General features: G+C 25.9%; 9 protein-coding genes and 1 long non-coding RNA gene across 19 annotated transcripts; 6 read left to right on the forward strand and 4 right to left on the reverse strand.

Annotated features, from left to right (window-relative positions):
- Window positions 1-1,104: 1,104 nt before the first annotated feature.
- LOC127282856 (uncharacterized protein KIAA1143 homolog) lies at window positions 1,105-2,000 on the forward strand. Its single transcript, XM_051307393.1, has 3 exons — window positions 1,105-1,215; window positions 1,579-1,711; window positions 1,831-2,000. The coding sequence occupies exons 1-3, from the start codon at window positions 1,105-1,107 to the stop codon at window positions 1,998-2,000; spliced, it is 414 nt and encodes a 137-aa protein (XP_051163350.1).
- On the forward strand, window positions 1,894-14,021 carry LOC127282774 (MOG interacting and ectopic P-granules protein 1). Of its 6 annotated transcripts, none has more exons than XM_051307262.1 (9): window positions 1,894-2,032; window positions 5,505-5,599; window positions 6,996-9,425; window positions 9,515-9,603; window positions 10,239-10,376; window positions 10,835-11,020; window positions 11,147-11,269; window positions 11,354-11,458; window positions 11,683-14,021. In XM_051307262.1, exons 2-9 carry the CDS (start codon window positions 5,530-5,532, stop codon window positions 11,986-11,988), a joined length of 3,447 nt encoding a protein of 1,148 aa, XP_051163219.1. In that variant the 5' UTR covers window positions 1,894-2,032; window positions 5,505-5,529; the 3' UTR covers window positions 11,989-14,021. The 6 variants fall into 6 exon arrangements, with proteins under 6 accessions (XP_051163219.1, XP_051163214.1, XP_051163220.1 ...); XM_051307257.1 differs by lacking the exon at window positions 1,894-2,032 and adding an exon at window positions 2,677-3,028; XM_051307261.1 differs by lacking the exon at window positions 1,894-2,032 and adding an exon at window positions 3,367-3,610.
- Window positions 14,022-14,819: 798 nt separating this feature from the next.
- On the forward strand, window positions 14,820-18,640 carry LOC127282776 (poly [ADP-ribose] polymerase). Its single transcript, XM_051307265.1, has 6 exons — window positions 14,820-15,118; window positions 15,453-15,594; window positions 15,664-16,223; window positions 16,292-16,497; window positions 16,554-18,157; window positions 18,215-18,640. Exons 1-6 carry the CDS (start codon window positions 15,008-15,010, stop codon window positions 18,574-18,576), a joined length of 2,985 nt encoding a protein of 994 aa, XP_051163222.1. The 5' UTR covers window positions 14,820-15,007; the 3' UTR covers window positions 18,577-18,640.
- Window positions 18,641-19,243: 603 nt separating this feature from the next.
- Window positions 19,244-21,060, reverse strand: LOC127282783 (eukaryotic translation initiation factor 3 subunit I). The gene is made up of 5 exons (XM_051307275.1): window positions 20,903-21,060; window positions 20,430-20,676; window positions 20,083-20,363; window positions 19,807-20,007; window positions 19,244-19,733 (listed from the first exon to the last, which is right to left on the reverse strand). Exons 1-5 carry the CDS (start codon window positions 20,903-20,905, stop codon window positions 19,485-19,487), a joined length of 981 nt encoding a protein of 326 aa, XP_051163232.1. The 5' UTR covers window positions 20,906-21,060; the 3' UTR covers window positions 19,244-19,484.
- An 89-nt stretch (window positions 21,061-21,149) lies between these two features.
- On the forward strand, window positions 21,150-25,209 carry LOC127282781 (uncharacterized). The gene is made up of 7 exons (XM_051307273.1): window positions 21,150-21,425; window positions 21,547-21,723; window positions 21,802-22,195; window positions 23,976-24,169; window positions 24,251-24,562; window positions 24,663-24,791; window positions 24,918-25,209. The coding sequence occupies exons 1-7, from the start codon at window positions 21,231-21,233 to the stop codon at window positions 24,981-24,983; spliced, it is 1,467 nt and encodes a 488-aa protein (XP_051163230.1). The 5' UTR covers window positions 21,150-21,230; the 3' UTR covers window positions 24,984-25,209.
- A 710-nt stretch (window positions 25,210-25,919) lies between these two features.
- LOC127282787 (lipopolysaccharide-induced tumor necrosis factor-alpha factor homolog) lies at window positions 25,920-30,107 on the forward strand. Of its 2 annotated transcripts, none has more exons than XM_051307280.1 (4): window positions 25,920-26,086; window positions 28,848-28,936; window positions 29,347-29,503; window positions 29,635-30,107. In XM_051307280.1, the coding sequence occupies exons 2-4, from the start codon at window positions 28,861-28,863 to the stop codon at window positions 29,735-29,737; spliced, it is 336 nt and encodes a 111-aa protein (XP_051163237.1). In that variant the 5' UTR covers window positions 25,920-26,086; window positions 28,848-28,860; the 3' UTR covers window positions 29,738-30,107. The 2 variants fall into 2 exon arrangements, with proteins under 2 accessions (XP_051163237.1, XP_051163238.1); XM_051307281.1 differs by lacking the exon at window positions 25,920-26,086 and adding an exon at window positions 28,623-28,642.
- LOC127282788 (uncharacterized) lies at window positions 26,999-28,865 on the reverse strand. Its single transcript, XR_007843249.1, has 3 exons — window positions 28,762-28,865; window positions 28,053-28,178; window positions 26,999-27,186 (listed from the first exon to the last, which is right to left on the reverse strand). It is a non-coding gene; the product is annotated as an uncharacterized LOC127282788 (long non-coding RNA).
- A 1,171-nt stretch (window positions 30,108-31,278) lies between the features above and the next one.
- Window positions 31,279-32,581, reverse strand: LOC127282785 (nucleoside diphosphate kinase-like). Its single transcript, XM_051307278.1, has 3 exons — window positions 32,439-32,581; window positions 31,843-31,944; window positions 31,279-31,743 (listed from the first exon to the last, which is right to left on the reverse strand). Exons 1-3 carry the CDS (start codon window positions 32,565-32,567, stop codon window positions 31,501-31,503), a joined length of 474 nt encoding a protein of 157 aa, XP_051163235.1. The 5' UTR covers window positions 32,568-32,581; the 3' UTR covers window positions 31,279-31,500.
- Window positions 32,491-33,508, reverse strand: LOC127282786 (nucleoside diphosphate kinase A-like). 2 transcript variants are annotated; one of them, XR_007843248.1, is made up of 4 exons: window positions 33,239-33,508; window positions 33,065-33,166; window positions 32,760-32,997; window positions 32,491-32,681 (listed from the first exon to the last, which is right to left on the reverse strand). XR_007843248.1 is itself a non-coding variant. In XM_051307279.1 (4 exons), coding segments are annotated over exons 1-4 (420 nt in total). In that variant the 5' UTR covers window positions 33,386-33,508; the 3' UTR covers window positions 32,491-32,680. The 2 variants fall into 2 exon arrangements, 1 of the variants encoding a protein (XP_051163236.1); XM_051307279.1 differs by having other exon boundaries at window positions 32,828-32,997.
- Window positions 33,509-33,781: 273 nt separating this feature from the next.
- Window positions 33,782-53,043, forward strand: LOC127282789 (UDP-N-acetylglucosamine--peptide N-acetylglucosaminyltransferase 110 kDa subunit). 3 transcript variants are annotated; one of them, XM_051307283.1, is made up of 12 exons: window positions 33,782-34,307; window positions 35,915-36,065; window positions 36,236-36,479; window positions 36,568-36,636; window positions 40,170-40,366; window positions 47,953-48,042; window positions 48,455-48,635; window positions 48,963-49,565; window positions 49,636-50,150; window positions 50,221-50,674; window positions 51,654-52,030; window positions 52,118-53,043. In XM_051307283.1, the coding sequence occupies exons 1-12, from the start codon at window positions 34,208-34,210 to the stop codon at window positions 52,305-52,307; spliced, it is 3,171 nt and encodes a 1,056-aa protein (XP_051163240.1). In that variant the 5' UTR covers window positions 33,782-34,207; the 3' UTR covers window positions 52,308-53,043. The 3 variants fall into 3 exon arrangements, with proteins under 3 accessions (XP_051163240.1, XP_051163239.1, XP_051163241.1); XM_051307282.1 differs by lacking the exon at window positions 33,782-34,307 and adding an exon at window positions 35,261-35,758; XM_051307284.1 differs by lacking the exons at window positions 33,782-34,307; window positions 35,915-36,065; window positions 36,236-36,479; window positions 36,568-36,636; window positions 40,170-40,366 and adding an exon at window positions 45,401-45,849.
- Window positions 53,044-66,879: the final 13,836 nt, after the last annotated feature.

Below are 66,879 nucleotides of genomic sequence, written 5' to 3' on the forward strand. Positions count from 1 at the left end.
ATGTTTTTTCAAATTTTGTCCATTTGGTACAATTTCCTGCCACCTTCTTAACACCACTTCCTATATAACATTTAAAAAATAATAATGACTTGAAAAAGTATCCGAAAAACACTTTTTAAAATATTAATCTTCATTCGCACACTCCTTAAAAATTTTCACTATAATTAATACATCGTTCTCTATTTATTTTATTTTTTTATCGAAAGTACGAATTGATTTAGGTTTTTTATTTTTAAATATAAAACAAATTTTTCAATTTGACATCTTAATTTTTGAAAATAACTATATATACAGTAACGTTTTCAAAACGTTTTCAAGACAAGAACTTTATTTAAAGAATTACTTTTTTAATTATCCAAATATAATTTATACAATTTACAAGATTTACTAAGAAAACAGAATAATTAATACTCACCCTGTTTGGACGAAATAAACTAATTTTTCTCTCTGAGTTTTCCTTTTGATTTTTATAGTCCGAAGACTTACATCCGCGTACAAAGCACGTCGGCATTTCAATATCACGAATTTTGAATTTGATAACTAAAACTAAAACTCCCAAACACGAGAAATCAAAGAGCACTATGAAAAAAAAATAAAAACAAACAATGACGAATATATTCATTAATGCATACACTTGACAGTTATATGACACGCGCCACTGTTTAAATTTAGAGCTTACAAGAGTTTTCCGCTAGGAACCGCTAGTGAGGTTAATCCTAGTTGAAGCAATTAATTTCCGGAAAATTGGACTCGCCTTTCTATGCTTGTGGAGCCTCCTTATAGGCCTAAGCAGAATAGATTCTTGAACGGGAACGCAATCGTGAACGGAAACGTAAGAATGGGTGAGAGAAGAATAAAGATATTTGCTATCCTTCTCTTACACATTCTTACGTTTCCGTTTACGATTGCGTTCCCGTTCAAGAATCTATTCTGCTTAGGCCTTATATTACTTCGTGCCTAACAGCTGACTTGAACTCCTTGGCCCTCTAGTGTTGAATGTGGTAATTATACATAGTTTTCAATTTGTATTATTGTCACATGTATTTTTTGAATTTTTTATTCTAATTTTGTTTTTATTAACTGTAGAAATTTTTCACTAGTGTAATGTCGAGAAAAAAACACAGTGTAGCATTTATTAAGCCTGATGAACCGAAATTTTTGAGAGATTTAAAAATTCAAGCTGGATATAAAGAAGGACCTACCGTTGATACTAAGGTAAATTATTAAAAATTAAATTTTTCTAAATTTCATTGACACTTTTCTTTGTTTTATAACAAATTTTAATAATTTCTTTTTATCACGGAACTATTTATTTGGTTATTGTTCTTAATGTTAATCAGTTTGACAGCAAGTGTCAACATAACCTCTTTATTCAATACATAATTTTATTGTAGTTTTGTGTTTTATTATATATAAATGTTATAAATATTAGTGCTATTAAAATAATGGTATTTAAAAACAAAAGAATATTAATTTTTAATATTTTTAATTTACGTCGCGTTTTTTTTCTATAAAAAAAAAAATTTATTAAAAAATTTTTTTCAACCAAATAAGAATAATTTATTTATTTAAATTCAGAGAGCAGAATTACCAGAAGCTACTGAAGAAGATTTTGAAGACAGAGAAGAAGAAAAACCTGTAGTTGTAGTATTAAATACTGGAGATTTAACCGCAGAAGAAGCAAATGCTTTTCAAAAACAAAAAGAAGAAGGTAAATTTACAAGTTTTGTAATCTAATTAATATTATAATATATTTTTGTTATAAATTATATTTCACAGTTGTATCAAAATTCCATTTATTCATTCTAAATTTTAAAATTTATTTTTTAGAAGAAGCAAATGCACCCGCTGATCTTTCAAAGCCGATAATTTTTCGTAAAATTAAATCATCCTCAAAGGAATCAAATGAGACTGATTCTCCTGTGATTAAAAAACCAAAAAAAGAACAGAAGAAGATTATTTTATCCTTTAACGATGACGATGAAGAGGAGGAAGATTAATTTTTATATTTGAGAACTTCAATGTTACATCGGTTAGTTAAAATTTTTCAATTTTTAAATATTTTTTTACAACTTTTATTTTTTTCCATTCAAAGAATACAAAAATTAGGAAAAATGTTTATTCAATCAAATGATGAGATAAAGAAAACTTAAATAATAAATTATGAAAATCACAAACTAAAAATGAATAAATTTTAGCTAATTTTCTTTTTATTAAAAAAAAATTAACAATATTTCATTATAATATAATAACAATTAAATAATTTATTATAAAAAAAAGATTTGATAAATTTTTCTTACTTTCTTTTAAAAATTAAAAAAAAATTATAAATTTTTATTTCATTACAACAATAATTTTCTCTTATCTATGTATCTTTTTTGCTTTAAAAAAAAGATGTTTAAAAGAATAAGAAATTTCAAATTTTCAAAACTGAAGAAATATTCAAATTTCAAATTTAAAACCGCTCAAATTTAAAAACAATCGAAAAGTAAAAATTATTTAGCCTATTTTTTAGTTATTATTTTTTTTTTTTAAATAAAAATTGATAACTCTCGTGATAAATTTCCGGTAACATTGGTAATATTTCAATGTATTTGAAAATTGACAACGGAAAATTTCCTTTTCTTTTTAATGCCTGTATGAAGTACGTCATTAAATTTGTGCTGTCACGTGATCATCGCCGCCATTTTGGCAGTTTGCGACGAGCAACGACGACGGAACGAGGTGAATTCGTGACGTCGCCTTTTGCCCAAATAAACATATAAAATATATAAGTAAAAAATCTCAATGTAAAAATAATTTAAAAGACATCGATAAAGTCTTGAATGTTTTATGTGTTGTTTTTTTGGTGTTAATTGATAAAAATAAGTGTATGTAAATAAAGCGTTTTTTTGAGGGGGCGAGAGAAAAAAAAAAACGCGTGTTGGAAAAAGACGATCCTCTCGTCGAACCTCTCTTTGGACGGCGGGATAATCACGATCGGACGGACAGCCGACCATCACGGCAGCTGTTCGACTGTTCGAGAATAGTAAGCAATAATCCCATTTCATTCAAAATTGGCGGGATTCATACTTAATACTAAAATTCAATTACAAGGATTTTCATTCAAGATAGGAAAAAATTTTTTTTTGGATTTGGTTCGTAATTTTTTGGTACACATATTATATATAGTGGAAATAATACAATTGTATACAGGGCTGTAACTTTTGTACAGGGCACCATGCACTTCTCTCTTCTCCCTTCTCCTGACGCTCTCCCGCCCCCTGCCACCGCCACCCCTTACCCCGGGCGTCGTCATCATCACGGCTTTTCACAAAACAGTACCCCGCATTCGTTGCAAGCATTTATGTGCTTTTCTCTATATTAAATGTTTTAAGGAAAAATTTTTCTTTCCTCCCTTTAAAATCATGTAATATGATCATTGTGAGTTTTGAATACAAGAGCACGTGCTTCATATGTTTTCGCGGCAAAATTCAAAGGCGCCAGTGATTTTCGCGGGAATCGTGCGAGATGTGTGATCTGTGATTTTCTCTTCTCTTGAAGAGAGAGAGATCAAAAGAGGTTGGGAGAGAAACGTTGGCGAAGGCCGTGTAGCGGATAGGAGATAAACGTAAGGAATAACGGCAATGGCCGAATAGAACAGTTATAAATTATTTATACTTCGATTTTATTCTCATATTTAACAGATGAAAATCGTATTGTCCAATTGTTGCTGTTTGTCTTCTAATTTTATATGCTTTTTATAATTAACAAAGGGAGAATTCTCAATATTCTCGATTAAATAATAATTCGAATATTTTTAATTTCTCAACGAGATGACAATTTGCATAAAACATGATTTCATATTTGTTTCATTTTATTAGATGTCAATAAAAGAAAAAAATTGTCAATGATGTAAAGTAGAAGATTTAGGTTATAAAAAGAAGATAAAAATCAAGATCATTGCAGGAGTTAGAAAACCGTTATTCAGGACTCGTTGATGTTAGAAATGGTATAGGATCCTCAAGCAATGTAGAGAAATCGTGAGAAAGCTCATTCTACTTTTATCCAAGGCACCCTTGAGGAAAAGATTATTGACTCCATTTTTCTTGTAAAAAGAGAACAACAATACGGCCCTGGGACTAAACTTTTTTTTTTTTTTTTTTTTAACATATTTCTTGTGCATGACGCCGTAACTGCCCTCTGTCGTAGGATTTTTGGCTACGATGAACCTTCTCCGGGTGATGATTTACAGGTTCCCCCAGAGTGCATCAGTGCTTGATTTTCAGCTTTTTTTGGATTATTCAAATTAATTGAATTTGTGTTGATTAAAAGTGTGTTATTTATCTTGAAACAGTGTCAAGGAACAAAAAAAAAACAAATGTTCCTGATCCGAATGCTTCCTTGAGCAACAAACTCAGGGTGCAGGTGCGTGTTCCCCTTTCTGTCAGTAAGATATAATTTTCCAGATTCTCTTCTAAGAAGAAAATCTTCTAATTGATCTGTTTGTTTTTAAATAATTTATAGTGTTTGTAAATAATTTATTGTATACAAAAGTCCTTTTGGATGATCATCTCGTGTTTAAAGTGCCACGCGATCTTCATTACTCTAAAAGTGATTTAGAGGTTATAATATATATTTCTTATAGGAAAATGAAATTGTTTGAAGGAAGATAGGAATTGAAGGGGTTTATTTAGTTACTTTCATTTAAAAGTAATTTTTAACAATTCTTCTTTTTTTTTGTATGAAAACTTCCTTAAAGTGTATATGTGTGTTCGCGCGTGTGTGTGTGAGTTAGTTGTGTATGTGTGTGCACGCGTTGTTTGCGCTTGTGTGAAGAAGTTCAGTTCCTGTCGGTGACGTTCGAAGTACGCTTCTATGTGTGGCGGTAGGTGTTGTAGGTTGTAGGTTGAGAAGGTTGAGGAGAGGTGCAAAGAGAGCTGACTAGCTCTCGTCTCGGACGCGGTGGCTGACAAGAGCAGGTGATTAAAAAAAAGTTAATTCTGTGTTTCCTAGTGATTAGGACGCCGATTTAACGGATCGACGCTTGTTCGCCAGGACGATTTTTCCGCCCTTTTTGGAGCATCTGCTATATTTGTATGGCGTACATATTTAAAAAAAAAAAAGTCGCATGAATCCTCGACGTGTCCCCTCTTCCACCCGCAACAGATGCAAGTGTTTCAATTTAAAAAAAAAATAAATAATTTACCATTACGATGATTCCAAAAGTGTTTAACGAAAATTGAGTGTTGAGGTAATTTTTTTAAATCACCTGGTGAATGATGTCGGGATTTTTTTCTTCTCTTTTTTTTTTGGTTAGGAACAACGCGCGCCCAACCGATCCGGGTAGTGCGGAACTTGTAGAGCGCCATTTTGAAAAATTCTAGCCCGAACATCTTCAACAACCCCCCTCCGATTATGATATGACGATGCAAAGATGATTATTATAGCGGATGTAGAGGCATATTTTTCTCCTTTACTTTCCGGGATCTGATCAAGTACCTTTTTCTTTTGTTCTTGGTTAGATCTGTCAAACAGCGGTGACCCCCAATGGAAGGCACGTTGGAAGATCCCTTGGTCAAGGACCCATGTCAGGATGATGCTGACACTCTTTTGAAAGGTATAATTTTTTAATGATTTTTTTAGTCGATTTTAAGTTTACAATTTTTAATAAACCAAAATTGTTTTTTTTTTGTTGTTTATTTTTAATTTCTTCATGGATAGTAGTGTAAATAATATTTAAGAATTTTTTTTTTGTAATCATTTAAAGAGTTTTAACAATAATTTTGTATTATTATTATTTTTTTTAAATCGAAATTAATAAAATCAACAACAGATCTAACCTCACTTTTGACAAGTATTTGTTTTTTTTTTTTTCTAATTGTAATGAATTCTCAATATTCGTTTTTATTTATTTTAATTCTATTGTGATTTTAATTCAAGTCAGTAATCGATTTATATTTCAATTTTTGGAAAAAGAAATTCAAAAATATTTTAAATTCAGAGGTTTTTTTGAACAAGTCTTTAAGTGATTACTAAAATCAGATATAAATATCGAAGAAAGTGGAATTTATCGAATTTGAGAACAATAATATGATTTGTATGTTAAAAAGTCTTATCATACAAAATAATTGGAATAATTTAACTAAGTCCAATTATTTTTAAATATTATAACAAAACAAGGAGCTTATTTTGAAGAAAGTAAATTTTTTGTTCAGTTTTAAAATAGAAACGAGTTAGTAGAGTAGAAAAAAATTTAAATAATTAAAATTAATTATTATTAATATTATATATAGAAAAAAATTATTTATTTATAATTTATATTTAATTGTAAAAAAAATGGATCAAAATATTAATTTTTTAATCTGATTTATTTCATGAATTATTATTATTGTTGGGAATTTAAAGTTTTCAAATACTAATAATGAATAAAAATACTCTGCTAAGCGGTGTGCAAAGATTTCCAGTGAATCCGAGTACTCTGATTGGTCAATACACGAAACTAAGCGCCATTTTGTTTCTAGTTAAAAGAATACTACTACTACTACTTCATTTAAAATACATCAAATAATTTTTTATCAGACAAGTCCAATCAATGTAAAAATTAGTTTTTTTTAGCATTCTCAAAATCTTAATTTCATACTTTTTCTATGCGTTCCTCTTTTACCAATATTGAATTATTAATTAACATTTATTAATAGTTTCCAATGATTTTTATTTGTACCTTAAATTCTTGTATTATTGATTTTTTTTTTAACGATGAAAAAAAAAATAAAGAGCAAGAAGAATTAATGATGAAAAGAAACTTAAATGATTAAAAACGAAAATAATTATGAATTTTCTTTTCAAAGTTTTAGATTTTTATTTGGAATTATATAGAAAATGTATTTTTATCATTTGATCAATGAATTTTATACGTTTAAAATTATTGCGGTCAGTTTGAATATTTAAAAAGCTTTTCAATTATAAATAAACTTGAATTCTAATATATGAATTTTTTTTGCTTTTCTTTATAGACTCGTCAGATAAAATAATTCCAAATGGGGTCAATGGAGGTTACGAGGATGGTGATGGCGAAGAATTTGCTGACTCGTGCGAGGAACAAAATTCACCGGGAAATAAAGAAGATGAAGAAGAGGAAGAGGAAGAGGTAAATGAAATTGACGACGATGTTAATGAGGAGTCAAATGAAGATATTGGTAATGATGATGATCCTGAAGCAACAGAAATAGAATCAAAGGATAATGATAATTCAAATGAAAATAATGCAGTGGGTGAAAGAGTCATTGAAACTGTTAACGATGATGATGATGAAGAGGAAGAGGAGGAGATGGATAATGAAGAAGATGTTGAAATGAGAGAGGAATTTGATGATAATCCAGAGGATTCACAAAGTCGTGAATCAACGAGAGAAAATGTAGATAAGGATATTGTTGAATTATCGAATCATTCAAAAATGTCCGAGGAAGTGTTAAATGGACCTGAGAATGTTAGTGAAGTGTCGAAAATAATTGTCAAAGAATCAAATGTTGATTCAAAATGTGATGAAGCAATGGACGTTGACGCGCAAAGTAATAATTCGGATGTTGAGTGCTTGGACGAAAGTATCACACAAATTGATTCAGACAATGATGATGTTTTTACAATTGACAAACCGGGTACAACAACAACAAATAAAAAACGAACTTCAGGTAGTAGCGATATTCAACAAATTGATGAAAGTGGTGAAATAATAGATAGTAGTTTAGATACATCGGACGTGAAAATATGTGAGGAGAACGGTAGTATTGGTAGTCCTGATATTGAAGAAATAACAGATCCTTCGAAAAGTAATGGTCACAATTCTGAACAAGATGGTTCAACGAAAGGTTCACCAAAGCAGAAAAAACCAAGAAAACAATTGGATCTTAGTAATATAACACCAAGGCGTAGTTCACGAAATATTAAAAGGACTAGTTATATTGAAAAAGAACCTGAGTTGGAACCAGTAGCGCAAGACGATGGCTCTGATATTGAGGAAATAAAAATGGAGGATCCTTTAGCTGGAATTGATATTAAAGATAAAGAAAATACAAAAATAAAATCACCAATCAAGAGTAGTAAAACAACAATTGTTGTTAGTGATACAAAGAGGCTCGTGGAAATTGCTGCCAGTAGCAAAGCCTCCAAGGGAGGAAAAAAAGAACCCACATTAGTTATAATAGACACAAATTCTATACTCTCAGGACGTGGTGGTGTGCCGATTAGTAGTCACGCTAAACCCCATTCAGTTCCAAGTTCAACGTCATTCTCAGTTGTTCCAATGAGTATGGCACCACAATCAATGTATCCAAATATGAGAACAACCATTACACCCGTACCAATGAAATCATCAACAATAAAACCAGCGACAGTTACGCCAATACATACACCGCCACAAGTTTTACCTGCATTAACTGATGATATGTTTGTCGTTGAAGCACCGTCCTTCATTGTACCTTATGTATACGAAAAACCGCCTCTAAATCCAATGAAAGAATTCCTCGCGAAATTAAAGAAAGGCATCGAGGAGGTGGAAAAAGAGGAGAAAAAAGCCGCTGATGAGAAAAAAGAAAAAGACGATAACGATATTGACAGTGATAATGAAAGTGAAAATAGCAAAAAAGACGATGCCGATGATGATAAATCTAAACCAGAAACAAAATCCGATGACAAAAATAAAGTACAAACATACTTTGAATTGCCATTAGGAAAATTTTTCATGCAAATTGGAATGAATCTTGTACAAGAATTTGTTCAAACTGATTTATTACGAACGCAAAAAAGAAAACAGGGCAAAGGTACACCATCAGCCGAAACACAAATGGCCATTAATTCACTAATAAAAAATTTAGAATTTAGTAAAGAAAATAATGAACCATTCCATTTAGAAATGAAAAAATGTGAATTTTGTAATTTTAAAACAGAATCAACAATAGTTATGCAACATCATCTTGAAACACCGCATATGAAAAATTATGTTTATAAATGTAATTTTTGTCCAATTGAAATACGTAGTCCACATGATATTTTATTTCATATGGAAGCTGAACATAATGCACGTGGTCGTCTTGAAAGAGGACCGGCATTTCATCAATGTCCAAATTGTCCATTTGAAGATAATCAAAAGGGTAAATTGACGCGGCATAATATTGCATGTGCAAAGAAATTTAGACCTGAACGAAATTTAGAACCGGCAACTGATTGGGAACCACCGGCAAAAATACCAAGATTAAATCGTGCACGACAATCAATGCCAACAAGTCCAAGTGCATTGGCAATGGCAATGAATGCAAAAGGACAACAACCATTATTACCGAAATTATTACCGGCACCAATGCCAGGACGTGGACGTGGTCGTCCACCAATGCAACCAAGATATACGGATTTAAAATCATTGCGACCAGGAACATCGCCAATTCGACAAGGTAAGATATAAATTATTGAATCTTTTTTTTTTTTTCAAAAATTACTTGGGTTTTTCTTTTTTTTACAATTGAGAACATTTTTTTTTCAGAAGGTGTCGCCAGTATGATGTATCGACCAACATCATCCGGATTATTGGTACCCACTGCTTATCAATTCGGCAGCAACCAAATATTCCAGGTGATTATTAAATCAGGGTGTCTAACGGTCAGGGAAAAGTCAGGGAATTTCAGAAAATTTCATTCAAAGTCAGGGAAATTTCTGTTAATTTCAACAAAAATTAAAATTTTTTGTGAATTTAAAAATTTTTTAATCTAAAAAAAACTTGAATGGTTTTTATTACCGTTACTACCATTAGAAATTAATTTATTGTTAAATATATCAGTAACCATATTTTTGTCCAAAGAAAGCAGAAATGTTATTAAAAAGTTAGGGAAAAATCAAAAAATGTCAGGGAGGAGTCATGAAAAAGTCAGGGAATTTTTTTCTCAATCCTTGTTAGTAAATTTTTTGCTTATTCTCTAACTTGAGTTTTTTTTTACGATTTTTCAGTATGTGTATTTTGCGTGAAAATTGCCACATGTTAGGGGAAAATATTTTATTTTAATTTTTTAATTAATTTCAAAATAATTAAATATTAACGAGATATTTATAAATGGAAGACTAATTTAAAAATCTAATCCCAAAATTTGAGAGATAATTTTTGAATTTGTGACGAAAAAAAAACATCGTTCTAATGTTATTTTTTGATTTATGAGAAAAAAAAAAAAAAATTTTATGCAGTTGTTAAAAGAGTTGATTATGGGTGGTAACAGGTGGTGGGTGGCTCTGGGACTGTCATGTCTGCTGTATCGGGGGTGAATACCACCAGTGGCGGCAGTTCCGGTCGTACCGCACCTATTGCACTTGTATCCAACGTAAACGACTCTCAGTCTAGGTTATCCCTAACACAGGTAAATAATCGTCGGCAAGCAATTCCAATTCACATAAATAATTTTATAGTGAATTCGCATGGATGACGATGTGTGTTCGATAACTCCTCATATTTTTTTTAATCCCTTTTTTTTTAATCCATATTAAATGACTTTTTATTCTGGGTTATTTAAATCAAAATCCATTGGTTTTTTTCATATACATTATTTGTAAATTAACTCCACAATATATATTCTCTTTCTATTTATGGAAACAAAATAATTTTGCATGAATTTTTTTCAAAAAACAAATTTCGCAGGTAAAGCTATTTTCCAAAAGAAAATTATACCCACCGCCTGTTACATTGAATTTTTAAAAAAATGTGAATACAAAAATTGGCTGAGATAAAGTGTTTTTTTTATTTAAAAATTTTATTTATTATTTGTCAAACATTTTGATAAAAAAAGATGATTTTTAATTGTGAATTATTATTTTACAGAATCCAGTTGCAAACTCCAAAGCTAACTCGTCAAAGGCATTACCGCAGCCGAGTATATCAATAACACCATTGCCACGAACAGTGCAACAACAACAACAACAGTCCTCTGTTTCGGCAACATCGTCAAGACCCGCTGGCAACAAAAGTACATTTGTCATATGTGAGATTTGTGACGGTTATATAAAGGTAAGAAGAAAGAAAAGAGAAAAATAATTAAATTAACTAATTTATGAAATATATTTTTAAATAAATTTAATTTAATAATTGGATGCTTTTTTCAATTTATTAATAAAAAATTTCTTCTTTATTAAGGATCTAGAACAACTTCGAAATCATATGCAATGGATACATAAAGTTAAAATACATCCAAAGATGATTTATAATAGACCTCCTTTGAACTGCCAGAAATGTCAATTTCGATTCTTTACAGATCAGGTGAGAATTACTTAATATTTTAATAAAATATTTTTTTGTCATTAGAGAGAATATTTAAGAAAAAAAAATTTCTTATTAAAACAGGGTTTGGAAAGACATTTGTTGGGATCTCATGGACTTGTTACGTCAAGTATGCAAGAAGCTGCTAACAAGGGTAAAGATGCAGGTCGTTGTCCAGCTTGTGGCAGGGTAAGTTCAAATTTGTTTTAAATAAAAAAAAAATTGCTTTAGTATCATATTTAAAAATAATTTAATTATTTTATTGAATAATTGAATTAATGAATTAATGAAATTTTATTCAATATTTTTAATAAAATTTGTTTTTTAAACTGAATTAGAAAATTTTGATGGAAATTTTTATTAAAATTAAAAATGAAATTTTTTTTAAAATTGCATTTATTTTCTTTCTCTAGGTATATCAATGGAAACTGTTAAATCATGTAGCGCGGGATCATGGTATGACTTTGAAACCGGCTCATTTATCGTACAAATGCACAGTTTGCACTGCCACATTTGGAATGTATAAGCAGTTTGAAAATCATGTCTACTCGGCACACAGTGTTGTCGCTAAGCGTGTTATGGACAAAAAGAATGCACCATCGTCACCATCAAGTCGTTCCAATGATTCACTATTGAAACCATTGAAAATCAACGATGAGATCACTATTATTCCACAACCAGCTAAACCAACTAGATCTATTCATGGTCGAGGTAAATAGCAATGATCAGCCGAGTGACACGTGCAACTCGTTTCATAAAAATTTCACATAACTTTGTGGTACTCCAATATTGGTCTCTGTCGTTTGAAAAAAAAAAAAAAAAGAAACTAACAGTGATCGACGCGAAGTGTACATGTGTATGCATATTATGCTTAAGGCACACAAATACAGAAAAAATTTGAATACACACACACACAAAAAAACCGATACATACAATTCTCTCTCTCTCTCACTCTCTCTATCTATCTCTATCTCTTGGCAAAAAATACTGCGATTAAATATTCTATCGACGATTATACCGATATATTTATTTAAGAATTTTTATTGTTGTTATCAGACATAAAGAAGAAAATAGACTGTAAAAAAAATATTGATGAAAAAAAAAGAAAAGGGTGGCCTTCAGTATGATTTCTTCGTTGATCCTCGAGTCGTGCAAATCCTCATTAAACGCGCCTCTCTTGATTCTTAGTAAATCTTACACAAATATATAAATATACATATATATTCGTGTCTTGTCATATAAATGGATTTCCTTAAATATTTCGAGTCCTTTTTCTTTGTAAAACAAGAATTGAAAAAATATCTTTCATTTGAATCAGGGTATTGGAATTAGATTTTTTTTTCTAATCAATTAGTAATTAAAATATCATTAATTAAAAAAAAATTGATATCTGATTCTAATTGATGCAAAATTAGTAGAAAAAAAAAATTAGAAATTTGAAGTATTTCATTAATGTTGATTTTTCTCTAAATGAATCTTAAAAACCATTCCCTTTGTTCTTTTTCAAAATGAACAATCGCACTCGATTTGAATATCACGATGAAATTTTACAGGAAAATTTAACTGTAAAGTGTAATCTAAGTTGGAGTTAGAGTGTCATAGAAAAGAAATATCCAGTTTTATTTTTACGCTCTTTAAAGAACAACAAATTGTACATTAAAAGTATAGAAAAATATAATATAATAAAATATCAATAAAACGGATACACACATATACACAAAACACACACAAACATAAAAATGTGTTTTTTTTTCTATTTTTTTTTTTTCTTCTAAGTCTTGATTTTCTTCTTTACGAGTCGAAAATTTTTTCTTAAAGTTGTAAACGCCAAACTTTATGCTAAATATATAAGGGCCTGTGTTGTAAAAAACATCTAAAGAAGATAGAATTTTGTTTTCACTGGGTTGAGCGAGAGGGAAAAAAAATTAGTGAAATAATTTTTATCTCTAAAAATGCGAAAAAAAAGAAAAAAAACACACTACGATTTAATAGGCTCATTATTATTATTATATTATATTAACAATGTAGATAGTCCTTTTTGTGAATGATGAAAAGAAAAGAGAGTAACGGGTTTAATTTAAATATATAATTTCGACTTCTCATAATTTTTGTACGTTACTATATAGGGAAAAAAAAAAAAAAATATGAATAATTTTAGAAGAGAAAACGTATTTCGTGCGGAGGGTATAATAATAATTATAATAATAAAAAAAAAATGATTACGATGTGCTTTTGCACTCAGGCGGCTGTATTATTTAAAAACAACAAAAATACAAAAAAAAAAAAAACTCGGCTATTTGCCAGCCACTATTAACGGTGATCAATAATATGTTGGTAAAAAAACTGAGAGCATTCATAGACGTAATTACAGAAATTATATAGTTTACTGTAATAATTTGTACAATATATGAATAATTAGTGATTGCGAAAAATAAAAAAAAAAAAAAGTGTACCAACATTGTATTAAAAAGAAAAGAAAAAAAAAGGTAAAAAAATACTTCGTCGTTCAGCGAATTTTTCAATTTTTGTGTTAGTCGATCAATTTTTATTCTTAATGCGATCGCTTCTTTTGATCTTGAATATTTTTTTCTTTAATTTTCCAATTCTTTCTTTTTTTTTTTTTTTAAACGGAAAGTTAAAATAAAGTCATTTGTTTTTATTATTTATATATAATATTACATAATATTATTTTAAATATAAAATAAAAAATAATGAAGAAAGAAATCAATTTGAAAATTAATTAAAATGATTTGCATAATGTTAAATCAGTTTAAGCGAATGTTAATATTAATAAATTCGCTTTAATTTTAATCGTAAAAAGGCTGTAAATTTAAAAACAAATTTATATTTTATTTGCGTCCATTTTAAAATTGTATTTGTACAATTGATAAATATATATATTATATTTTTTTTTTTACTATTGACTAAATTTAGCTAATTTTTTTTTTTATTAAAATGAAATTTTTGAGTTGACTGCTTTAAAAAGTTTTCTATATACTGATTTTAGATCAAATTTACAAATTTGTATATTTTTAATTCAAGATTCAATGCGAGTGTCGCTTAGAGAAAATAATTATTACAATTATATTATAATTTGTCGATCCAAGATTCGGACTTGTTCAACTCTTTGCGAGAAAATGTAGAATTTTATTTGTTTGTGTAAAAAAAAAAAGAAATTAATCGAAAATAAATCATTCTTTTTATATAAAAAGCCTTAGGCTGACGATAAAAAAATGTTTCATGAACTTTAAAATCCGTTGTAGATTTTTATTTTTCAAATTTCATTATAAAAAAAATACAAAAAAAAAAACAATTGTATTTTAAATATTTCTCTATTATAATTAAGAATTTAATCTCATTTTTTTTTTAATATAAAAACTAAATTTCAAAAAGTAGAAATTATGAAAATTTAAGTACAACGAAATTGGAAAAAAAAACTCTTCCGAAAATATTTGTTTTTAAATTTGAATATAGATATTGCGAAACTTCCTGTTTCCGTTTAACTAACCTCAAAAAAAAATTAAGTGCGCAGTTGAGTAGCGCAGTGTGCGTATATACAACCGGTAACCGGTGAAAGAAGAAAAAGGAAACCGAATATCATTTGGCGCCGAATTCTCAATGAAAACGGTCGAAAAAAGAGGGTGAAAGTCTTTTTTGTGTTTTGGATATCAACAAAATTGCTGTTAAAATATTTTGTTTTACATTAATTATCTATAAAGTGAAACAAATACAAGAACAATGACGGATTTGCCGTTTTCTGTGGAATACGCAAAAAGTGGTCGTGCAGGCTGTAAAGGATGTAAAGAAAATATTCCAAAAGATTCTTTGAGACTTGCTGCTATTGTTCAGGTAAATATTCGTCAAACAAAGAAAATATCCAAATACTTGCGTTCTTATTTATAAACTGATAAAAGAATTTCTAACCTATAATTATAGTTAACATATGTACGTTTATTATCGGGTTTATAAGATTATTTAATTCTCAAAAAAATATTATTGCGTAAAAAGTTTTAATTTTTAAAGCGTCTATTTTTAATATAATTCAGTATTTTTTCGAAAACAGTAGAATAGGAAATATTTATGATTTATGGAATGATAGTCTTGCAATATATTTCACAATTTTTAATGCGCATTATGTTGCCTTTTTAATAATTTTTGGAAATAATTTATTTAATTTTTTTAGAGTCCTTTCCACGATGGAAAGATGCCAAAATGGTTTCACTCAAAATGTTTTTTTGCAAAAAATCGTCCAAAAACAACTGGTGATATTGCTCATTTTGATAGTATTCGATGGGAGGATCAAAAGTTTATCAAGGAGCAAATTGGTATCTATTTTTTTTCTCTTGTTTTTTTCCTTATCTTTTTTCAGTTTATTTAATTATTTAATTTTTCAGATGGTAATGATTCAGGAGGTGCAGCTGCTTCGGGAAATTCTAAAGAAAGTAAATCAAGTAAATCACGAAAACGAACACTCACTTCAAATATTAATGATTTTATGGTGGAATATTCAAAATCAAGTCGTGCTAAATGTCGTGCTTGCGAGGAGGTTATAATTAAAGACGATGTGAGAATATCAAAAAAAGATTACGAAAGCGAAGAGGGTAGAGCATACGGTGGAATTGATCGTTGGCATCATGTTTCTTGTTTTGTTAAAATAAGAAATGAACTTGAATTTTATGATGAGGGTTCTTTAATGCGTGGTTTTAAAAATTTATCAGCTGATGATCAAAAAATGTTAAAGACAAGCATTCCAAAAATGAAGGACAGCGAAATTCCCGATGTTAAGAAAATTAAAGTTAAAGATGAACCCGAAGACGCTGCGGAGGAGAAAAAAATGAAGGAGCAAAATAAAAAAATGTTTAAAATTCGTGATCAATTGGCAAATTATACGAGGCCAATTTTATGTCGATTATTGTCTGAGAATGAACAATTTGTTCCCGAAGGCACATCAAGAGTATTTTTCTTTTTTTAATTAAATTTTTGTCTCATTTCTATAAATAGTAATGTTATTTTTTTTTTTAGCTTCAAGACATGTTAGCGGATGTAATGACATTTGGTGCTTTAGAACCGTGCAAAAAATGTGATGGACAATTTAAATTTAAATCAGGCGTTGGATACGAATGTAAGGGCGACGTTAGCGAATGGGCCAAATGCGAGGAAATTGTTATCAATCCAAAGAGAAAGAAATTTGTCATTCCTAAAGATCTTAAAGAAAGCGATAAATTTTTGTAAGTATTTTTAATTTTCCTTTTGTTTCAAAGTAAAAATAATTTTTTTTGAATAGGTCTTCATACAAGTCGAAAGTGGGCCAGAGAATTGTAAAAATAACAGCACCATCTGTATCGAGTGCTGTTAAAAAAGAAGACGTTACCGATGGACCAAAAGTCGATGCTGGACCAAAACCATTGAAAAATATGATTTTCCTATTTGCAGGACGTCTTAAGAACGACAAAGATGAATTGAAAACGAAAATTCTTCGTCTAGGCGGTAAAGTTGTGACAAAACTTGACGATACTGTCACTGCAGTAATTTCCACTGAGAATGAAGTGGAAAAAATGAGTGTTCGTATCGAAGAGGCAAAATCATTTGATATTCATGTGATTTCCGAGGATTTTGTCAATGAAGCCGAGCCATTGATCGATTCTGCCGTTCCTTTATTACAGCAAAAAAGTATTTGCACCTGGGGTGGTGATCCAACAATAAGAATTTCAAAAATAGCCGCTAAATCAAATGCAAGTCGCGGTAAAAGTATGTACGAGAAAAAATCAAGTTCAGGAAAAGTTAAATTACGTATAAAAGGAGGTGGTGCCGTTGATCCTGACAGTAAACTCGAGGATGTTGCACACGTTTTTCAACGTGGTAAAGAAAAATTCAATGTCAATTTAGGTATCACCGATATTCAAAGGAAAAAAAATAGTTATTATAAAATGCAAATTCTTAAACATGATACAAGAGAGAAATATTGGCTTCACAGAAGTTGGGGTCGAATTGGAACAACAATTGGAGGAACAAAAACAGATGTTATGTCCCTTGAGACATGTATTCAAACATTTGAAGAGCTTTATGAGGAAAAAACTGGTAATACCTGGGAAAGAAGAGATAATTTTGTTAAAGTACCAGGTGCAATGTATCCAATTGATCTTGAATACGGTGACGATGCAGATAATGAAAATCTTTTCCAATCGGATCTTAAGAGTAATTTACAAAAACCCGTTCAGGATTTAATTAAATTAATATTCGATGTTAAAGCAATGAAACAAGTGATGAAGGAATTTGAAATTGATACTGATAAAATGCCACTTGGTAAATTGTCGAAAAAACAAATTGAAAAAGCCTATGGTGTATTAACGGATATGTTAAATTTAATAAAAACATCAAATCCAACACGAATTCAATTAATTGAGGCATCAAATCGATTTTATACACTTGTACCACATGATTTTGGTGTTAATGAACCGACAATAATAAGTACCGAGGAGGAAATTAAGGTAAAAACAGAAATGTTGGAATCTCTCATGGAAATGGAAATTGCTTATAATTTATTGAATATCAAGACAGATGAAACTAAACATCCAATTGATGCTCATTATGAACAACTTAAAGCCGATATTGATGTTCTTGATAAAGAGAGTAAAGAATTTGATATTATTCAACAATATGTTAAAAATACACACGCTTCAACACATCAACAATATGAATTGCAAATTGAGGATGTTTATATTGTCAAAAGACAGGGCGAGGATAGAAGATATAAACCATTTAAAAAATTACAAAATCGCAAATTATTGTGGCACGGTTCAAGAACAACGAATTTTGCTGGAATATTGTCGCAAGGTTTACGTATCGCTCCACCTGAAGCACCTGTCACTGGCTACATGTTCGGAAAAGGTAATATTTTTTAAAAATTATATTTTAATTTCTTTATTTAAATTTTTTAATTTTCAGGTATCTATTTCGCGGATATGGTTTCAAAATCAGCGAATTATTGTTGTACAAATAGTGCAAATCCAACGGGTCTTCTTCTTCTTTGCGAAGTTGCTCTCGGTGAAATGTATGAATGTTATCAATCAGAATACGTGGAGAAACTTCCAGTGGGTAAACATTCAACGTTTGGTCGTGGTCAAACGCATCCGGATCCATCTGTTATTCACAAAACAGAGGACGGTGTTGAAATTCCATATGGTCCTGGAATTAATGCTGCATTAAAGAAAAAATCTGCTCTTCTTTACAATGAATACATTGTTTACGATGTCGCTCAAGTTAAATCACAGTATTTGGTCAAGACCAACTTCAAATTCAAGTATTAAGAAACGCAAGTTTTTTTTCGTTTTCTTTTTTCTATATTAAAAAACAGACCTTTCTCTTTCTAGGGGTCTTGTTTCTAAATTTTTAAAATATTTACAAAATTAAAAGTAACGATTAATTAAATCGTCCAAAAAAAAAAAAAAATAATTTAAGAATCGAACAAGTTAGATCATTAAGGGAAAAATTTTTTTGTATTGTTGGGATTAAATTATTAATCCTCTATTAATTACTTAAAAATTCTTTTTATTTAAAAAAAATATAAAGTTGAAGTAATTTCTATCTGCAAGTTCGATTTTTTTTTCTTAAAACATCGATTATTTACATTGTGTTTAGTGTTTAGTGAAAGATAATTTTCCTTTTTAGTTAAAAAGACTGAAACATTCAAGCGAATGTTGTTATGTCTTTATCTAATATGCCTTAAAATTTTATATTATTGTCACGAATAATTGTTGCCATATTTTTTGATAAAAAAAACAAAATCTACTTTTCTATTAAATTAATAATATTTACTCGTTTTGTCACGTAAGTTATTTTTGTGTCAATTATGTTTTAAATATTTATATCTAGTTAATATAAATATTTATTAAGTTTAAAAAAAAAACTTTTACAGTTTAGAAAAATATATTCCAAAACTGTGTAAAGAATACATTTTTGATAAATAAAACCATATTTCTTTTACACTATTGCATTTATTATTATAAAAAAACATTTTTGATAAGAATTTTCTTTTTTTTTTCATAAAAATACAAATATTGTGATTATAAAGAATAAATTGGCACCGAGATAAATTATAAAATTGCAGATTTTATTTTGCACTAAGTGGAAAAAAAAGTCAAATTAGGTATATTTTTTTGCACCAGGCGAAACAAATTAAATTTTTTAATACGGTTTTTTTGCACTAAATTAAATTCTAATACTCAAAATGAAAATCGTAATAAGATTGATCGAAAGTATTGATTCGAATGTAACCATCTTCTCCGCCTGTTGATAAACTGCGTCCATTTGGATGGAATGCCAATGAATTAATTGGACCAAAATGACCTTTTAAACGTGCAAATTCCTCCTCGAAAACCAAATGAAATAGACGAGCGTCAAATTTGCCTTGTCGTGCCGATGTTGTTGTTACATCCATAGCATCTTGTCCACCGCCCAAAACAACCTAAAATCAAATCGATTAAGAATTTTTCTTTTCAAAAAAAAAAAAATAATAATAAATAGAAAATAAAACTCACATGATCAAGAATTGGTGATATCGTTGCTGAATTAACGGGTCTTTCAGTTTTATATGTTTTCAATAACATTAATGAATCACTATCAAAAAGTTTCGCCGTATGATCTTTTGATGCAGTGACAAACATTGTTCCATCTTTATTCATTTGCATATCGTTAATTTGCGTTTTATGTCCTTTATTTGTATTTATTTTCTTGCCGGTCTTTAAATAAATTAAAAAAATGGTAAATTTTTTTTCTTTTAATAAACATATGGAAAATAATTATTTTCTACTTACAGTAACGTCCCAAATATTAATGACACCATCCTCATGACCTGTGATAATTGTCTCCTCTAAAGCACCCCAAAGAACAGCCGAAATTCTTGGACCATCGATTGAAATTCTATGAATTGTATCTTGTCTCGATAAACCCGCATCAACATTTCTTGTGTCAATAATAAACATTTCACATTGATGACCAAGCGCTTTATCAGTACTGTATACTGTTAAATTTCCCGAATAACTGAACGAACATGTTCTCACTGAACTGTTTGTATCGAGTTTACCAATTACTTTTCCTAATTAAAAAAAAATACTTTACTCCCAGTTTTTCGGAATATAGACTGTTGAATAAAATAATTTACCTGTTTCACAATCCCAGATCATTAAAGTATTGTCACCACTGCCTGACATAAAACGAGTTGTATCCCAATTAACATCAATACACCATACTGAACCATTGTGTCCATTAAAAGTACCCAATCTCTCTCCATTTAACGAATACCAAACATTAGGTTTTTTATCCTTACTAGCCGAGAATAATAAATCTCCTTCTCGATTGTATTTAATTTTCGTTATCGCACGCTCGTGCCCGTGTAACATTAACGGTTTCTAAAAAATAAACCCAATTTCAATCATTAAAAGAAAAAAAAAAAAAAATTTCTAATTAATTAAAAATCAATCTTTTAAACCATATGGAATTTGGAAAATTTTTAAATAAAAACGATACACGGTAAATTTTGTAGGTTATGTAAACACATGCTCCAAACGTTGTTCTTTAAAACATTTAATTGCTCGAATTATTTACTTCACTTCTTACTTTTTATTAATAACTTACCATTTTTGTAATTTTTATTTACACTGCTTCTATTTTTTTTCTATATTTATATAAAAAAAAGGAATAAATATAGGATAACAATATAAAAATGACGAGAGAGACAGATTAATAAAAAAAATATATATTATCTAGATAGGAAACTTGGTAACTCAAATACGGGACAAATTATATTCTCAATTCTCATTGGTTGGAAGAAATATTCCATAAGAGAATTTTATCAAGTTTCTATTCTTAAAAGAAAAAAACTTTTTATGGTAGAAACTCAGTTCCGTTCCGAATTTGCGGGACATTTTTGGGAAAAGTGAAAAATTGAATTGAAACGCTCAGCATGTCAGAGGTCAACAATCAAATTCAAGTTATTGAAAGAACATGTCTACAATGGGAAGATTATCAAAATCAATTTTCTGGCGTTGTTCGTCAATTATTGGAAGAAAATTGCATGGTGGATGTTACACTATCTGTATCGGGACAACGCATACTTGCACATCGCATTGTTCTTTGTGCTTTCAGTACTTTTTTCAAAGTAAACATTTTATTGTTTTGTTTTTCAAAAGAGAAATTTTTTTCATAAATACTAGTTTTGTTCTATTTTGACAAATTTTAAACAAAATTTTAATATTAAGAATGTTTTTTATTTTTTTCAGGATTTGTTAAGTCAGGTGACTGACGATCATCCAGTTATTATTTTAACTGACATGACTCCAGAATGTGTTAGAGGAATAATTGAATTTATTTATCAAGGAGAAGCATATTTTCCCGCTGATAGTATAAAAAATATTTTGGATACTGCATTTTATCTTAAAATTGCTGGATTAATGGAGGTAAAATAAAAATATAAATTGAATTTTAATTTGTAATTCGACTTGTAAATGAAAAATTGTTTTCTTTTTTTTTTCAAGTATAAAATCAGTGAGACAGTATCAAAATTAAAGGAAGATGAAATTAATGTACAAGAATCGAATTTAAATGAAATTGAAGATGAAGAAGTATTAGATGTTTTTGAACATGTTTATGAGGATACAAATGAACAATCGGAACATAGTGCAGAAGAGAATTCGGATAATAAAAAAAGAAAACGACGTTATTCAATGAAACGTGAATATAGTGAAGATATGCTTGCTAATGCTATTAGTAATTTACGCGATGGACAAACATTAATTGAAGCTGCTACAAAAAATCATATTCCACGTTCAACATTGTATATGCGAGCAAAAGCATTGGGAATTCAATTACAAGCTTGCCGAAATGAATATCCCGCTGAATGTATGAAAGGAGCAATTGATGCTGTTATTGGTAAATCAAAATTTTAGATCTAAAAAAAAGATAATTATATAATAATAAAATGCTTGGTCTGTCCTTCTGTCCTAACTTGAAGTTGGTCTTTTATGATATCACGTGTTTTTTGAATAGTAATCTTATGACGTGTCAAATTTGTGTCAAATTAAACTTGAAAATTTTAGAAATAATTAAATTTCAAAAGATATTGTTAATTTTCAAACAATAATAAAATTTTACAGAACTAAAAATAATTTATCAAAAAATTTTTTGGAAAACATTTTTTAAATTTAATTGAATTTAGAAAAGATTTAAAATTGAGATTTTAGAAATTAATTGAACTTCAAGTGATTTTAATTAAAATTTTATATGATTTCACTAAAAAATTTATTAGAAATTACAGACAAAATACAATAATTTGATAATCATTTTTAATTGAAAAATGGTTTCAGATAGTTGAATTTTCAAAGAATATTATAAAAATATTTAAAAATAATTGAATTCCCTTAGAGTTATAATTGAAATTATTAAATATCAAAAAATTTTCGATGGAAAATTTTAGAAATAATTAAATTTTAAATGCTTTTAAATTCAAATTATTGAAAATTCAATTAATTTTGAATTCAAATTTTTTAGAATAATTAAATTTTCTTTAATTTTGATTTGAAATTTCGGAAAATAATTAAATTTCAATTAAAATTTTGGATAATAATTCATTTTTAGTCGATTTTTTATTGAAAATTTTAATAATAATTAATTTTGAATTGAAATTTTAGAAAATAATTGAATTCTAGTTGATTTTGAATTGAAAATTTTGAAAATAATTGAATTTTCTTTGATTTTGAATTGAAATTTTGGGAAATAATTAAATTTTAATTGAAATTTTAAATAATAATTTAATTTAAGTTCATTTTTTATTGAAAATTTGGATAATTAATTTTGAATAGAAATTTTAGAAAATAATTGAAGAATTTTATTTCATTTTAAATTGAAAACTACGAAAATAATTGAATTTTAAAAGATTTTGAATTAAAAATTTGGAAAGTAATTGAATTTTCTTTGATTTTGAATTAAAATTTTGGGAAATAATTGAATTTTAGTTGATTTTGGAATTGAAATTTTGGAAAATAATTGAATTTTTGTTAATTTTCAATAGATAAATATGGAAAATATTTGAATTTTAGTTGATTTTAAATTAAAATTTCGGATAATAATTGAATTTTATGTGATTTTAAATTGAAAATTTGGAAAATAATTGAATTTTTAAAGATTTTGAATTAAAAATTTGGAAAATAATTGAATTGTCTTGGATTTTGAATTGAAATTTTGGAAAATAATTAAATTTCAATTACAATTTTAAATAATAATTCAATTTTAGTTGATTTTTGATAATTAATTTTGAAATGAAATTTTAGAAAATAATTTTATTTTATTTGAATTTAAATTGAAAATTTGGAAAATAAGTGAATTTTAGTTGATTTTGAATGGAAATTTTGGGTAATAATTGAATTTCATTTGATTTTAAATTGAAAATTTGGAAAATAATTGAATTTCAAAAGACTTTGAATTTAAAATTTAATAATTTGATAATTAATAATCTGAGGCCTATAAACATATAATTTTTATTTTTATCATTTAATATGGAATAATATTCTAATAAATTTAAATAATTATTTATAATATTAATTTTTAATTTCTCTATAACAAATAATGAAATACTCAATTTGGCGCGCTTACGCGCGTTTAATATTGCTAGTTAATAATATAAGAATAATATAAATTTTTTTTTTTTGTACAGGAGGATCGAGTTTACAGACTGCATCCGAAATGTTCGGTATTCCAAAAACAGTTCTTTGGCGACGAATGCAAAAAGAAGGATATCAAGTATTTCGTCCTGAATTGAAAAGAACTTATGGTTCGGATAAAAGAGAAGCTGCTGTTAAAGCATTGGAACGAGGGGAAAATCTCTCCAAAGTTGCGCAGGAATATCAAGTAAATAATTTTTCAAATTAAATAGAAAATGCCTTTTTTTTTTTTTTATTTTCTCTACATTGAAAAAAAAAATAATTCTAGATACCAAAAACAACATTATTTCGTGATAAGACACGATTAATTGATCAAGGTAAATTGCCAATGTCATTTTGGAAAAAAAGAAAAACGGAAAATGAAGCGGTTAAACGATTTCGACTCGAGGAAGCCGTTGCGGCATGTAAAAGTGGTAAAATGTCACAAGCCGCAGCATCAGTTTGTTATCGTATTCCAAAAACAACAATATGGAGACGATTGCAGCAAGATAATTCGAAAAATAAACGAAAATTAAAATCTGATGGTACAATTAATACAACGGCAAATACAATAGATACTGATGAATTCACATTTTGTGAGGTAATAAATTTTGGGAAATTTTTTATTATTACACTATTAAATATTATAATTTAGAAATTATGAAAAATAGAGAATGAATGAAAAAAAATGATTTGTTTAGGTTACGTCAGGAATTCCAATAACGTATATAGATGAAAATAGTATTCCCGAGGATTCAGTTATAATTCTCACAACTGAAGATGTTGAGGAATTGAGTTTGGAAAATAGGACACAAATTATTGTAAATTCGGTAAGATTTCAATTTTTAATTTTTATTTTTCTAGTTTTGGTAATAAAATAAAAAATTGTACATAATACATTTGTATTAATTGTACAATTAATAACTGAAATATAATTATTAATATCTAATTTTCAGAATGTTAATCAAGAATTTATCACTAATTCAGAAAGTGATTCCACTTATACTGTTTCGAAAAGTTAGCAAATGCTTCTTGCAAAGAATGTATAGCTATTAGATTAATTACATTTGTGATCTACGATACGAAATTTAGTCATTTTGTTTCTAAATTTATATATACGTATATATATATATATATATATATATATATATTTAAGGTATGTAGAATTTTTTTTTTAGTTTTTATATTGCAAAAAATTTAAATAACATTCTATTAATAATAGGAATTTTGATTTTCAAGCAATATTTCTCTTTCAACATTTTTTTTATATATATATGTTTATTATTGTATAAGTTTTGCAAATATTTAGTTCTTTTCTTTCTCTTTCTATAATTATTAATTAGAAATAAAATACAATAATATATATTTTGCAATGATAAAATATTTAAGACATTTTTTCAAAATGTTTAATATACATTAAAATATTATTAATATTATTAATTTAATAATTTTCATAAATTGAAATGTAGGGAAAAAAATGTTTTTTAAAAAATAAAAAGTGAAAATTAAAATTATTAAATTTTATTTATTATCTAAATAAATTATATTAATACGTATAAGAAATTTTTTTTTTAATATCAATTCTTTAATGATAAACTGAATTTACTTATGTGACTTGTACTAAGTACCTTTGGGTTGAGTTTCAATTAATATTGATTAATTTTTCAGCTCTGTAGACAAAGCACACATTTTTTTAATTGATAGTTTATAAAAAAAAAACATTGTTCTTATAATTATTAACTTATTTAAAAAAAATAATAATTTTACAAAACTTATAATAAAATGAAAAATTTTAATTGTTATTGAATGATTGTAATTTTCTACTGTAATTTGTTTCTATGATTCATTTGTAATTTTTAACTTTTTTTTTATCTGATTTTCAGTTCTTTGAAAGTTGATAAAATATAAATGTTTAAACAGATGTTTATATATATAAATTAATTAATACTGGTGACGAATATGACTACGAAATAACTCTTGCCGTATAGTTATATGTGTATATAGTTTATTTTGCATTTGTGTTTGGGAGCTCAGTAAGCAAACGCTTCTCGTACGCGTCGTGTCGTTGTTGCCTGTCTCAGTGCTAAAAGAAGAAAAAAAAAAAAAATACTAAACAAAACAAAAGGTCAGTGAATTGTGTAACTTAATTTTCTTAATTTATCATTTAAAAAAGAATTATATCATCGAAAACGAAATTAAAGTATATAAATCAAAAAACAAGTTTCATTAAAAAAAAATCAATATTCGCCGGTCTCATCAGACAAAATTTAATTATCACATATTGATTAATATTGGAAAAATATTTATAAAAATCTCGGGGAAATTTTTTTTTTCGGTAATTTATTTTTGTTAACAATTCAATTTATTTTTATCACTTGATAAAAAATGAAATTAGTAATGTAATTTATTTAAAAATAAACACTTTTAATTGAATGATAATATAATTTGATAGAGTTGAAAAAAATATTTTTTTTTTCTTTTAAAAATGAAAGAAAAAGGTTACCTTGATATTTAAAAAACATCAAGGACAAATTTTTATCGGAGCATTGTAGCTGAAAATATATTAAGTTTAAAAGAATGCGTATCAAAGATTTACTTTCTTTTTTTGAAAGGTCAATTTTTTTCCGCCCAAAATGTTGAAAATAAATAAAGATCTAATATTGATTAAATTTATTTATATATATATATATATATATAACTTTGAGAAAAATAATTATATATTAAAATTGTTTTTTAATTATTTTTTTGGTTGCCAATTTTTAAAGATTAAAAATTTTCATTTAAATGCGTAGGCGTAGGCAAATGATAAAATTTTACATGAATCATAATTAGTACATTGTCTCTTGTGTTTGGAATTAAAATAGTCGTTTAGATTATTATGTGTATAAAAATAGAAAAATGATGTAATAAATGAGTTACACTTTTTTTTTCTAATATAATTTATGTTAATCACAAGATTTTTATGGTTTTCAAAATGATTTCTCATTTTTTTCTTCCTTTTTTACAGAAAAAAAAAATATTTATTTAGAAATTTTAATAGAATTTACATCTGCAGTAAAATTTACTTTAAAAGAAACAAATATTCTAAAAATACATCTTTTATAAACAGTAAAAGCGACCCTTACTTTTTTTTTCTTTTTGAAAGACGAACTACGCAACATGTGAAATGGCTGCAAGTTCCAAGAAATAAAATAACTTTATGGATCCACGGGAGAAAATTTCCCACTGTATGCGTTTTAGTAAAAAAAAAAAAAAATCGAAATTATTTTCAAAAGACTTAAATTTAAAATAAAAATTTATATTTATTAAATTTATTATTGAATTATTTGAAAATGAAAATTGATTATTTTTTAATTGAAATTAAAAATACTTTCATTAAAATAGAGTGATTTTGAAATAAATAGTTTGATTATAGTATTTAAAAAAAAAATAATTCTTGCTTTTTCAATTTAAATAATCACAACGGCTTAAAGAAAAAAAAATTATTTTTTAATTGAAATTAAAAATACTTTCATTAAAATAGAATGATTTTAATAAATAGTTTGATTATACTATTTAAAAAAATATATATTTCTTGCTTTCTCAATTCGAACAATCATAACAACTTAAAAAAAAGAATTTATATCTATATAGATCTGAGGAAATAACAAATTTATCATTACTTATCAGACAAAGAAGAAAAAAAAAAGACAATTTTCCTGTGCAAAAATGATGAGTCAATTTTAAAATTCTGGAGATTAATTTTTACAAAAATTTTTACAAGCAAATATAATAATAATATAATTGTTTAGTTACGTACGCGATAAGATCAACCTTTTTCAAGAATAGATTGAAAATTTGCGAAAAAATTTTTTCATTTTTTTATTATCTATTGAGAAAATATTTATCTCTACTTTAATAAAAGTGATGTGATATCAAAACTTAATTATTATCTTTTTTCTTAACAATATCTAGATAGTGTTCATGATAACAATAAAATTTAATTTAAAATAAAAATAAATTTTTATTCGCTTGTTAAAAATATTAAAAATTAATTTTAATCCGAATAATTGAAATTCATTTGCATTTTGGACTTTTTTTTTTAATATTACCTTGTGACTTGACGTAGGAATGTTTTCCCACATCGTGTTCGTTTAACCCATTTGCAAAGCAATAAAAATACATTATCGTCTTATCATTGTACAGTCATTCCGTGTCCTGCATATGTCATTCAATACCTGAAAAATATACAATACCATCAGTGTAAATGTAACATTTATGACTAACGCTGCAATTTTAATTGATATGAAATATTATGAAAAAAAAAAAATTCCCAATTATAAAATTCTAGTTTTTGGAAAAAAATTACATAAATGAATCAATGCAGGAAATATTGTGCAATCTGTAATTAAAAATGTTGAATAAACAACTAGAATATAGACAACTTAAAAAATGATGGAAATAAAATAATTATTCAAAAATATCGATAATAGATTTTAAAAATTTAATTATGAAGAAAATTTTCAATAAATTATTTATAGTAAATATTGTGTAATTAAATTTTGTTTATATAAAATTAAAAATTTCATAAAAAATTCTCAATGTTTTTTTTAATTATCAATTTTTTTTTTGATTATTTGAAAGTATCTAGAATGTCATTATTCAGAACTGACTATAATGAAAGACGATATTATTACTGAGTGTAAGTTGATAACCGGTTAACAAGAGTGAATTATGTATATATTATGAAATATAGGAATGTAAATTTATATTCTCATGTGAGAGAAAATTATTTAAAATATATTAATGCATAGTAATTACTTTTCAATTTTAAATATTTAATTTACGTGATTATTTGTTTAGGAAATTTTTTAATCAATAATGTGGTTTTTTTTTCTTTACTTTAGATTAAAGATCAAAATGAGTAAAGCTGGACCACCACCACCAGGATTTCATCCTCCTCCATCCTATAATGACGCAAATATGCCACAACTACGTAAGTTTGTTTTATCAATTTTTTTTATGAGTCACTATTTCTATATTCAAATATTATCTATAGGTATATTTATATTATATTTACAAAAAAAAATTTCTCAAGATTACACATAAACGTTAAATTATAAAAAAATATGTAAAAAATATTAAATAATTAATAAAACATTTTTTTTTAATTTTTAATTTAAATTAGTTATAATTTTTGTTTAAAAATGATTAATTTTTTAATATTATTATTATTTATTATTAAACTTCAGCCTTTTGGCACAGAAGTGGACTTAGTTTAATACATTAAAATAAATAATTAATTTTTTAATAAATATTTATCGAATAGAAAATTTTTTCAAAATATCGAAAATTTTAATAATAATTATAATAATAATAATTATTTCTCACATTTTTCTCTTATAGAACCAAATGTTGTAATTGTTGGAACCCCAACACGTGCATTTGGACCCAGTTCACAACCAATGACATGTCCATATTGTCAGGCAAATATTTCCACACGTGTTGAATCGGAATCTTCAACAAAAACTCATTTATTTGCCCTATTACTCTGTATTATTGGGTATGTTATATCTAAAACAAAAACTCAACTTTTTAATTAATAAATAAGATAAAATAAATTAAAAATTTTAATTTAAATAAATAAATAAATAATTTTATTAAATTAATAATAAATAATTTATTTTTTTTCAGATTTTGGCCATGTGTTCCTTGTCCATATTGCATGGATTCGTGCTTAACTCAAAAACATTTTTGCCCCTCGTGTAATGCATATCTTGGACAACATGAAAATTAGTAATGGTATTTGAAGCCGGACAACATCGCAAGTTCATTCCACTGTTGTTACTATATATATATACCTAGATACAGTTCGAATGACCGGGGAAAATATCCGTCTATTTTATATATAGAGCTCAAATTTGCAACATTTAAAAAAATAATTAATAAAACTAAACTAAACTTTTCAAAAAGTATTTTTTTAAAAAGATAATAGTTTAATTTTTAAATGTTGCAAAATTTAGCTTTTGTCAATTTTTTCAAATACCTTTTACCCTCAAATTGTAATTTTAATGTTTTAATCACTGTCGTATTTTAATTTAAGCTGATAACAATCTCATCCTGATTAATTAGTCATTCGCAGTAAATGAAAAAAAAAAGGAAAACAATTATTCAATGTCCATCAATAGCGCAATTTGCTAAAACGATTCTTTTTTCCAGAGTTGATTAATCATTTTTAATTGTAATTACGTAAAATTGAAAGATTCTTATTTATATATATATTTAAATCTTGATTAATATTAATTTTCAAAAATTTTTCCATTCATTTAAAACAAAAAAAATTTTTTAATATACTTAATACATTCCGGGAAAATATTTAACTTTAAAACGATATATTAATTAATTACGATTAATTACTACTGAAAAACTGCGATTTGTTTACTATGGGAAAAAAATCAAGACTGACATATATATTATATTTTATATACGTCAAACACAATATATCTCTTAGTAAAAATATTTTTTACAAAGAAATCATTTGGATTTTTGATAAAAAAAAAATTCTTGACTGTGTTTTAGTGTCTAATAAAAATGTTCTTAATTTTAAGCAGTTTGTCGCGAGATTTTTTTTTTTTAATAAGTCATTTGCATTAATAACTGACAATGATTTTTATTTTAATAATAAAAAATATTTAAAATTGTTGTTGTGATAAGATGTTGTTTCGGAAAATATTATATATTTTGAAAAAAAAAAAATATATTTTAAAAATATAGACTATTGAAATTGTAGCACGTTTCATAAATGCAGCGTGAATATTTTATAAGTTTAATTTTAACAAATATATAAAATATACTGCTAAGTGGTATATAAGGAAATATTTTTATCATATATAGTTATTTTCTACTACATAATTATATGCAAAATAAATGTTAATATTTTTGCAGTTGTTTAATGAAAATATAAAAAGTATTTACTTTCAAATTATTAATTTTGTCTTCCCGTATTGAAAAAAAAAAATTGATTTTCAATTTATTGCTACATTATTTTATTTTACTCATTATATACTTTGTGCAAAATAATGTTATTGTGCTGTGAAATTAATAATCATCAATAAAAATTGTTTTTGATCAAATATTTGTTTATAAATATGCTTTTTGTATAAAAAAAAAATGCTAAATATTTTTCAAAAATGAGCAATATTATTTAGTTTTCAAAATTAAAAAAAAAACTATTTAATGTTTTAAAAAAAATTAAATTTCTATTAGGAAAAAATTTAAAGGATATTTTCATGATGGAATAGAAATTGATTTTTTTAATAATTAAAAAAAACATGTCGATTTAAAATTTGCAGATATTATCTATTTTTTTTTTAATTTAAAAGGACGAAAATCACAATTTTAGTCGTTATTTTTTTTATGTACAATTATTAATAATATATGGGCAGTACTTTGTGATAGTCAGAGATTTATCTGGGAATGCATTATCAAAGCACTCTTTTGCAAAAACGAAATATTTAAAGTTAATCTGCATTAATTATTATTTTTTTTTAAAAAAAAAACCTATTCATAGATCCATTTCTCTGCCCAGGAAGCCCAGTCAATGGTTTCTTTTTTCTCTTTATTAGCACCAAACCATAAATCAATTTCTTTGTTGGCAGATTCCACTGAATCAGATCCGTGAATAATGTTACGACCAACCTGGATACAAAAATCGCCACGAATTGTTCCTGGTGCTGAATCCTTTGGATTTGTCTCACCGAGCATTACGCGACCAGTTTTCACTGCATTCAAACCTTCCCAAACCTGAAATTTTCATTATTTTTAATGAATTAAATTGAAATTAATTAGGGAAAAAAATTTTTATTAATTTTTTTGTTAAATTGGAAAATTTTTTATACAAACCATAGGAACAACTGGTCCAGAGCTCATGTATTTGACTAAACCAGGGAAGAATGGTTTGGATGACAAATCAGCGTAATGCTTCTTCAAGTGATCTTCAGTTGGCTGAAATAATATGAGTAATTAAAAATCATTAATTTTGATATAAATATAGCAATATTGATAAAATTAAATTTTTTCTATTCAACAATTGTAAAGATAAGAATGGTAATAAATTAAATTCCTCTTTCGTAAGCTGTAATCATAAAAGTGCAGCTCAACTTTCATGAACGTTACATAAACATTATATTGATTTAATACTTTTAAAAAAAAAAATTTCTTACAACACACATTTGTTAAAATTAAATTTCTTATAAAAATAACGAATTCAAAAAATACTGTTAAAATTATCAAATATTCTATAAAATATGTTTATAATTATTTACAATATCTCAAGTAAATTTAAAAAAAAGACTACAAAATTTAACCCTTTAAAGAAAAGAACCATTTTAAAATTAAATAAACGTAAAAAAAATTCTTTTATAAAAAGTAAAATCGATAACCACGTGTTAAATTCTTTATACAGAAGATTTACATGGCTGATTGTTGCAGTGACTTACCCAAACCATTTTCATGGCAACCAATTTGAAACCCTTATCCTCAAAGCGTTGGATAATTTTTCCGACAAGTCCACGTTGAACTCCATCGGGTTTGATCATAATAAATGTACGTTCTTTATTTTCTGCCATTTTAATGTTAGAAATTAAATAAAATAATGTCAGCAAAGAGATTTAGAAAGAAATGCCAACTGCTTCAGAAACCGGTCACTTGAAAAGTAGATCGAAAACGGAATCAAGTGGAATCTGGAATGTATTTTGATTTCCTGAACAAGAACTAATGGAATTGAAACGGATGCGTGATGTCATAAAATTCAAAATTACTTTCTTAATATAGTGTATATAAAAATTTATTTTTTTTAACAATTTATATAAACTAATAATCATTAAACCATAATTTAATTTCTTCATTAGAGGCTTCAATTGAATCTGATGCATGAATTACACCGCGACGAACATAAATTGAATAATTTCCACGAATCATTTTCGGTAAAGCATCTTCTGGAAAAGTTGGCCCTATTATCAGTCTTCCTATTTTCACAGCATTTACTCCTTCCCAAATCTTAAATAATTAAATTTAATTACTTTTATTTCAAATTTTTTTAAAGGAAAAAATTATAAGAATTTACCATTAAAATTACAGGACCGGATGTCATATATTTTATGTAACTGTCAAAAAAATCACGATTTTGCAAATGTTTGTAATGTTGCATCATCAAATTTGCAGAAGACTGAAATTTTTTTTTATCCCATCAGAAAAAAACATTTTAAAAAAAAGGTTAAAACAATTTTTATTAATTTACCAATATCATTTTAATATTTAGTAATTTTAAATTTTTTTCTTCAAAACGTTGAATTATTTTTCCAATAAGTCCTCGTTGTACTCCATCGGGTTTAATCATTATAAATGTACGTTCAATTGATTCAATTTCTTGAAATAATTCTTCCATGTTATAATAATTAAATTTTTACTTTATAAACAAAAAGAAATAACAAACACTCGAAAAGAACACCCACACACAAGACACTTGACGCAATTGTCACATGTCATAACAAAACAATAAATGTAGGTTAGGTTTGTCTATTATGTTTATTATTACGTTTACTAAATTTTCTATTATATTTTTCCTTAAATAATATAATAATATCTACATATTTTAAACCGTAGAAATTTCGATAAAAAAAATCTTTTCAATTATATTTCATTTCTGTACAATAGAAAAGACGAAATTAATATTTTTTTTAAATTTCCCTCCAATGACGTATACTTCCTTGTGACTCAAGTAGTGCGCAAGATTACCGGAAAATTGGAATCGGACATTTTAAGTCTCGAACCCAGCGTTTATGGATCGATTCGTCCATGTCGGCTGTTTTTTCGCGGGACATATTTATTATAAATAAAAATTATTATTTCAATTAATTAATAAATTTATTCATCCACTTGAATTAAATCTATTAAAATAATAAATTTATTTGACAATTCATTTAAATTGAATCAAGTGAATTCTTTTAAGAAAAAAAAAAAAAAATTGAACTTTTTAATCTCGATCTCTGACAAATCTCAAAAATCATTATGGCGGACAATGTAAGGTCGCATTATTTCTTTTGTCGTTAATTATATTAATTTTTTTTTTTCGAAAGAAAACAATAATTAAACTAAGTGACGAGGAACTCGTGCAGGGAACGAAGCGACTCGATAATTGAAGTGAACATTTTGATTTAATTGACAAGTGACGTATATTTGTGAAATACTTATTACAACAAAAGCTGAAATGCAGGCACAACAGCAACAACAGTCGCAAAATCATCAGCAAATTGGTGGTTCGAGTGTCATTCTCAAAATGAATGAAATTCAACAATTATCTACAGCTGGTGAGTATTCCAAATTTTTTTTTTTTCATTATCGATTAGTGTGATTAATTTTGGAAAATTAATTTTTTTTATTTATAATTTCTGTTGAAACACGTTTGGTTAAGTACCTATTACAAGATTATTTTAATTCAGTATTTGTAACTTAATTAGATTTGTTTGTTTTTTATGTCAAATATTTTTTAAGGTTGAATTTGGTAAATTTATTTGGAAGATTCCATTATGAGAAATTTGGTTTTAAATCCTTTTTGTTCCTGTCAAAAAAAGCTATACAAATTTTGTTTTTTTTAGATTTGCTTTTTAAATTTCTAACATACAATTTTTTTTTCTCGTCTAATTAAAAAATATATTCGGAATTATATTTTTAGGGATTATAATTTTTGATAGATTTAGATTTATTTTCTTTATTTTATTCTAAGTTTTACAATATAATTTTCCCTATCAATTTCCCCTTATTTATAACAATTTAATTATTTATAATAATAAAATCCAAATAAATTAATTTATATTTGATATTTTAATAAAATATTTTTAATTCTTTTTTAAATAATTTTTAAATGTTATTGATTTGTTCGAAGTATATATTTTGATTTGAAAATTAAAAGAATTTCAACGAAAATTAAAAAGAATTTTTTTTAATGGAATGACGAATTCTGGTTAATGATTTTTTTTTAAAATTAGTTTACATATATTTGCATACACTTGTATATGTATGTATGTATCTATTGAACCGATGTACGCGATGAGGAAGGGTTCATTTCTCCCCTTATTTCCCCCTTCCTTTTTTCCACACAAGATGGAAATTTACAGCAATCCGACCCGATGATTTGCCCTTGCCCCTCCACCCGTGTGACGATTGGATGTCGAGGTCGACAAAGCAAATTGAACATAACCTATAAAGACTGTGTGTGGCATCTTTCTTAATACTCCGCATTTGACATCAAATATTTTTTATATAATAAAATTTAGAAAACAAGAAATAATCAGTTTGATAGTGATTAAGTCGTGTTTAAACTCTCTAATAAGTGATTCCAAGTTGGTTTTATAGTGATCATTGAATTATTTCCGAAAACGAGGTGAAAGGCATTGTACTTACTCCGAATGTTTCTTTTTTGACAATTTGAGAGATTTTTAATTTTAATTGAGAGTAATAAGACAATATTTTTTAATAAATTCAATTGAGTGTTTGTGGAAAGATTTTTTTTTTGCAAAGTGTAAAATAGTGAAAAGAGAGGAACCGTGTATTGGCGTTTGCGCACCGATCATGATGATTTATGACAGTTTATCAAAAAGTCAGTGTATTGTTTTAATTAACGAATCTGGGAGTATTGAGAATAGAATTAAAGACTTGCCAATTAATCGAGGTCGTGCAAATTTCCTTATGGCGCAGAATTTTCAATCGAAAGAATTGACAATGAATAAAGAGGAGACTTCTGAAATGTTAGATAATAAAAGTTGGTTTCTCTTTTTTTCTTCCATTTTCTCATGTTTGGATTTTTAAAATTTATTTTCTTGTGATTTTTTTATTTTTGTAAAACACTTTTTTTTTAAATAATATTAAAAAAAAACCGATTTTTTTTTATTGAATTTGTTTCTTTTTATTTTCCAAGGTCTTCTTGAATTGGCACACAGAGAATATCAAGCAGGCGACTACGAAAATGCAGAGAGACATTGTATGCAACTGTGGAGACAAGAAGCGAACAATACTGGAGTTCTTTTACTTCTATCGTCCATTCACTTTCAATGTCGTAGATTAGAAAAGTACGTATTTTTTTCTTTTATATTTTGTTAACAAAATTTTGTTTTAAACAAAAATTTTTATTATAATTTAATTTTTTAAATAAATAATATTGAAAAGAAGAAAACTAATTTTTAGAAAAATAAAAATTATTTATATTAAACTTTTTTTTAAATAAAATTTGTTTTTCCAGATCAGCGCATTACAGTAGTTTGGCTATTAAACAAAATCCACTTTTGGCCGAAGCGTACAGTAATCTCGGTAATGTATATAAGGAACGAGGTCAGCTTCAAGAGGCTTTAGAAAATTACCGTCACGCTGTAAGATTGAAACCAGATTTCATCGATGGATATATTAACCTAGCGGCAGCCCTTGTCGCTGCAGGAGATATGGAACAAGCAGTTCAAGCCTATGTCACGGCATTGCAGTATAATCCAGTAAATTTCATTTAATTTTTTTTACACGCAACTATATTTTAAATTTTATTATTTTTATTTAAAAAAATATCTTTTTTTTCCATTTCAGGATCTGTATTGCGTGCGAAGTGATCTTGGTAATCTTTTGAAAGCATTAGCAAGACTTGATGAAGCAAAGGTAATTTTTAATTTAATCCACACACACACAAATTTCAATGTGTTACCTAAAAAAAAAACCGCATAATTTGCATAGGAACGTTTGTCAATAATTCGTCTGTACATATATAAAAAAATTTTCCACATTTAACATAACATAAAAAAAATTTTTTAATTTTTCCATATATTGTCAGTACAGTTTGACGTTTTATTGACACGTTATTTATGCATTTTTTTGTGCGCATAAACAGTTAATGTTGTTCTAAGGAATTTTTGGAAAATATTTATATCAATGTAGTTATGCAGAAAGCTGTTTTTATATTTACCATGTTTTTTGCAATTATATGCGCGGCGCGCGATATTCGGATTTTTATATCAAATATCCTTTTTTTTTTAAAAAAAAAAAAAAGAGAGAAAAAGAAACCATTTGCATTCATCTGCCAATGTTTTAATCTGATTGTGATATTTCTTAATTACAGAAGAATAACGTCTCATTTCCCATCAGGGAATAATTCTACGATACACATGTTTTTTTTTTCCAATAATTGGAATTTCTTGTTTTCTTTATAGAGATTATTTTTAGATTTTTCAACATAATAATGAAGCTGATATATTATTATTGTATAAAAAAAAGAAATTGAGGCTTTCAAGTTGTGTTACGATAAAACAACATGAAAGCCACAGTGGCAGTGCGCGACTCATTGCAATTGCGATTATTATATTTTTTTCGCGATTGCAATGGGTGTAAATTTTTTGATTTTACTGATCCTATTAAATTTTTTTTTACTGGAAATAGAATTTTTTGATAAAAAAAATAAAAGAAAAAACTACTTGCATTATTTGAAAATAATTTGATTTATTGAAATAAAATAAAAGAATTTTTTTCATATTAGTCAAAATATGAAGTTAAAAAAAAATGTTATAGGATCAGTTGCGCGCGACTAGTTTTAATTTCATTTCCACCATAAATTTGTATCATCTTTTTTTTTCAAAGAGCACCTCACACATTCCATAATAATATTGTTTCACATTGTATTGGCGCGAGATCCCTTGACTGCTTTGAATTTTTTTAGATTTTTTTTTTTTCTCTGAAAATATTTTGTATTTTTAAGAATATTTGATTTTTAAAAATTGATAAAATAATCAGTGAATTTTTATTTGATTTTAATTGATCAATGAAACAATCATTGACATTTTTTGAAGCGTGAAAAAATTTTAAGTTATCAAAAAAGAATTTTTTTGATTTAATATCTTTTTTTTTTTTTGGTCAAGAGATCTACTGCAGCGCGACGCTGGCGATTATTGAATGCATTCAACGATGTTGTATTTATAAATTTTTATTTATTAAATTTAGTTTTTATGTTCAAAATTCAAATTAAGTAATAATTTTTTATTACAGTGTTGAATATTAATTTTTAGTTAATAAAAATTGTTTTTGAAAAAAATTCAAAATAGAATTTTGTTTTAAATAAAAAATTTTACATATTAATATCGTGAATGTAATCGATAAATTATTACAATGGTTATAATGATAGTTTTCTGCGACTCGTACAAGTAATTCCTGAGAACTCGTTTTCTTCTTATTATTTCTTTTAATTTTTCAACTCGTTCAGCCACTCAATTCTCATAAGCGGAATTTTGTCAATTTTTCTTTCTTTATTCAAAAAACGCAAATTTTTTTCTTTTAAAAAATTAAATCTCTTTTTATATTAGAAATAGATTATCAATTTTAAATATTTTTTGTAGAGAAAATAGTTTATAAAAAAAGATTTTAAAAAATAAAATAAAATTTTTCAGTTTGGAAATTAAAACTAAAAAATTGTTTTATAATAAATTTATTTAATTAAATATTTAGAAATAAATTTGCGATTTTAATTGTAATTAAATTTGAAAAAAAAATAATAATTTGCTGTCGTAATGCAAATTAATTTGAGAATTTAAAAAGTCGAAAAGTGGCTGTGACGAGTGATTACAAATAGCATTAGGATAAAAAAGTGATCGTGCTAAGAAGTTGCTCGACACTAGGTTTAAAAAAAAAAAAAAAAAATAGAAAGTTGAGATGAAATTTTTTGAAGAAAATAAAAAGAGATTAACGCAGCTGTCTTATTGTTGTGGATTGGAATGGTCAGCTCTAGGAATGGAATATTGGAGCATTGCAATTGGTTTCCACTGGTATCCTCTCATCAAAGGGTGATTCAGAATCTGGTTATTTGATAACACACACTTACACACTGTGTGTCTCTCTCAGTCTAAGTTTATTATGAGAGCTTACGACCCATACCTACCATCAAACTACCGAAGGGTTCTTTGCAGGTAAAGTAATTCCCGCGGCTAGTCTCTATCCCAAAAAAATATTAATCAAAATAATCTGATTTATTCCTTTTTATTCACTAAAAAAAAAACAGAAATTTTATGCAAAAAAAAAAAATATATATTCAATCCAGTTCAATTTTTGAATGCTGGTAAGTATTTTTTTTTTTTTAAATCAATTTCAAAACTAATTCGAAAAATTTATTATAATACAAAATTATTGTTTTTAATAAATTTATTAATATTATTATTACTAGTAAGAAAATTTATAAATGAAAAAAAAAATTTAAGTTTCTTTCCAATGATAAGTGAAATTTCCTTTCATCACATCACCAAAAAAATTTCCTTTGACATTTTCCACTGACCTTTTTAGAGACTAGCCAATTGATGATCCCCTTTTATTTTTTTTAGGTATGGATTACACTGTTTTATAATGCAGCCCACCTCTCGGCACGCGCGATACACTTGTGCTTTTTTCCTCTAAAACGTTTTGGATTAAATTTTAATATCACGCGAATTATTATTATTATTATTAATCTCCCGGAATGAAGAATGAACATTTTTCCAAATAAATTTTTCGTAAAAAGTATGAAAAAAACGAAGTTTAATATTAATGAGAATGCTGACAAATCCACCGGACGCATTCCGGAGAATTGTCAGCATAAAAAGAACAAAAATCCAAAACGTTTCGTTGCGCGTCTCATTAATCCTTTATGTTGAACCTTTCCAATTTTTCCTTTTGTTACACTGCAAATATATATAAATATATATATATATATTTCACGAAAATAAAAACAATAATCTTCTGAGAAATACAATTTCGTGATTTGTGACATTTTTCTCTTTTTTAACTCGTGTATTATTTGTTCTTAAAAATAGTTTTTTTTTTTCAAATCACGTTTCGTATTTCTTAGAATTTCTTTTTCAGACAGATCGTCTAGTGCTTGAATTAATTTCATGTTCTTGCAAAAGAGAATTTTCAATGAAATTTTTCCCCCGGGGGTCGATTAATTCTTCCTTTCTTTTGTTTGTGAAGAAATTTTTGTTTTGAAAAATTTGAATTGTTGGGAAAATTTTGCGAAAGAGCAAAAAAAAAAAAAAAGAAAAAAATTCATTCGAGCATTTTACGAAAGCTGCGGCGCGGCAAGAAGAGGTCGGGCAATGCGCGGCGCGATCTTTTTTGAGAATCGCGAACTCTTTGTATTAATAAAAAAAAATTTTTTTTTCTTTTTACCTAAACTCTAGGCATGCTATCTGAAGGCAATTGAGACACGACCTAATTTTGCGGTCGCTTGGAGTAATCTTGGTTGCGTTTTCAATGCTCAAGGTGAAATTTGGCTTGCGATACATCATTTCGAGAAGGCTGTAGCTCTAGATCCTAATTTCCTTGACGCCTACATCAATTTAGGAAATGTTCTCAAGGAAGCACGCATCTTTGATCGGTAAGTTGTTTTTTTTCTCTTAATTAGAAATTCAAATTTTAATATTTACCAATTAAATTTTTATCTACAAAAATAACATTTTTAGATCTTTTTTGATCGATTTATTTTTTCATTTATTACCAGTGTGATATTTTTTTTATTTTACCGCGAGACTCTATTTTTTATTCTCATATCCAATGCCTTGTAATTCGCATTTTATTCACATGAATAAACTCCACTGTGTGAAAATCAATTCCCTTTTGAAATTTGCTCAAATGAACGTGGGGTATTTCTTTCATGAACAAAAATAGTGGATCTAAAAAAAAAAGGTGATTAATAAAATCCTGTTATTTACCTATGTAGTAATTGAATTTCAGCTGATTTATTGTATGATAGAAGTTAATTAAAATTAATATAATTAAAATAACGAAGAAAAACAATAATCTATGTAAAAAAAAAAAATAGTAATAGAATAATTGAGAAAGTGAATTTTTTCGATTTCAATTAAATGTTATTTAACAAAGTAGAAATTTTATAAAATCATTAAATGAAATGGGGAAACTTTGAAGATTTTCATCTTGAAAATATTCTTTGATCCTTCTTTTTCTACGAGTGAAAGTAATCCAAGCTCATGACCAAGAAAAGAAGTGACTTTTATATCTTAAAGCTCTGAAAACTTTAAATGCAGTATCGTCTTTTTTTTTTTTTTTTCCTTTAAAGATAATATTTTCTGTCATTATATAATGGTCGTTTGAACTTCCATTACGTTTGTTTAAGATTCACGACGTTAAGTATGTGACTTTTCCAAGTTTTTCGCAAAAAGGATTATCGATACTATGAGAGGAAAAATTATTATTCAAGTCAATTTAAATCAAAAAAGAAGATTTATTCGTTGATAATTTATCTTTTAGGATTATAGTGTAATTTATATCTCGAAAAGGTTTTTTTTTTACAGTAACTTGACAATAAATCATATAAATATTCCCTTGAAATAAATTTGGCAACATTTCTTTTGTACTTGCATAGAAAATTGTGGGGGGAAAAAAACTTGAGGTACTTTGACATTATTAAAAGAAGAGACATGTTTCCTGGCCAAATATTTTTCTACTTATAAATATTTGCGAAAATTCTTTTTATCCATTGGGAATATTGGTATTTTTTATTTTACGATTCTTTTTGTCAATTTGAAAGTTTTTAAATTTATTATATCTTTTTTTTAATTTTATTTTATTGAATTATTTTCTTTTTTTTTATATTTTTTACTTTTGTCTAAGGATTTTATTTCTTTTTGTAGATTTAAAATTTTTAAAGAGCACAGTTTGATCTAACTGAGGTGTACATTTTTTTCAACCTCAGTCTTAAAGTCTGTGCAAAAGTAAAATTGACTCTTTGTTATTTCATTGACTTTTAATAAAAATTTCAATGATAGTCCAGAGTCAGATATTTTTTAATTTATGAAATATTTTTTTTATTTATTTATAATTTAAATATTTTTTATTTCTTTTCTTTTACTTTAAATATTTATTAAAAGAAATGTAAAAGGATTGGTTCTCTCGAGCATTTTCGTTTTGAAAGAATCTTAAAATAAATGAATTTAATGTTTTTTTTTTTTTTTATTTTTCTCAGTGGAAAAAGGTTTTTTTCTGGTTTATTCACAAGATTGAGAAAAAAAATAGTAGAATAGTAGTAGAAGTTATTTGTAAAAAGTAGACAACAATATGTAATATAAAAGATATTTTGCCAATTTTACCTTTTGTAATATATACTTTTATTCCACTCTCTAAAGAAAGAAACAACTTTAGAGAGTAATATAGCTTTTATTTTTATTTTGTCTAAACTTTTCCATAAAAGTTTACAACACTTGCTTTTTTGAGATATAAAGTCAAAGGGAAATAAATTTTTTAAATAGAATTGTAATTGAAATAATTCTATTTTAAAATATTGTCTTCTATAATTTTTAATGATATAATCATGAAAATATAATTCAAAAAAGTTTTAGTTAATTTTTAAAGTAAATTTTTCTGGATATTTCTCAACTTGTTTTTTTTTATACTTCAGTGTGGTTTTATTTTTCAGACACAATAGTCGGGGTCAACGTTGTTTTTCGAATTCTCATGCGTTCCATATATAACTGGTTCCAGTTTTATTTAATAAAAATCGATTACACTCTTGCCCATCTATTCTCGAGAATTCTTTGAGTAATAGAAACTTTTCAGAGAGAAGTAAATTTACAGAAAAAAAAGAAGAAAAACTTTTCACTTTATGTCGCCCAGACGACGAGGGATTTGTGCGCCTTTATCAAATTTTCTCTTTAGTAATCAGAAAAAAGGGCGCATGAGTAACTTCTCTTTTTCTTTCTCTCGCAAAAAAACTCTCTGGTCTGTGAATGGACTGGCTCACGCAATTTCTTATATATGACGATCGATTATAACAGCACGAATTCGTTGCCAGTTTTATACACCCCCTTTTTAAAAAATGGGTTCTTCTTCTTCTTTGTAAATTACGATCATTTGTTTACTTATTTTTCTTTTTCACCGCCTCTATAATAATTTCATGCAAAAGAAATAATATTCTCGTGGAAATTTTCAAAATTTATACTTTTTCAAATCACTGGTGAGAATTTTATTGAAATAAATTTTTTATAAAGAACTGACTATCAAAATTATATATTAGTTAGTTTGATTTAAATGTTCTTTTAATGATCGTCGAGGAAAAAAAAATGCAATTTCTTTAAAAAGTAATTTGTTCGTAAACATTAAAAAGCAATTTTTTAAATGGTATTTAATTAAATTTTGCAAAACCTAATTAAAATATCGTGTTTGTTACTTTAAAAAACAAAAAAAAAATACAATGTAAAAAAGAGTACAAAAAAGGAAATAAAAATTCATCTTTAATTAAAGGGAAAATGTTTAAGGAGAAACTGAAGAGAATAGGGTTTTTGATTTTGTATAAAACTTTACGGTTTTCAAGAATATACATTTAATGGGTTTTTTTTTTTTTTTTTTTTTTTTTGTTTTTAAACTCTTGTTCTTTTTTCCTTTAGAAAAAATTTAAATTCTTTTTAAATTCTCCAACGTAAAATATTTATCTTCATGAAAATTCCACTTTGATTCTTCTTATTTGGAAATTTTAAAATTCTAATTATTTTTTTCTATTTCAAAAATTAATTCCAAAAAAAATAATTTTTATTAGAAGAATAAATGATATTTAAATTTAATTAATGAATTATTTTTTTTTTATTAAATTTTTTTCTTGAAATGAGAAATTTTTTTTTTTTATGAAAAATGAAATAATTAAAAAGGGGGGGATTTTAGAGTTGATCAAGTGCATTGTACTGATAATGAGAATGATTGTGAGGTTTTTTGCCGAATGTGTGGCTGGAATTCTGGGGAATATAGAAATCACCTAGCAACGGACGCATATTCAGCTTCCGAGTCAGGCGCTCAACGTTGACGCCGCAACATCCTCGGCGTCGGCGTCGACTTTGTTGGTTTGCCGGTAGTCGCGTTAAATCCGCCGCAACGCCACTCCTCAGTAGTTTAGAACGTAGTCTACGAGACAGAATATCCGTCCGTCTGTCTTTCTCTCTCTCTCTATTATTATGACACGTTTTTAACGTTATCATGCACATTTTACTATTCTTTTTTTTCGTCCTCTAAATCATATATTTATTTAAATTTCTTCACTTTTACAGGCTTAAATTATTATTCGAAAGAAAAAAAAAGTGTAAAAAAACTTTTTTTTTTTATTTTTCCTATTAAAAAGCAAAATTTTATTTTGCGCTTCAGAAATTTTCAAGGAGATTGTGTCTCAGGATATATTTTCGAAGAAGGCTTTTGAGATTATTTTTCTCTTATATACAAACCAAGAAGAATCTCTCGAACAGATTCAACGCATTTTTTCTTTTTTTTTTTTAAATGGGCTTTGACATTATTGTGTGGAGAGGAAAGATTCTCATGAAAGACGACACGTGACAATTTATATATAGCTTATTTCTCTAAATGTTGATAAAAAAAATATTTCAAAAAATTCGAAATGTGTCTATTACGTAGTTCCTGATAGTGATAACGAAGAATAAATGTAAACAAAAAATGAATATAAGAAACGAATTTCGATAAAATAAATTGTTAAATGAAACAGAGATATTATAAAGAAGAAAAGTAATTTAGAAGAAAGAAATGAAAATAAAGCACGAAAAGAAGAAATAATGTTATTTAATTTTTGAAATTTTAATCTCTATTAAAAATGGAAAAAAGAGATAAGAAGATAAATAAAAAGTTACAATAAAAAAAAAAGTATACAATTTTTTAAAAAAATTTAATACTACGAAAAATAAATTAAAAAATAAATTACATTATAATTGTTAATGAATTGTAACTTGAATGTGATTAAATGTTGATGAGATTTAACATTGATGTGATAAAAAATAACGTGATAGACAGTTGATGTTCTAAAATTCATATACGCAACGATAAAAAATTAGATTTCGAAAAATGTATATAAAATTTCTTGAATAAGAATTTGATTTGAGCAAAGGATTAATTACATTTCAAATTAAACATTTTCTCTTTTTTTTTTTGCTTATTGAGAAAATTTGTCGCCTGATAAAGACTATACTAAGTGAACTTATGGATCCCATCAATTCTCAAGTTTTTAAAAGCCTCGATTTTAGTTCAACAGTTGAAAGCTTCTTCTTCTTCTTCTTATTCTTGTTCTTCTTCTAACTATAGAGAGAGAACAAAAGCGGACGACAAGAAAGACAATAAGACTTGGATTTATCCTGGAAAGTGATTTATTATCTTCATGAAAGGAAAGCTTCATTTGGGATAGTCGACGAAAAAACTTGATGACAATTTTGCCCTGAAATTTTGCGATTTGTTGAAAATGAAAAAACTTTTTTTTAAATTAAAAAGAAATTCAAATATTTGAAAAAAAAAATTGAAAGAGAAGAGGTGGATTAGTTTCGAAAAAAAGGAGATAAACGAAAATGAATTAAAAAGATAAATTTTTGAGAAAAAAAGGATTGCAACGAGAAGAAATGAAAAAGTTTTGAAAAAAAAAGGAAATTTACAAAATTCTAAGTGTCTTAGTTACGCACACATAAACATGTTTTTCGACTGAATTAAAGACTGAATAATTCGATTCTCCTTTGCTCAAAGGAATTCGGTACTAAAATAATCGTCCAAAAAAAAAAATATTCAAGTTACCGATTATAAAGAAAAGGATTTTAGAAGAAAAAAAAAATGTGTTAGCTAAAATTATTTTTTTATACTCGAACGATAGAAAAAAAAAAGAGAGAGATAAAGTTAGAAGTAGATTTTCCATTTTTTGGGATTATTTGAGAATTTTAATAATGACGTTATGGAGTACCAGTGTGTTATCGTTTACACAGTGATATCACCCTCAACATCCTTGGCACCATCTCTTCGTCTTCATCTTGAAAGTACAATTTTACGGCCACAACCTACTGGTTGTATCGCTTGGCTCAAGTCCTGGATCAAAAGGTTCATACAATTTAATTTCTCGTGAAATTTATTCACCTTTTTTAAATAACGTGGGGAAATTTTTTTTTTTTTTTTTTTTTATCAAACAAATTCAAGTATTTTTATTTGTATATAATGTAAAATCGAGGATATCGACTTCCAATCCAAAATACGATCACCTTTTAATGCTTATTATCGAATTTCCAATACATGAAGCGACATTTCATGTGAAACTCTATTTCCTTCAAGTATTTTCGAAAATAAATTTACAAATACAGATTTAGTTGGATTTTTTTTTTAAGTATTAATTTTGAAAATAAAAGAAAAATTTATACTTACAATAAATATATTTATTAAATTAAATTTTTTTAAATTAAATTTTTAAAAATTAAAATTATTTTATTGAAAATTAAAATATCAAAAACAAAAAAAATTGAATAAAAATGTAGCTTCAAGCAATTTTTTTTTCGATTCAATTTTAATTAAAAGTGAACGTTATCATTCGTTTTATCATTTAAATTACTTCTTCATTTAAAAGTAATTCCATTACGTTTTTTATTTTATTACTAAATCAATATTTCTTTTTAAAATATAATATTGATTAACGTCTCATAAGCTTGATAATAATTTACATCGATTGGCAGTAAAATATTTTCAATTTACTATATTAATTATATTATTACAGATTATTCTGATTCTATTCGTTTCGAATGTTTCTTTCGTGAAAATATACGGAGATTAAATTTTGATTTACGAGAGAGTATTATATAAATGTTTGTTTTTTATTTCTTTTTTTTCCCCCTCACATATAAAATTATAAACTTTTAGAATTGGCAATATATATGAAAGTTTGTACATCATCAGTCAGTGCATGTACAATTAAACTAGTTATAAATGTATATAATATATGGGTCAAAGTGGATAACATCGTTAAAGCAATTTATTTGAAAAATCGATATTTACACACAACGTTGCGTTAATGTGTGCGGTTTTCTAAGTATTAATTTGTAACGTGTCCAACCAAACAGAAAACCAGCATGTTATACACGCAAATTACCTCTTTTAAAACAATTCTCATACTTAGTAAGATTTATTCCACAAGTGTAATTTTCAATTCGCTCCAACTAGTTGCGAAGCTTTATTTAATATAAGTTTTCACATTTGTACTTGTAAATTGCATTTAATTTAATATTCTTGAAACTACGAGAAAGTTATAATACGAAAAAAGAAATTTGCATAAATATTAGAAATTCAAAAAATATAGAAAGTTTTATTTATAATTTTTATTCTAATTATTAATTTTTCCTCTACTTATTGCTACATTATTTAATTTTAGAATTTACAAAAATAAATCCTGTAAATGTTAAGATATCAATTGATTTTTTTTTTATATTACCTTCCAGTTGATATACATTTTGTCAAAGAAAATAATTCATCTGTAAAATAATTCACGTTCATTCAAGTGTAGATGAAAGATAAATTAATCTATGCAATTTATCACAAAATCTTTTAACGATAGACGGAAAATTACTATTGAATTTTCATGAAACTGCTAATAGTAATAATAAATTTTGTAATTATAAAATTTTATATTATAAAATATAAATAAAAATTTATTATATAAACTGTGCAGCAAAAAATTGAAAAAGTTAATTATAATTGAAATGATGTGAAAATTAATTATTAACATTGATGAAAATAGAGGTGGGATTAAAAATTAATAGAATAAAAATATCTCCAGAAATATTCTTGAAGTTGAAATTACTTGATATTGATTAATTTCATCTTTTGAATATATATTTATATATTTAATAAAAAATTAATTATTGAAAAGTAGAGTTGACTTTTTAATTAATAAAATCTTTGACGTCCTTTAATATATGTATATATAGAATTTTATTTAATTAATGAATTGTCTGAAAATAACAAGTATGAGTTTGATATTTCAATATAATACAAAGATAATATTAATTTTCCTCTTTATTTTCTCATATGTAAAATAATTTTTTCGCAGTATTTACACATAGAAATGTAATTATTTTATCTTATGTACGTAATGAGTTTCTCAAACAGTATTCAATTTTCTCCTCAAAACTAATATCCTTTGAATTATTATTGTTGCAGAGCTGTTGGTGCATATCTTCGTGCTTTGAATCTGAGTCCCAATAATGCAGTTGTTCACGGCAATTTGGCCTGCGTTTATTATGAACAAGGGTAAGTATTTTTTTCCATTTTTATTAAATTTTTTAAATTATGCTCAATTTTTTATTTTATTTATTTTATTATTATTTACGTTTTATTTTTTAAATTTTGTTATCAGATCAGATTTTCAAATAATATTTCCATATTTATGAGAACATGTGCGCTTTAAATTTTACAAACTTTATTTTTTCCAAATATTATATAAAAGTAGGTTGACGTTAAATTTGAACTTTTAATGCAAATATTGCAGATGGTGTAATCGATTTTTGTGAAACATGTTTTTTTTAAATAAAATATATTCAGAATTTCTTTCGTATATGAAAAATGTTTAACAATGTAAATTGATTTTTATTAAAATAAATATTTTTAGATGAGGGAGATTTTTTTTTTATAGTGAAATAGTAATTTAAATTTTTTCTTTTAGGCTCATTGACCTTGCGATTGACACTTATCGTCGAGCAATTGAACTTCAACCTAATTTTCCAGATGCTTACTGTAATTTGGCCAATGCGCTTAAGGAAAAAGGTCAGGTGGCCGAAGCAGAGGAATGCTACAATACAGCTTTGCGACTCTGTCCAACACACGCCGATTCCCTTAATAATTTGGTAAAAAAAAAAAAATTCTTTTTTTCTTTATAATAGAATTTCTTTTTAAAAAAATGAATAAATTTGTTTTTAAAACAGACAATCCGTCATTTTTTAAAGGATTAAAAAAGCATAGTTTGATCGGCTGACTAAATTGTTTTTTTACCTTTTGTTAGTCCTAAAGTCTGTGCGAGAAAAAAAATTAATTCTTTAGTTATTTCGTCGATTCTATTTAAACTTTCGACGATAGTCCAGAATTAAACAATCATAGAAATTTTATAATTATAAATTAAACAATTATTTTTATTAAAATTTAAATTATTAAGAATTCCTGTTTTTTTTTTGCAGGCCAACATAAAACGTGAACAGGGCTACATTGAAGAAGCGACACGATTATATTTAAAGGCATTGGAAGTATTTCCCGAATTTGCAGCAGCGCACAGTAATTTGGCTTCTGTTTTACAACAACAGGGTAAATTAAATGAAGCTCTTATGCATTATAAAGAGGCAATTCGCATTCAACCAACTTTTGCTGATGCATATTCGAATATGGGCAATACACTTAAGGAAATGCAAGATATTCAAGGTGCATTACAATGTTATACAAGGGCAATACAAATAAATCCTGCATTCGCTGATGCGCATTCAAATCTTGCTTCAATTCATAAAGATTCGGGTAATATACCTGAAGCAATACAATCATATAGAACGGCATTGAAATTAAAACCCGATTTTCCCGATGCCTATTGTAATTTGGCGCATTGTTTACAAATTGTTTGCGATTGGACTGATTATGAGGCGAGAATGAAGAAACTCGTGTCAATTGTTGCTGAGCAATTGGATAAAAATCGTTTACCAAGCGTACATCCACATCATTCGATGCTTTATCCATTGTCACATGAATTTCGAAAAGCAATCGCTGCACGACATGCGAATTTGTGTATTGAAAAGGTAAATTATTTTCCTTTTTTGTATTTCTTTTTTGTTTTTTGTATTTATGTATGTTTTTGTATCTTTTTAGATTCACGTTCTTCACAAACAACCGTACAAATATCCACGTGAAATGGGAACGCGTTTAAAAATTGGTTATGTTTCATCGGACTTTGGCAATCATCCAACGAGTCATTTGATGCAATCAATTCCCGGTCTTCACGATAAGCAAAATGTGGAAATTTTCTGCTATGCATTAAGTTCAGATGATGGGACGACGTTTCGTGCGAAAATTGCACGTGAATCGGAGCATTTTATTGATTTATCACAAGTGCCATGCAATGGAAAAGCAGCGGATCGTATTAATTCTGATGGAATTCATATTTTAGTTAATATGAATGGTTACACGAAAGGTGCACGCAATGAAATATTTGCATTAAGACCGGCGCCAATTCAAGTTATGTGGCTTGGCTATCCAGGCACATCGGGAGCGAGTTTCATGGATTATTTAATAACCGACGAAGTCACATCACCATTGGAACTTGCCAGTCAATATAGCGAGAAACTTGCTTATATGCCAAACACATATTTCATTGGCGATCACAAGTTAGTATATATTTAAAAAAAAAATAAATAAATAAAATAATAATTTAAATTAATTTGAAATTTTTTACAGGCAAATGTTTCCCCATTTGAAGGAGCGTTTGATTTTAGCCGATAAATCGATATTAAAGGGTAAAGTGGCTGACAATGTGGCTGTTATTAATGCAACTGATTTATCGCCAATGATTGAAAATACATTGGTTAAGGAAATACGTGAGGTTATAATGCCTGATTCAAAAAATAAACCCGTTGAAATATCATTGAAAGTTGCTGAATTACCAACGACAACGCCAATTGAAACAATGATTGCATCGGGACAATGTCAAATGTCAGTTAATGGTGTTGTTGTACAAAATGGTATGGCAACAACTCAAGTTAATACTAAAACGGCAACTGGTGAAGAAGTACCGCAAAGTATTGTAATAACAACAAGACAACAATATGGTTTACCTGAAGACGCTGTTGTTTATTGCAATTTTAATCAACTCTATAAAATCGATCCACTGACACTTCATATGTGGGCGAATGTGAGTTCAATTTTTAGATTAATATTATAAGATGACCTAAATTCCATAAATGGCGATTTTTTTTTTTATTTCTTTCTCTTCAAGGTATTTAGAAAATGACAATTTTCAAATTTTTCTTGTGATACAAATATGATTGGATTTTAATATTTATAGAAATTTTTCTCTTTTGCATTATATTTTATTTCCTTTTTAGAGATGATATTGTTTAAAAAAAAACTTGAGGCATTTTTTTATTTGGGTAAAAAATATTATTTTATTTTTAGTTAAGTTAGACATTTTTTAGAGTTTTAGTTTGAAATATTTTTTTGATAAATATCTTTATTTAGAACAATTTTAGTATTTAGAATTTTTGTTTTTAAATTCTCATTTAATTTTGATATACGAATTTTTAAATAAATAGCAGAATTTCTATTTTATCGAATCTTGATTTGTTTTTAAAAAAATTCTCTAATAAATATTTTAATTTAAAATTCAAAATTGTGGTAGATTAATTTGAAAATATGAAAATAATTTCTCTTTACAAAAATTTTCTATTAAAAATAATTCTAATTTACCCGAAATTTAATTTGAAAAATTCTCATTCAACTGAATTCTTTTTTTATTTATAATTATTTTATTTATTATATTTTTTTTTTATTAAGAAAATCGTGATTGGTAAATTTAAAAATCGCACCGAAATATTACTATCGATTGTTTGTTCAGCCATTTACAATTTCGTAAAAATGAAAATTCGTACTAATAAAGATTCAGTAAATTGAAAATTCTGATGTATTTAAAAATACAAATCACATAAAATTGGATTTAATAAAAATTCTGTTTAATTAAAATTCATTAAATAAGAAATTCCATTGTATACTAATTCGAAAAATGAAAATTTGTCTAAAAAATAATTATATATATCTAATTAAGTAAAATTTTCGTTTCTTTTTTTTTATTTGTTGAAAATGTGGAATAATTTTTCTTCTTTTTTTTAATGTAGATTTTGAAACACGTGCCAAATGGAGTACTGTGGCTGCTGCGATTTCCAGCGGTTGGCGAACCAAATTTACAAGCGACTGCACAACAATTGGGCCTCTCACCTGGTAGAATTTTATTCAGCAATGTCGCTGCGAAGGAGGAACATGTTCGACGAGGTCAATTAGCGGATGTTTGTCTTGACACACCTTTATGCAATGGTCATACAACAAGTATGGATGTTTTATGGACAGGAACACCTGTTGTCACTCTACCAGGAGAAACTTTAGCGTCAAGAGTTGCCGCCAGTCAATTAAATACACTTGGATGTCCTGAATTGGTCGCTCGTACAAGACAAGAGTATCAGGACATCGCCATCAGGCTTGGCAATGATCGTGAATAGTATGTTTAAAAAAAAAAAAACTTTCCAAATTATAGAAAACAAATTTTCTTTAACTATTTTTTCTAAAAAAAATTTTTATTCTACAGCTTAAAGGCGATTCGCGCAAAAGTTTGGAAGGCACGATCGGAGAGTCCATTGTTCAGTTGTAAAATGTACGCAATGGGAATGGAGATGCTGTACAAGAAAATGTGGGAACGTTACAATCGTGGAGAGAAACCCGATCATGTGGCTGCTATCGAAGGTGGCGAGAATCAGAAACAAATGATGTCTGCTTAAATGTCCAAATTGCAAAAAAAAAAAAAAGAGGTGCTTATATAAAATGTAATTAAATATTCGATCAAATCGCGTGAAATTCTTTTTGAATTGCAAACTTAATCGGCAAAGCAAAAAAGAAAAAGGCATTTACATTTTGCATCGATTATAAAATTTGATTTCCCTTTTCTACAATAGAAGAAAAAAATTTCAATTTCTATTGTAGATTTGAAAATTTGTATCATATGGCCAAATATCTTTGTTTATATAGAAAGAAGGAACTATTTGCTGGCAAATTTATCTTTGCACAATACCTTCGTTTTTTGCTCAAAATTATTACGAAGGAAAAAAATATTTATTATGAGACGCTATTAAATTATTATCGTTATTAATTTTTTTTTCTCTCTGGCCAGCAATGAGGGAATAATCAACTATTTCATGGACAATTTCCCACTGACGGATGGTACTAGTTATTATTTGTAAAAAAAAAAAAGAAAAAAAATTTCGTCAAAAAAAAAAAATCACATACACTTGTAAATAATTACACACAATCATTATTCTTTTATCATCTGAATAGCGTGAGAAATAATGATAAGATCTAAGTTTTTTTTTTCTCTCAATTATATATGCGTATACATATATAAAAGAAAAAATAAACACATTCTCATATTACATACAAACACAGAATGGATATTATGCGATGTAAATTTAGAGAATAAAGATAGAAAATGACTAAGTTTGAAAAAAAAAAAATACAAAATCGTTATCGTTCCTGGAAAAAAATATCCCTTTTGATTTTTTTAGATTTTTATAACAAAATTTGATTATTTAATAATAATATTAAATTATTAATGACGATTGGAGAAGAAAATTATGATTTATAATATAATTTTTTTCTTTTTGCAAATAATAAATAATTATTTACATAAAGTTTGGAGTTTGAAAAAAAAAATTTCAAACGATGTGTGTTCGTTAAAACAGAAAAAGAAATAGAAAAAAAAATGTGTATTCTAAAGATAATAAAAAAAAAGAAGAAAAAAATTACATAAACGTGGTGCATTACGCAAGAAATTAAAAAGGCCTTTTGCAACACGTGTGCACAATACGGGTGGGAAGAGATTCTGGATTGTCAAGTTACGCCATTTTCGTGAGAGCTCTATCATTTTAACTATATATATATATATATATATATATACTCTAGAGAACAGGTCAGCAGCGTATTAATTTATTTCAATTGAATACAGTAGTAATCGCAATTGCAAATAGTGATGATAACATTTAATTTGCTTCTCAATTCTTTTAAATGCGAAAAAATTCTTTTTACATCCAACAAAATAATCAACGGAAAATTTATTGCCTGTGTATACAAATTATAAAATTTCAAATACAGAAATTAGTGAATTTAATAATTATCAAAACTATTTTTATTTACATTCGATTAATTTGAAATTGACAATAATATTTTTGTTCTGAATGTTTGTGAATATTTTCTAATTGAATATTATCTATTTACTTTTCATTCAGTTTACAAATTATTTGTGAAAAATAGTTTTTGATATATTATTATAATTTTGAATTATTTTTTCATATTAAATTTTAAATAAAAATACATTTTTTTTGTAATAAAATTTAAAAAATTAAATTTTGATATAACTTGAAAATTGTCTTTTTTAGTTGAGTAAAATATTTCTTTAGGAAAACAAAAGTGAGGACAATATAAATGTTCACCGCGTTTGACTCATATATAATCGATTTAAAGTACTCACTCTCTCGCTAAATAATGAGCAATCTTGCATGAGTATGGGCGTTTCCATATGCGTGTGCGTGTCTTAATATATTACAACTATACGCAGATAAATTTCAGGGCCGCATGATTAGTTACATATTTTTTTTTTCTTTATATAAAATTATGAAACAGAGAGATATAGAAAATAAAAAAAAAAAAAAAATTAAATATAGAACGAAAGAAAACTAATTAAAAAATATTTTGAAATACACATTTTACATAATAGTCTTTATCGTTCAAAGGGCAATTCTATTTTATTCGATTCTTATCTTTATCGCTGTCTTTCTAAACCGAATTTTAATTAAATGCAATTCAAACCATTATTTGCAATTGTAATTTATTATTTGTAATTTCGATGCGATTAACGATCTTATAAGAATATAAAAAAAAAATTCTATTTCTCAAGGTTTCAAAATTTAACTGTTGGAAAAAATTAAAAGTAAATAAAGTAGAAAATTATTTATTATTATTGTAAAAATAAATTTAAAAAAAAAATTAAAAATATATTTTAAAAATATTTTTTAAAAATAAAATTTAAATCAAGTAAGAAATAATAAAAATTAGAAAATATATTTATGAAACTTCTTTTTTGAAAAGTAATTTTTTTTTCTTAAATAACTTGAAATTTTATTTAATAAAAGAATAATTTAAAAATTTTCGACTTTAGGACGAATCACTCTGAACCGGAAATTAAATGGTTTTAATTTATCACCTATTCACATATATATGTGTATAACCACCTGATATCCGCAGGTGCAAAAATATATGAATCGCTGACCGATCATCTGCTGTTCAATAAAAAAAAAAAAAATTAAATACGTTAGTTATAAAAATTTCCAAAGGTGTTATAATATACAAAAATATAATTTTCATTTAAATTATTATGTTAATTATAAAACAAGTAGCGTGCGATAATTTTTTTATTTGTCGATTCTGTAATAATTAAAATTTCTCAAAAGTCTAAATATTTAGAAAATTTCACATTATTTTTGTTTGAAATTTAATTCCATATTTACATTGTCATTAATTTCAACTCTTGAATTTAAATTTATTAAATAAATATATTTAAATAATTAAATAATAATTATAATTTTCCAAATATTTTAAATTCATTAAATTTGAATAGAAAAATTTAATAATTAAAATATAGAGAAAATAAAATAAAAATAAAATAAAATTATAAAAATATTTTTATTGAATAATGAATTTAATTTTTTTAATTATGGATTTTTATTTTGAAAATTTATTGATAGTATCCGCATTTGTCGCATAAATATCATATAATAAAATGAAATTTTCCATCATTGTGAATCTCATATGTATATATATATATATATAGAGAATCGGCCTGTGGGAGGTTCCAAGTATATAAGCATGAGGCTTCGGCGGATATCCTTGAAAAACTTTTACATCAGTTCCACCAGTCGGCCAAGCTTCTCTCTCTCTTTTTTTTTTTTTTTATTTATATATGTGATGTGTGTAATAATAACTTAGATAATATTTTTCTAACATTTATAAGGACAAAGAAATTTCAGGCACAAATTATTCCCAATTATCTATTAATTATTTATTATATATTATTCATTATTAATTATTCCTCAATGATAAAAAATTTGTTATTCATTGATGTGAATTTGATAAGTGAAAGTTATAAAAAAAAAATTAATATTTAATTACTTAAGAAATAATTAATTATTTATTAATAAAAAAATGCCAAAAAAAATTGATAATTAATTATTTATTAATATTATATATGTTTATTAAATTTTAATATTATTAATTAATTAATTTATGCAATTTGGAAATAAAAAAAAAGGTGTCATTTTTTTAATGAAAAAAAAAGAGATAAACGAAAAATTATTTTCATTTCTGGTGCAAAAATCGATTCTGCTCTTTTTGGCCAGGGCCACAGTCGGAGCAAGCGGATCAATCTCTCCACCCCCCGAAATTGCTTTCCCAGGAATAGGGTAAAACCTTCTGCAGAGAAAGACCCACTTTCTCCGAAAATTTTTTTTTTTATTATTGCATTTTCCCCAAAGATATTGATTTTTTTTTTTCATAACTAAAATAATTTTTTTTTTCTAATTCAGAATTTATTTACTTTTTTTTAATTATTATTAAAAATTATATTTATAGTAATTAATATAAATTTTTTTTTTAAATTTGAAAATTTATTTGGTGTTTTATTTTTTATTTTTAGATTTTGTTTAGATTGAATTATTAAAATTTTTTTGATTGAACGTTATATTAGCTTTAGGCGATCATTCACCATCGGTTGCAAGAAAAATATAAGAGGAGTGTGATTTACCTGGAAAGCGAGGAAACCATTGGATCCGCAAACGTGAAGGATCAAGGACAACCCACCATATATAGAGGAGGCTGCAGGATATTTTAAAGTTCCCTCCTTTTTGTGGGAGGATCGTGTTGGTAATTTGGGAAATTCGTCGAAATAAGCGTTAAACGTTCATTGGCAGGAAGATCATTAAAAATGGCGTTTATGGTCATTTTCGTATTTAGAAATTCTTTTCCTCGGTTTCCTCCCCCCCACAAAAATTGATTTATTTTCTCAATATTAAAAAATTATTCTTTTTGTTATAAATAAGAATTTTTTATTTTAGAAACAGTTTTTTTAAATTAAATAATACTGTTATAAAATAATAATCTTTCATTAAAAAAATCGAAATTAAATTATACGAGAATATTCGAATAGAAAAAGGTAGAATTTACCGTATTTGTTACATAAAATTGATTAAATAATAATTATGTTCTTTTTTTTCGAAATATTTTAATTATATTTTACTTATTTTATTTGTATTATTTATTTTTCTATTTAAATTTCAAAATAGAAAACTATTTTTCTTTTTGAATTTAAATATTTGGATTTATTAACTTTGATTTGATTGGTTTTAATTAATTCAAATCAACCAATAGCGCGTAGCGTCAATTACCGACCGAATCAAATTCATGACGCCGACGCGAACAACGATCTAACCTCTAATTTTTCAGCGCGGCGTCATACCAGTCATATAGTGCAATTGTTTAAACAAGTGATTTAGAGTGTTAATAATAAAATACAAGTAAACTATTACTATTAATAGTACAGTAACTCCGGTAAAGTTAAATAACTCTGAAATTATCTATATTGAGAAGGAAAATTGAAATCATTTCGCAAGCATGGCATCACTTTGCAAGCATCATGTCATCAATTTCTACGAGAGTATTCCAGCGAATATTTGCACAAGTAAGAAAATAAGTATTATTTACAGTATTTAATTTGTTTATTTAGAAAATATATATGGAATTATAGAAAAGAGGCGAGAGAAAATCACTATTCGATTAGCGAAAAAAGTGAGGTTATGTCTACATGTTTGGTGTCAAATTGTGTTTTATTTGTATCGGTTTTTTTTTCCTTTTTTGCAGTATAGAAACAACAAGGGGAGTAATTTTACTAAAATTATTTAATTGAATTAAATTACAATAAACAAAAAGTAAAAAAAGGGGTTATTAAACAGTCTTTAGAGTAAAAAAAACACTTTTTTTACCATTGAAATAATAAAATAAATACGATCAAGTTTATATTTATAAAGGTCCTATTGTATTTCATAATACTTGCACAGTAATTATTATTAAATTTAAACAAACAAAAACAAGTGTTTTATACCATAAGTGCATTAATGAAAAAGTACATATAAAATAATTATTTTCTATAATACAGTTGAATATCAAAAATCAATTCTTTTATCAATATAAACCGCGCATAATAGTTGAAATTAATTTTCTAAAATGAAATCAATTATTTTCACACAAGTTCGTTTAAGAGAAAAGGCCCCACTGTTTTTTTATTATTATCATAGAAAATTAGATAAAAATATTTCCCTCAAAAAAAAGATAATAAAGTGAACCCGTTGGTTGAAATTGTAGAGCATATAAAGCCCCTCATACTCAAACTCAGAGGTTAGTGTAGCGTGGCGTAAGTATTGATTGTTGAAACTGGGTCGAAACCACTCTTCTGAGCACGAATTGGAGGGATGAGGAAAAAAAAGCGACACCAGAGGGGATCAAGGGGTAGTGGCTTCTATATATATATATGTATAAAGAGAGAAAGATATATATATATATATATATATAGGAGAGGGGAGTAGTCTGCTTGAAGGGGTCAAAAGGAGAAAACGTGCAGCGAGGGTTGCAGGCCACCCCACCCTTCTCGCGTTTGCGTTTCGCGGAGTTTCTAGCGTAGAGGGATCCTTGACATAAATAATCAGTAGTGGAGCACATCGCGGTGCTGGTTGCCATGGCAACGACATCGATCCATCGCAGGCAGCCCTCCTCTGTGAAGCAGGCCAACATTATCTTCCTCGTGTGTGTAGTCCCCCTCATCCAACTTGCTTGAATTTCTTTCTTCCTATCCAGTTTAGGACTCTTTCTAATATATATATATATATATATAGAAATTTTCTATCAAATTCTATATAGGAAATTATTTGTATTATCTCATTTTAATTTAGGGAATTTTTTTCTTCTTATTTTCACTTTACAGTGGAACTTTTTTATTTTTTGTTATTCGAATTTGTGTTTTGTACAGTTTTTTGTATTTTGTTATTCTATAGTTTTTTATTTACAGCTATGTAGGTAGTTATTATCAGTTGTTTTTGTTTTGAAATTGGGGTTTTCATGTAATTTAAACATCGTTGAAATTCACAAATGCGTTTATTACACCTAGAGAAAAATTTTATTAGCGTTTATTTATATATGAGAGAAATAAAATTTATTTGTAGCAAATAAAAATATAGTTGTCTCAAAGTCTAAATAATCTTTTTTTTTCTTTTACATAGAAAAATATTTATCTGGCACAAATAAAATTTTATTTAACGTAAATAAAATTTTTTATTTAACACAAATAAAATTTACTTAGCAAAAATAAAATTTTATTTAGTGCAAATAAAATTTATTTAGAACAAATAAAATTTTTTTACATCAAATAAAATTTATTTAGATCAAATAAAATTTATTTAGAACAAATAAAATTTATTTAGATCAAATAAAATTTATTTAGAACAAACAAAATTTATTTAGCATGAATAAAATGTTATATTTAGTGCAAATAAAATTTTTTTACATCAAATAAAATTTATTTAGATAAAATAAAATTTATTTAAAGCAAATAAATTTTTTTACATCAAATAAAATTTATTTAGATCAAATAAAATTTATTTAGAACAAATAAAATTTATTTAGATCAAATAAAATTTATTTAACATAAATAAAATTTTATATTTAGTGCAAATACAATTTTTTTACATCAAATAAAATTTATTTAGTGCAAATAAAATTTTTTTTACATCAAATAAAATTTATTTAGATCAAATAAAATTTATTTAGAACAAATAAAATTTATTTAGCATAAATAAAATTATTTAAAAAATAAAAGTTATTTAGAACAAATAAAATTTATTTAGAACAAATAAAATTTATTTAGATCAAATAAAATTTATTTATAATAGATCAAATAAAATTTATTTATAATAGATCAAATAAAATTTATTTAACATAAATAAAATTTTATATTTAGTGCAAATAAAATTTTTTTACATCAAATAAAATTTATTTGGTGCAAATAAAATTTTTTTTACATTAAATAAAATTTATTTAGAACAAATAAAATTTATTTAGCATAAATAAAATTATTTAAAAAATAAAAGTTATTTAGAACAAATAAAATTTATTTAGAGTAAATAAAATTTATTTAGCATAAATAAAATTTTATATTTAGTGCAAATAAAATTTTTATTAAACAAATAAAAGTTATTTAGAACAAATAAAATTTATTTAGAGTAAATAAAATTTATTTAGCATGAATAAAATTTTATATTTAGTGCAAATAAAATTTTTATTTAAAAAATAAAAGTTATTTAGAACAAAAAAAATTTTTATTTAACAAATAAATTTTATTTATATACAGTTAAACCTTTGTTATTTGTCTTTTATCCAGTTGGAGGTTTGTTCTTTGGATTTTTTTTACCAGTTGATTCGTTTTTTTTTGCTATACAATTGAATCTTTATTTGGATTTTATAAATATACAGTTAGATCTTTATTCTTCTGTTTTTCTATACAGTTGATCCTTGATAACTACACTGAAAAAAAATTTATTTGAATCAAATCTTATACTTGACTATCATCAAATAAATATTTACTTGAACCAAATAATTTTTATAATTGAATTAAATAAACTGTATATTTAAACCAATAATTTCTCTATATTTGGAACAAATATACCATTTAATTGAATTATTACAATTTAATTGAAATAATTATCATTTAATTAAATAATTATTTAATACAAATAAATATTTATTTGAATCATGTAACGTATATTTGAATAAAATAAATTTTTTTTTTTCTAATTTGAGAATGAACAGTTAATTTTCATCTTAATTTAAAGAATAAAAAATGTAAATAAAACTGTGCTTTTATATTATATAGAAGAAATGATGATTAAAAGGCAAAGAATTTTTTTTGCAGAAATAATATACAGTAGTGAACAAAAGAAAACGTAAAGCTAGTGGAAAAAAACAGTTGAGAATTAAAGTATACATATAGATAACCTAAGTACATTGTTTCTGGTTACTGAAAGCAATTAAAGTGGGAAATAGTGAGAGTGAGAAAAGAACGTGAAAATTACAGTGGCCTCATGTACAAATACACACACACATAAATATATATATATATGAAAGTATATCTTTTTCTAGGTTACACAAGAGCAATTAAACTCGAAAAGTAGTGTGAGTTTTATATACAACTTCTGCAAATAAATGGTGCACAGTTTCCCTTGTCAAGGGATATATATGTATAGAAATATATATATATATATAATAGTATTCGTCTATATGTGTGTGTGTACGTTTTACGTGCATAGCATAAGTACTGCCTCTCAAGCACATATACATATATATAGTGTACTGCATCCCCTGAAAACCGACGAAATTCGACCTCGTCCTAATTCTGCATCTTGTACCTTATACTGTCAACCCATTTTCCGCTCCATTTAACCTTTCTTATTTTCACTTTGTACCCTATCAATGAAATCAATACGAGAATTTTTTTTTTCTCACGAATTTTTGCACTAAATTCTTATTTTTAAATTCTATTAAAATTAGAATTTGGTATCAATATATAGTATACTAACGACCTTTTAATCGTTGAGGTTAAGCAGTCATGAGTCTTATTAGTAACTTGATACCTCAATTTTTTCGCTTACGAAACTCTAAATCTGAATTAGTAAAAAAGTTTACTAATTTGAATTAGTGACTCACTTTTTGCTTCTCAATTAGTAAAATTTTACTAATTATTAGTAACTTTTACTACACTCAGAGAAATGGTATATTTCTCTCCGAGCCTACTAACTCATTTATTTGTTGCATATATATTATATTTCATTGAATTAAAAAATTTATTTGAGGCAAAGAAAAATTTATTTCTGAGAAATAAAACTTTTATTTACGCCAAATAAATAAGTTAGTAGGCTCTGAGACAAATATACGTTTATATTTAACTCAAATATATTTTATTTGGTTCAAATAAATCATTTCTCTGCGTGTATAACAATTAGTAAAATTTAACTAATTCTAAAGCAAAAAGTGAGTCACTTATTTAAATTAGTAAAGATTTTTACTAATTCAGATTTAGAGAGAAGATAATAAAATAATAATAGTAATTATTATTATTTGTAAAAAAAACTATTCTTTTCAAGGAATAATTAAATTTTAAATTAGATTTTATGATTATTAAGTAAATTTCGCTGTATTATGTGAATAAAATAGTTATAGTTAAAAGCCTAGTCGGTGGCCAATATCGGAACCTTGGGCCTCACCCACACAAAGCCTTATCGTCAACCTATCGCACTATATAACTAAAAATATATATATATATATAAAGAGTGAACTGCCACTATATATACTCGTTTATTCTCCTGGCAAAACGACAGATAATTTCATTCCTGTGCTCAACTGGCGAAAAGTGAACGTGCTGATCTCAATAATGTATTGGGTTATCGAACCTTTAGCCATGTCAATAGATTTCTTTATATACCTCTCACTATATATACTTTAACTTACCTGTAATAATATATTAAGGGGGAAAAAAAAATGAAAAATGCGAGAGTCCTCAAAAAAAAAATTAAATATTACAAAATGCAATAAAAAAAAAATAATAAATTTTAGTGACGAAAAAATAGAATCTGAATTAGTAAAAATTTTAACTAATTATAGTGATTCATTTTTTGCTTTTGAATTACTCTCTAAATCTGAATTAGTAAAAATGTTTACTAATTGAAAATAGTGACTCACTTTTTGCTTCTGAATTAGTAAAATTTTACTAATTATTAGTAACTTTTAGTAACAATTAGTAAAATTTAACTAATTCTAAAGCAAAAAGTGAGTCACTATTTAAAATTAGTAAACATTTTTACTAATTCAGATTTAGAGAGTATGTTAAATTTTACTAATTCGATAGTATAAATTTTTTTAAAAAATTAATTAGTTAAATTTTACTCATTTAGAGAGTATTAAATTATTTTATACTATTAATATTTAAAAATTAATTATTTAAATTAATATATTTTTATTATATTAAATAAATTTTTACAATATTATATGCTCTACACTCAACAGTATTATAATAGTATATCAATTTTTCTGTTATCAAATTTTATTAACACCTGAAGAAATAAACATTTTTGGCTTTTATATACATACACTGAATGAGACTAAATTTCCATAATTTCTATATAATGCGCGAATTTTATAAGAAAAGAGGTTCATTTTCCTTTAACACAAAAATTTTTATTATTATTATTATTATAAAAAAAATAATTTTAAAACATTTCCGCAGATTATTTTTGATTCTCGAAAAAAAATCATAAATTATGTCATCGATATATATATATAATTAATTATTTAATTTCTTTGAAGAAAATGCTCGCGTTTTTCACAATAAAATATTTAACAAGAATGCGCCGACGTTCATTATATAAGTTTATATTCAACGTCTTCTCTTCTATATTGTCTGTAACCTTCAACCTTTTTAATCTGAAAAGGATGTAAGTGACTTACATGTTAAACATTAATTCGATTTTCATTATTTATTACTTACACAGAAAATTAAAAGGCATTAAAATAAGCTGCAACGCTTATTATTTTAATCCAATTTTGCTTATTTTAATACCAAAATGGATTAAAATAAGCAAAATTGGATTAAAATAATAAGCGTTGCAGCTTATTTTAATGCCTTTTAATTTTCTGTTTACATATAGAAATGTAATTAAAAAATATAGTTATATTAGGTGAAAATAGGAAATATAAAAAAATATTTGCATCTCATATATATTTATTCGTTTCAGATATATAATTTTTCTTTGTTTCAAGTACATAAATATTTATTGAAATCATTTTTTTTTATTTTATTTAATTCATTGAAAAAAAATATAATCAATTTCTAAAATGGGTGCGTAAAGCAGAAAGAGAAAAAGAAACAAAAAAAAGAAATTATAATATAAAATATTTATGTGCGAGAATAGTTTCAGTGTGAATTATGCATTGTGGGGTATATTTGTACCAGAAAAGTTTTAAGACTTTTAGTCTATATATTTTCTATGTATATATATAGAGGCATATTCGATCGACATTTGGGTGTGTCAAGACCTTTAAATTAGGCCAACTCAAATTAACGGTGTAGTTTTTTTTTTTTTATATATATTTAAAAACTAAAAATTTTTCATAAGATTTACGAAGGGCATATATAACGCAAAAACTTCATTCTGGCACTTTTTTTTTCATTTTATTTAACTTCTTTTCCTTTTTAATCAAGAAAGAAAACTTCCTATTACTGTTTGCAAAAAGTATATAGAAAACAAGAAAACTTTTTCATTAATATGCGTTGAAAAAGTTATAGAAAGTTTTTCCTTGAAAATTATAGATCTACATTTAAAAAAAAAAACATTTTACGCAAGAAAAATGTGAAAATAAAATTTTATAAAAATTATTAAGGAAGAATTAAAGAATCGGAACAAATAAGTTATTTTTTAAAAACTCGATATAAAAAAAGGGATTTAGTTGACAAATTTTTTGAAAAATAGAACAAATAATATATATTTTCTTTTCAAAACGATAAATCTTCGAAATTATATAGATTTTCGAAAATGAGTTTTCCATTATCAGCAAAAAAAAATTTACGATATATATGTATATACTCGTAATTCATCTGTTTTGAGACGAAAAATTCCAATTGCCCGCAATAACAATAATAATAATAATAATAATAATAATAATTTTGAAATGATTTACAAACGTTGTTGTGTGTTGAAATATAATGAAAAATAAAATGTTTTAGTCAATGAATTGTTTTGTAATATATATTTATATAAAAGAAAAGTAATAGTACTCGAAAAATTTATCGTTTTGAATAGAATTTGATGTGGGCATTATTAAGAAATTGCTGCACCAATAGACATAAAACGGTATGTGTCCTAAATGAAACTCTCGTTTGTGGCTTTTACGTAAACGTATATATATATAAATGAAGTGACCTTCGATGTCTTCGTATATATCCGTCCGACTATAACGTTGACTAAACGTATATATAATAATTCCAAGTAAAATTTATATATATACTTATTATACGATTGTCATCTGAATTACTCACCAAAATAATTAAAAATCATTAGTCATTATCTTTGTTTTTTCATATTACTTTTAAATATTACAATTTTATTAAAAAAATCCACAATTTTACTTTGTTTAGTGAATGTTTTTTTAAAAATAAAATTGTAATATTTAAAATTAATATATTGAAAAACAATGATCGGGGTTTTCCGCTTTTAAAATTATTTTTTTTTAAAAGTTTAATCGTTAATTAGCACCTTAGTTAATTATCATAATTAAACGTCAGTTTCATTATAGCCTAATAATGTTATATAAAAAAATATATTATTTAATTATTTCAATATATTACTCATTTTTAATAAATCTCTGTTTAAATATATTTTAGTAATTTTAAATTATTTAGTAATTTTTGTACATAAAGTTTTCATTTAATCAAAGCTTAATATTAACTCAATATACACTGAGAAAAATGTTTAGTCAGAGCAACCAAAATTTGGTTGGGACAACAAAAAAATTTTGTTGGTATTTAAGCAACCAAACTATTTGTTATTGAGTTGGCATAACAAAAATGTTTGGTTAGCTCAACCAAATTTTTTTTGTTAGGTCGCAACCAAATTTTGGTTAGGACAACAAACGATCATTTGGTCTTTTAGACCAAACTATTTTGTTGTGTCAACCAAATTATTTTGTTGTCGTAACCAAATTTTGGTTGGAATTTAAAAATGTTCAACCAAATAATTTTGTTGGCCTAACAAAATATTTGGTTGAGATAACTCTACGACTTTTGTTTCAGCCTACCAAAATTTGGTTACAAGAACCAAAATTGCCTAATAACCAAACAATTTTGTTGCAAAGACTAAATTTTTTTTCTCCGTTTAATGATATATAACTAGTATATAATTAAAATTAAAAGATTCATTATTAATTTGATATTTATATTGAGTTACAAAAATAGTATATATCTTTATTGGAAAATTAATAAGTATTAATTAAAATAATGTATAATAATAATAATATAAATATATCGCATTGACTGATGATAATATTATTATGAGGCATTGAGGTATATATATTTCAGAAATATTATATTTAAAGAGGAAAGTCTCGATATTTTTATGCGAATGAAACAGTTTCTGTAGATATATATATAAAATATATTTTTATCCTCTCTTTTTTTTTTATTCTTATTCCTTTTAACGAATTCTTGGCGTTATAAACCTATATATGCGCGTATATGTTGGCGCAAGAAAAGACTTTGGCACCGTTTTCAGCAAAGCTATTTGTAGAATTGTAGAATCTATATACACGCGAAAAGTCTGATTCATTGATGCCAGACTGTCTTCCAACATAAGTAAATAAAGTATATAAAACACATATGTATCCATTATTTATACACACGGAGAAAAATAGTTATATTAGCTAAAATTTAGTTATCTTAGCTAACTCCAATTGCTATTTTATGGATAGCAATTATTGTTAGCTAATTAAACTAATAATTATAGCTTCCATAATATTTTTTGCTGTTGGAGCTAAATTAGCTTAAAAATTCGCTATCCATATAATAGCAAACTCAATTTTCTCCATCTATTATTTTTTCTAATTTAACGAAAATAAAAATTCATTATGAAACATTGAAAATTAGTACCATTTATTAATTTTTAGTATGCTTGGTAAACTAAGTTTTCATACGACTAAATAGTATATAGAAATAGTTTTCCCTATTTTGAAATATTAATTTTTGAAATAAAGTCTTTCAGTGTAGAAAAAGATTGTATGTATGCACATATAAATACTTGTGTGTTAGATTTTTTTTTTAAAAAAACGTTTTCTCAGCAATCGCGCGACGAGTTCTCGTTAGTGTCGAAAGGAATATAAGAAATAGAAAAAAATCTCCTCCTATAATAAACCCGACCGCGTTTGCTTAGCCTCGGGATTCTGCGCGTTCTCCGGACTTGATACTCGGCTACGATAGCTGCTCAAGGTTGAAAACCCCCTTCTTACACACTGGGCATTACGTAACATGGCATATAAGCTCTAATACTCTCACACACACATATATATATATATATTTGAAGAGAAGCTATATACGCACACGTGGCGACGTGGTTGCTTGTTCAAGCGCGAACGCGTCAGATGTTGTATACTCCATCTCTT

The sequence above is a fragment of the Leptopilina boulardi genome, unplaced genomic scaffold, assembly GCF_019393585.1.
Source record: "Leptopilina boulardi isolate dan_hultmark-lab unplaced genomic scaffold, ZJU_Lbou_2.1 LbouV2_302, whole genome shotgun sequence".
NCBI lineage: Eukaryota > Metazoa > Arthropoda > Insecta > Hymenoptera > Figitidae > Leptopilina > Leptopilina boulardi.

What these genes read in the sequence shown, in the direction of transcription:
- LOC127282856 (XM_051307393.1), top strand. Translation starts at nt 1,105, where the DNA reads ATGTCGAGAAAAAAACACAGTGTAGCATTTATTAAGCCTGATGAACCG. An exon ending in GACCTACCGTTGATACTAAG is followed by an intron (nt 1,216 to 1,578) that starts GTAAATTATTAA and finishes ATTTAAATTCAG; the next exon opens with AGAGCAGAATTACCAGAAGC. An exon ending in TCAAAAACAAAAAGAAGAAG is followed by an intron (nt 1,712 to 1,830) that starts GTAAATTTACAA and finishes TTTATTTTTTAG; the next exon opens with AAGAAGCAAATGCACCCGCT.
- LOC127282774 (XM_051307262.1), top strand. Translation starts at nt 5,530, where the DNA reads ATGGAAGGCACGTTGGAAGATCCCTTGGTCAAGGACCCATGTCAGGAT. An exon ending in TTCGATTCTTTACAGATCAG is followed by an intron (nt 11,270 to 11,353) that starts GTGAGAATTACT and finishes TTATTAAAACAG; the next exon opens with GGTTTGGAAAGACATTTGTT. An exon ending in GTTGTCCAGCTTGTGGCAGG is followed by an intron (nt 11,459 to 11,682) that starts GTAAGTTCAAAT and finishes TTCTTTCTCTAG; the next exon opens with GTATATCAATGGAAACTGTT.
- LOC127282776 (XM_051307265.1), top strand. Translation starts at nt 15,008, where the DNA reads ATGACGGATTTGCCGTTTTCTGTGGAATACGCAAAAAGTGGTCGTGCA. An exon ending in GACTTGCTGCTATTGTTCAG is followed by an intron (nt 15,119 to 15,452) that starts GTAAATATTCGT and finishes TAATTTTTTTAG; the next exon opens with AGTCCTTTCCACGATGGAAA. An exon ending in GTTTATCAAGGAGCAAATTG is followed by an intron (nt 15,595 to 15,663) that starts GTATCTATTTTT and finishes TTAATTTTTCAG; the next exon opens with ATGGTAATGATTCAGGAGGT.
- LOC127282783 (XM_051307275.1), bottom strand. An exon ending in GATCTGGGATTGTGAAACAG is followed by an intron (nt 20,364 to 20,429) that starts GTAAATTATTTT and finishes TTTTTTAATTAG; the next exon opens with GAAAAGTAATTGGTAAACTC. An exon ending in TATCACCAATTCTTGATCAT is followed by an intron (nt 19,734 to 19,806) that starts GTGAGTTTTATT and finishes ATTTGATTTTAG; the next exon opens with GTTGTTTTGGGCGGTGGACA.
- LOC127282781 (XM_051307273.1), top strand. Translation starts at nt 21,231, where the DNA reads ATGTCAGAGGTCAACAATCAAATTCAAGTTATTGAAAGAACATGTCTA. An exon ending in CTTTCAGTACTTTTTTCAAA is followed by an intron (nt 21,426 to 21,546) that starts GTAAACATTTTA and finishes TATTTTTTTCAG; the next exon opens with GATTTGTTAAGTCAGGTGAC. An exon ending in ATGAATTCACATTTTGTGAG is followed by an intron (nt 24,563 to 24,662) that starts GTAATAAATTTT and finishes TGATTTGTTTAG; the next exon opens with GTTACGTCAGGAATTCCAAT.
- LOC127282787 (XM_051307280.1), top strand. Translation starts at nt 28,861, where the DNA reads ATGAGTAAAGCTGGACCACCACCACCAGGATTTCATCCTCCTCCATCC. An exon ending in CGCAAATATGCCACAACTAC is followed by an intron (nt 28,937 to 29,346) that starts GTAAGTTTGTTT and finishes TTTCTCTTATAG; the next exon opens with AACCAAATGTTGTAATTGTT. An exon ending in CTATTACTCTGTATTATTGG is followed by an intron (nt 29,504 to 29,634) that starts GTATGTTATATC and finishes ATTTTTTTTCAG; the next exon opens with ATTTTGGCCATGTGTTCCTT.
- LOC127282785 (XM_051307278.1), bottom strand. Translation starts at nt 32,567, where the DNA reads ATGGCAGAAAATAAAGAACGTACATTTATTATGATCAAACCCGATGGA. An exon ending in TTGCCATGAAAATGGTTTGG is followed by an intron (nt 31,945 to 32,438) that starts GTAAGTCACTGC and finishes ATATTATTTCAG; the next exon opens with CCAACTGAAGATCACTTGAA. An exon ending in CTGGACCAGTTGTTCCTATG is followed by an intron (nt 31,744 to 31,842) that starts GTTTGTATAAAA and finishes TGAAAATTTCAG; the next exon opens with GTTTGGGAAGGTTTGAATGC.
- LOC127282786 (XM_051307279.1), bottom strand. Translation starts at nt 33,385, where the DNA reads ATGGAAGAATTATTTCAAGAAATTGAATCAATTGAACGTACATTTATA. An exon ending in TAAATATTAAAATGATATTG is followed by an intron (nt 33,167 to 33,238) that starts GTAAATTAATAA and finishes AAAAAATTTCAG; the next exon opens with TCTTCTGCAAATTTGATGAT. An exon ending in CCGGTCCTGTAATTTTAATG is followed by an intron (nt 32,998 to 33,064) that starts GTAAATTCTTAT and finishes TAATTATTTAAG; the next exon opens with ATTTGGGAAGGAGTAAATGC.
- LOC127282789 (XM_051307282.1), top strand. Translation starts at nt 35,569, where the DNA reads ATGATGATTTATGACAGTTTATCAAAAAGTCAGTGTATTGTTTTAATT. An exon ending in TGAAATGTTAGATAATAAAA is followed by an intron (nt 35,759 to 35,914) that starts GTTGGTTTCTCT and finishes TTATTTTCCAAG; the next exon opens with GTCTTCTTGAATTGGCACAC. An exon ending in CCGATTCCCTTAATAATTTG is followed by an intron (nt 48,636 to 48,962) that starts GTAAAAAAAAAA and finishes TTTTTTTTGCAG; the next exon opens with GCCAACATAAAACGTGAACA.